At 39.5% G+C, this 59088-nt stretch overlaps 4 protein-coding genes across 9 annotated transcripts in view; 3 read left to right on the top strand and 1 right to left on the bottom strand.

Annotated features, from left to right (window-relative positions):
• The window catches only part of WAS (WASP actin nucleation promoting factor), a 20122-nt gene extending 970 nt beyond the window's left edge, over positions 1 to 19152 (top strand). Inside the window, exons 2-12 of one of the 2 annotated variants that reach the window (XM_026711584.2) lie at positions 1567 to 1707; positions 3298 to 3384; positions 4064 to 4157; positions 6306 to 6347; positions 6735 to 6785; positions 7871 to 8048; positions 8306 to 8348; positions 9010 to 9163; positions 10482 to 10903; positions 17617 to 17722; positions 18087 to 19152. In XM_026711584.2, coding sequence (XP_026567369.2) covers positions 1567 to 1707; positions 3298 to 3384; positions 4064 to 4157; positions 6306 to 6347; positions 6735 to 6785; positions 7871 to 8048; positions 8306 to 8348; positions 9010 to 9163; positions 10482 to 10903; positions 17617 to 17722; positions 18087 to 18139 — 1371 coding nt within the window. In that variant the 3' untranslated portion in view covers positions 18140 to 19152. The remainder of the gene's footprint in view (positions 1 to 1566; positions 1708 to 3297; positions 3385 to 4063; positions 4158 to 6305; positions 6348 to 6734; positions 6786 to 7870; positions 8049 to 8305; positions 8349 to 9009; positions 9164 to 10481; positions 10904 to 17616; positions 17723 to 18086) is intronic. The other variant, XM_087925636.1, reaches the window with a different exon arrangement.
• A 4310-nt stretch (positions 19153 to 23462) lies between these two features.
• SUV39H1 (SUV39H1 histone lysine methyltransferase) lies at positions 23463 to 31118 on the top strand. Of its 3 annotated transcripts, XM_026711349.2 has the most exons (6): positions 23463 to 23689; positions 26901 to 27046; positions 27364 to 28029; positions 29341 to 29487; positions 29584 to 29713; positions 30203 to 31118. In XM_026711349.2, the coding sequence occupies exons 1-6, from the start codon at positions 23662 to 23664 to the stop codon at positions 30337 to 30339; spliced, it is 1254 nt and encodes a 417-aa protein (XP_026567134.1). In that variant the 5' UTR covers positions 23463 to 23661; the 3' UTR covers positions 30340 to 31118. The 3 variants fall into 3 exon arrangements, with proteins under 3 accessions (XP_026567134.1, XP_087781761.1, XP_087781760.1); XM_087925635.1 differs by lacking the exon at positions 29341 to 29487 and having other exon boundaries at positions 23576 to 23689; XM_087925634.1 differs by having other exon boundaries at positions 23576 to 23689; positions 29341 to 29713.
• Positions 31119 to 36404: 5286 nt separating this feature from the next.
• WDR13 (WD repeat domain 13) lies at positions 36405 to 45722 on the bottom strand. Of its 3 annotated transcripts, none has more exons than XM_087925633.1 (10): positions 44600 to 45722; positions 43044 to 43130; positions 41914 to 42154; positions 41388 to 41497; positions 41023 to 41153; positions 39698 to 40005; positions 38661 to 38841; positions 38435 to 38576; positions 38195 to 38313; positions 36405 to 37984 (listed from the first exon to the last, which is right to left on the bottom strand). In XM_087925633.1, exons 2-10 carry the CDS (start codon positions 43082 to 43084, stop codon positions 37800 to 37802), a joined length of 1458 nt encoding a protein of 485 aa, XP_087781759.1. In that variant the 5' UTR covers positions 43085 to 43130; positions 44600 to 45722; the 3' UTR covers positions 36405 to 37799. The 3 variants fall into 3 exon arrangements, with proteins under 3 accessions (XP_087781759.1, XP_087781758.1, XP_026567130.1); XM_087925632.1 differs by having other exon boundaries at positions 44810 to 45722; XM_026711345.2 differs by having other exon boundaries at positions 45432 to 45722.
• Positions 45723 to 45921: 199 nt separating this feature from the next.
• On the top strand, positions 45922 to 58571 carry ZWINT (ZW10 interacting kinetochore protein). Its single transcript, XM_026711508.2, has 10 exons — positions 45922 to 46374; positions 48287 to 48386; positions 48500 to 48611; positions 50006 to 50172; positions 52284 to 52340; positions 52459 to 52610; positions 53238 to 53409; positions 53490 to 53629; positions 56379 to 56538; positions 57266 to 58571. The coding sequence occupies exons 1-10, from the start codon at positions 46310 to 46312 to the stop codon at positions 57344 to 57346; spliced, it is 1206 nt and encodes a 401-aa protein (XP_026567293.2). The 5' UTR covers positions 45922 to 46309; the 3' UTR covers positions 57347 to 58571.
• Positions 58572 to 59088: the final 517 nt, after the last annotated feature.

Genomic DNA, 59088 nt, shown 5'->3' with positions numbered 1-59088 from the left:
CCTGTCCTCAGGTGGTGGTGGGGGAACTCATATCTCCCCTGTGTCTTGCTGAAAAATAGTCTAGTTCAAAACAATGGGCCAGACAACAGAGGAGGAAATTGCCTTGGTTCTTAACGAAGTTGTCAAATAATATTTCCTTTATTTTGAATTATTTACCACATCAGGCCCCATGACTGCATGACAAAATCAGTTTAATTGCTACAATGTCCTCGCAGTGTCTTTTGGGAATGGTAGTTTGGGGGGTATGTTGAGAATACTCAGTTGGCTACTCTGTCAACTTTATAATTTGAAGTATCCAAACTGGGTATTAAAACATTAAACAATATTAAGGAATAAATAAACAGCATTACAGAAACAAGCATCTCCGCCCGCTCTCGCTCTCTCACAGACACATGCATAGATAACCAGGATTAAAAACCATAGCCAGGAATAAGAACAGCTCAGCTCACATTTTAAATCAAAGTGAAATCATTCCATTAGCTTATTTTCTAATTCAAAGAATTGTCTCTTTTAGCCTCCAAAATATTCTGAAATATTGTTTGATTCCAAATGTATGTATGTATGTATGTATGTATGTATGCATGCACGTACGTACGTATGTACGTATGTATGTATGTTATTCAGCTTTGTTCGGGTATTTTCCCACATCATTATAGTTGTGCTTTTAAAGTTGTAGCAACATTTCGGCAGAATCTCATCTGCCATCATCAGGCTTCTGTATTGTGTTCGTCTGTTGTAAGTAAGTACATGTAAGTACCCGCGAAAATTTAAGAAAACATATATGTATATGTATATGTATGTATATATATATATATAAAACTTGGATCCTAAGAGAATGTGTAGAGTTACTTTTTGCCTAAAGTGCTCCTAAAGATGCCTCATATAGTTCAGCCTGGCTTATATCCAATTATATAAACTTGCTTCTTAATGCTCATGCATGCTCTTTTGGAGAATGAGGGTCTCTTCAAACATTGCAAAATGGAAAGAATGGGAACTGGGCACTGGAAGAAAGAAGCATTTCTCCAAAACAATATTTTGGATGATTCCACTCACTTCCAGAAGCTATTATTAACATCCCAATCCATCCATCCATCCATCCAATTTGCTTCCTGCAAAAAGAATTAATGTGTGATGAATTGGATTTTGTATCCAAATCAACCAGTGTTTCTTATTTTGCCATTGATGTAGAACAATTTTTCTCATCCTTGACCAGTTTAAGAGCATCAATTTCAACACCCAGCATTCCTCCATCAGCATGCTGGCTAAAGAATTCTGGAAGTTGAAATCAACATATCTTAAAATTGCCAAGGCTAGGAAATACTGGAATAGAGCAATTATTTTCTGAACTTTACTTAAACTTCCCCCTGCGTTATTCCCTTGTAATATATGTTGCTGCACATTGTAGAGTTTCTGTTATGTGAAATTCATCATACTTGTGACTGAGTCATGTTCGCCCAATTAACATTTCCTTGACAATTATATCTGTTTGAAGAGACTAAATCCCCAGGTATGTGTCATTTTTGACCTAATTGGATGATTAATTTGTAACTTTCCCTCTTCTGATAGACCATGGTCACAACAGTGGTCCAACTCTTTCTGGCTTTGCCTCAAAGCAGCAGAAACTGGTTCAAGCAGAGTTCTGGAGTGCTGTGTTTCGTAAAGGATGTTCCTAAACGTTCCTACTTCATCCGCTTGTTTGATCTTAAGGTATCAACTTTTTTTACTCCATTTGTGATAACTTCCCTGCACCTCACTGACCAAAGATACATATCTATTGTTCAGTCAATGGAATGATGTTCCCCAAAATCTATTCTCCAGATGTTTTATTACTAGAATTCTCAACCAGCATATTCTTGTTTAGACAGGATGAAAATCAAAAGCCATGCTTTCATTTGCATTGTTTTCTTGCTGTTTTCTGCTAGTCCTCAGATTTACACTAAATCAAGTAATATCCAGTAGGGATTATTAGAAAGTGATTGAAACAATCTGATGCTTCTAAGTCAGGCAACAGAATGCATTTTCCTCTGCCAATCTGAGTAGGAAGTAAAAACAACTTCTTGACAAGCCATCATACTTGGCTGGTGCATTTCGTTCAGCTTGCCAGTTGACAAATTATTCTGGGAATACCTAATTAAAGGAGAATACCTGGTTGAATAACTAATTTTATGTGCTAATGAATGTATATAACGTGCAGTTAGAAATAATTAGTACAATGCAATGCAATGCAACGCAACACAACACAGTACATCTCTCCATAGGAAGGCCTAGATGGTCTAATTTATGCCCTACCATACTGTTTATTCTGATTTCCGGACCATTATTGTCTAGGGGCAAAAACAAAACAACTGCTCTCAGTTCCTTTGACTCATTCTCTTAAGAGATTTGAGCAGAACATCCTTTCACATACACCTTGATCTAGACCTGTCTCTGGTTTAAACACATATAGAACCCATCATCCCTGTTATCGAATCTCCTGAGATTCAGTAAGATCAGATCACTGAACTCTTGCATTTCTCAAGATCTTGCCTGAATGCTGAAACCTCATGAATTACAATTTTTTTAAAATGTTTACGAGATCTCTTTGGGGTAGCATCTTTTGGACTAATACCCACAAGAACTATGCATCTGGCTTGCTCATCATATCTCAGATGTGTGCATTAATGTGTACATCAAAATATGTATTTGGGTAAGGAGATACGATTCATTCCCACCTCTACATAGTTGAAATTGAAAGCATTTAGCACCATTCCCAATAGCATCAATCAGGCATCAGAGGTGGACTGCAAGAAACATTCTTCCAGATACAGGCCACAAAATTGGGAGACAAAGAAACTGAGTTCACCTTATCTATTAATTTTTTTGTCCTTTAAACATCTGAAGACCAAATGGAATTACCCTCCTTGTGTCTCATTTCACATTCAGTAGTAGGGCAACAGAGAACCATCATTGTTGGTTGCAAATTATGCCTGCCTTCACTGACATCTCACACAAATACACCCAGATTGAAATTATTTCTACTCAGAACTGATTATACTTGAATGGGAAATCACCAGGGAATTCCAGAACTGTAGTCTAAGTGGAATCGGGTGGGGGTGGGGGTGGGGGTGGGGAATCCAAGTGAAAAGACATGACAAACCACTGCTATATATATTATTGCTAAAAAAAAATTAGGGTTGGTTGTGAACTGGAGTTTAGATTGACTTGAAGGATACTTCATCTTTTTGACATAGTTTTAAGTAGGGAAACGCAGTCTGTGAATTAATAAGCATCTTTGTCTATTATTTTGTTTTGATGCAGCAGAAGAAGATGATCTGGGAGCAAGAGTTGTATAACCAGATGGTCTATGTTGCTCCCACCACCTTTTTCCACACCTTTTTTGGAGATGTGAGTACTTGAATATGGGTGGGTGAATCACTATGAACATATGTGGTCAGACTGACATATGACTCTGTGGAAGAGAAAAATCTAGAAGAGAAGCATTCATGCTTTTAGAAATCAAAGCCTGCTTTTGCAGTCCCAAACGCAATACTTTAAAAAGATATTATCTGAGTAGAGTATTTTGTTAAAACTTTGTAGATCAGCTAAAACAGAACAAAGAAAATAAGACAAAAAGAAAGCAATGAACAACAGCAACAATAATAATTAAACATAAAAGTTTTATCTTCTTCCAGGAAGAATGTTTGTGTGGATACGTAATTTCATATCTAAATGAAATATCAGCTAAGAGTTTCAATAAAAGATTACCGCATTTCATTGTAATCATCCATACATAATTTACCTCTATAACCAACTCAGTCATAACATCAGGTCTTCAATCCACTAAATAATCGGAGCCATGGATTTGTCTTTCCAATATTGAAAGATTATACAGAAGAAAATAGATCTATACAGCTGTTTTAAAATTAAATCTTTTTAATGCTTGCTTTAAACAGATTTTTTTTCAATACTTGTTTTAAAAACGTATATCTAAATCCCTATCTAGAAATGTCTCAGTGAAGATTTGCAGAATTGTGATTGAGTATGATGCCTGATCACATGGATGTTGTGCTACATATGCTTGCAGGAGTGCAGCGTGGGACTAAACTTTGCTGATGAGCAAGAGGCACAATCTTTTCAACAAATGGTGGAAGAGAAGATTCAGAAGAGGAACCAGAGGGGTAGGTGGGAGCGGTGGTGGGATTCAAATAATTTAACAAACAGTTCTCTGCTCTAATGACTGGCTGAGTAGGTGTGGCCAGGTGGTCATGTGACTGGGTAGGCATAGCCAACTCAATGTCACTCATCACACCCAGCCTGGCCACTCTCCCTTTCCCCAGGTCTTGCAAATGCCTGCCCCCGCCCACCCACCCCCGCCCCCATGAAAGGATGGGAAGAGACCAGCAAAGCATTCTGCTCCCATTACCAAGAAAACTAAGACATTGCAGGCTGAGCTTATTAAAAAGCAGTATATTGTGTCATAACAGCCAACATTTCACACCTTGAGGTGTGAAATAAATCCCATTGGCTCCTCAGAAGCAATTTACAATTAAAGCCAATTTGCACCTCAAAAATAATAAATAAATAGCAGAAGAAGAACCTTTCTGTGCAGGCAATTCTGAAAAAGGCTAAGCTAAAGCTGGATTAACCCCTTCCTTCCTTCTCTCCTTCCTTCTTTCCCTCCTTCTTTCTCCTCATTCCCATCTCCTCCCTTCCTTCCTTCCTTCCTTCCTTTCTTCCTTCCTTTTTTGACCTGTTTTTTGACTGTTTTCAGGCCATTTTTTAAAAACAATTTTTCACCTGAGAAACTGCTGAAAATGGCCTGGAAAATGGCCTGGAAAACTGCTGAAAACTGTCTGGAAAATGGCTGAAAACGGCCTGAAAAATGGGCAGGGGCGGGGACAGCCAATGGTGGGATTAGCCGGTTTGCCAAACTGGGCAGAATTTTAACAACTGGTTTGCCTGAACTGGTCCAAACCGGCTGAATCCCATCTCTGGGTGGCAGGTCCCTACCAGGTGATGTAGCTCCTGGGAATGCTTTTTGTCTGAATCCCATTTCTTCAGGAAATATTTGTCCCTTCCACAGATGACTTTGGTGAGAGACCCAATTGCATCTTAGAAATTATTGCAAGTAAGGAGTTGTTTTTCTGGAAAAATATTACTTTGAGTATGGGTCTTTTCAGAGCCTAGAATTTACAGAAGAAAAATTGATCATTAGATACTATTCCATTAAAAAAAAAAAGAAAGCTTAGGTGCTTTTGGTCCTGGAGCATTCCAAAGGCATTGTTAAAAAGAGAGAGTGGACAGAAATTACAATGATGAAAATGCTTCCCTTTATTGGGAATGCAAATGCAATGCGAGCTGTTCATAGCCTCAAACTTTTTTCTGCGGAATAATTCTGACATTTAGGCTAATGTCTCTGCAGAAATATGCTTGTTTTGCCTCCAGAAAAATATACATTTGGATTCTTTACCCCACATGGTTGTTCTGTAATATTAGGATTCATAACAGATTTAATCCTAAAGTGATTTCTTCTTAACCTTCAGATCATCCAAGTCATTCAAATTAAAAAGGAAGAAAAAACTTCTCACTTCCCTCCATTGTTGATACTCTTGGCAAATTTAAGATCGTTGTCCTCTTTCACTGATACCTAATTTAGGAGGTGGGATGAGGATGTAGGGCCTGTCTTCCAACCTGGACAAAAAAATTAAATTGAGCCCTTTATTAGTAAGATGATGCTGTTGAGAACTTTTCACTGAGCTAAATGTTGTGAAGACCTCACTCAGTCTAAAGATGTTTCTGATTTTCAAGGACTAGGCAGGTATCACTGAAAATAGCAATAGCACTTAGACTTATATACCACTTCACAGAGCTTCACAGTCCTCTCTAAGCGTTTTACAGAGTCAGTGTATTGTCCCCAACAATTTGGTCCTTATTTTACTGACCTCGGACATAGGGAAGGCTGAGTCAAACTTGAGCCTAGTGAAATTTGAACTGCCAAATTGCAGTCAGCTGGCAGTCAGCAGAAGTAACCTGCAGTACTGCATTCTAACCACTGTGCCACCGCAGCTCAATATAAAATGTATTTACATTGTCTCAGAACTCCTATGTAATGTTTAGACTCTTAGGCAGGTTTGCAGCAAGGACCTTGATAATGACTTGTGACAAAATTCTCCTGTTATTTTTTTTTCAAGGAAATCCAACTGTGCACAAATTAAATGGAGCAAACCCTGTACTCTATCTTCAAACAGCCAAATCATTCTAGAAAGTTGAGAGAAAGAGCACGAAACATTTTACTATCAATGTTCTATTTTTTTTCTGTTTTATAGATAACAGACAATTGCCACCCCCACCTCCTCCAGTGAATGGTGGTATGTATCCTTTGTATTTTCTCACAATCTCTTCATTATTTGCTTTTTACAATCAAGCTCCTTCCTGATGTGTATCAGCTAAAAATGCTGGGAGTAGAGTAGTCCTTAACATCAGAAGGAAGGCTGGACAGAATTTCTGATAATAACAATTTAGCTGCAAGTTGTACTTACTATGGTTTGCTCTCATTGGCAGAGAGAATGGAAAATCATTGCTGTAATTACAGTGGGATCCTAGAAAGATTGATTGTTAGAGCACCTGGACAGCAGTGCTGGTTATGAGAAGTTCTTAGCCGGTCCAGTTTTAGACAAGGCTATCTCAATGCAAATAATTGGCTAGAAGGGTTGACACTGAACTATTTACTGACCAATCTTTTTTGCTTTTATTAGATAGAAAAGGAACTTTCTCACGGTCCCCACTTTCTGGAGTTGATATGAATGGTAAGCATCCTGGTAAAAGTTGGGTTGCAGACTTCTAAGGACACATGTACTTTTTATCGTAAAGTTCTATTGATAGAACATAAAACCATGAAACAATTTTCCTTAAATTTGCGTTCTTAAAATGTGTTGAGACTATGGGAATTGAATTTAGGTTAGCTGGAAGATATCAGGCCAGGAAAAATAGATGTAGAATGAGAAAATAAACTCAAAAGTATACAATAAGAAAAATAGTCATTTAAAATATTTCTAGTAAAAAAAACTTCTTAGCACTTTGAAAATATCCAAAGAGATACAATAAGCATAGGCAATCCAAGAATCTTCAGATATTATTCGAGTTCCAGCACCCTTAGGAAGAATGGCGATAAGAGAAGGGACTGAGGGTTCTGTATGCTCTGAATGCTATTGCTTACTAAAACGTGTGAGATACGTTTTTGCTTAAAACCAGTGGTGAGATTTAAACGATTCGCACTGGTTCGACAGAACTGATACCTAATTTTTTGTTGAGTTCTGTGAACCAGCTTCAAAATGGCCAGACTAACATGCATTCACATACCTCCAATCCCTTGCTTGCTGAAATCTGGCTTCGCAGCAAGTAAGGGAATTGGAGGCATGTGAATGCACGCTAGTCTGGCATCTCAAAAAAACAGGGTTTTTTCCCCCCTCCTGCTCCTGGATTTTCATTGCCAGACTGTTTAACTATCTTTAAAGTTTATTTGATGCAGAATGAAAAGGATCCATATACTGCATCAAGTAAACTTTAAAGAAAGTTGAACAGTCTGGCAGAGAAAATCCTTCCCCAAATGTGAGAGCGGGTTTTTTTCCCCCATTCCTGGATTTTCGCTGCCAGATTGTTTAATTTTCTTAAAACGGTTATTAGGGCAGAGAACCTGCTGTTAAATTATTTGATCCCACCACTGCTTAAACATAAAAGCTCCTACATTTGCTTAAATTCCACAACCATAACATAGTCAGGTTGAGGAAGGAAGGAAGGAAGGAAGGAAGGAAGATTTTAGTGAGTTGTCAGGTGTGATGGTAGTTGCAAGGAAGCTGATCATTATCTCACCCTTATCTTGTGTTTCCCAAAGGACCTTGCTCACAGCCAAATTCCCCTTCCACTCCACTGTCTCTGGCAACTGTTGATATACAGAATCCTGACATCACTTTTTCCCGCTATCGTGGTCTCCCAGTCCCAACTGCAGTAGATAAGAAGAAGGGGAAAAAGAAGATTTCTAAGGCTGACATTGGTGCTCCTTGTGGATTTAAGTGAGTCCTTCTGAAGCTGTGTAGATTTCCTCAGTTCTCAGTCCCTTTGGTGGGGTTCCAGACTGACAGAAAGCCAGCTGAGCACAGAGCACCTAAAAACTTGGAATTTCTCTCGGTCTCCAAGTTTAGATGACCAACTAAGTGCCTCTTTTCTGCCAATTATTCCACTGGCCATGACATCAGTCAAATCCAGCTGTGTGATAGAACAAGAGTGATGGTCTTCACCTAACTGGATGTCTTCTGTTATTCTTTTTTAGGCACATCCAGCACATCGGATGGGATCCCAGCAGTGGGTTTGATGTACGTAGCCTTGGCAGTTCAATTAGAAAGGATATAGTTTTTGGGGGGTCTCTTGGGTGTGAAATTAAACTTTTGAGTTATTGCAACCCAATTGTTTTATAAGTGAGTTGCCAATTTACCCCAGTGGCAGTCATGAAGCACTTTCTCTTAGTTTTTGCATGTACATTCAGTTTGAAGGTTTAATTGGATCCAATTGCAGTTCAACCATGATAGATTGATGTGAAAAAGAAGACAAAGTAAGACTGGTTTACAATTTAACAGGAGGAACTGCTCTCCTAAATACTCAGTTTAGCAGGGCAAGTGTGAACCAGAGGTTTCTTTAATATTAAGGAATTTCCCTCGGTCTGTTAAGGAGTCTTTACTACAGCTGGTACTCTTCATTTCTTTGGCCTCATTTGGCTGCTGGAACAAAAGCTGCATGTTGTATGTATGCATGTATGTGCTAAATATGACTCAGGCTTTAGAACCATTTGGTTACAAGGGTTTGAGGTAATAATCGGGGCTCCAGTTTGAATTGGGATTGCCTTATCTCTTCTTGCCAAGTTATTCCAGACACAAAACCATCATGTAATATATGCCTGTCCTGAATCACTTTTAGCTTATAAAGGCTATTATTAAACTATCAGCCCCACGAATACATGTTGACCTATTTTGATTTCAGTTGAACAATCTGGACCCTGATTTGAAGACATTTTTCTCTAAGGCGGGAATCAGTGATGCTCAGTTGACTGATGCTAAGACTTCAAAGATAATCTATGATTTTATTGAAGGTCAAGGAGGGTTAGAAGCTGTCAAGGAAGAACTGAGACGACAAGGTGAGTTGCTGGAGGAGAAAAATCTATCTGACTCACAGGTGACTTTGATCCCTTTTATTTGATTTGAACCAATCAGTGGTTCCATACCCTGATATTGATTATAGTTATGCCGCCTACTGAAAGATGTGCATATCTGAGTAACTGGCCTGAGTTTGGATGCACTGACTGATTTAAGGAGAAGTGGCTCAGTGGCTAAGACCCTGAGCTTGTCGATCAGAAAGGTGGGCAGTTCGAATCCCTAGCCCCATGTAACAGAGTGGGCTCCTGTTACTTGTCCCAGCTTCTGCCAACCTAGCAGTTTGAAAGCATGTAAAAATGCAAGTAGAAAAATAGAGACCACTTTGGTGGGAAGGTAACAGTGTTCTGTGTACCTTCGGCGTTTAGTCATGCCATCTTTGGATAGTGCTGGCTCTTCAGCTTTGTAACGTATATGAGCACCGCCCCCTAGAGCTGGAAACGACTAGCACATATGTGCAAGGGAAACCTTTATCTTAATTATATTAATCTCTATAGTAAAAATAAAAAGGAATCTTGTGATACTTTCGAGAGCAATGTATTTATTTATTTTCAATTTATATAGCCACCCATCTCTTAATCTAGGCAGCTCCCAGTTAAAAATAGTAATATATGGAATAGAACCAAATTATTTATGCATATTTTATACATGTTTATGCATGTTATTTTAAATTCAAATTTACATTTGAATTCACTTTATAGAGTCAGACCAATGATCCACCTAGCTGTGAGTGGTAGTTAAAGGTAAAGATAGTAATAGCAATAGCACTGATACTTATATACCACTTTACAGTGCTTTACAGCCCTCTCTAAGTGGTTTTACAGAGTCAGCATATTTCCCCCAACAATCTGGGTCCTCATTTTACCCACCTCGGAAGGATTAGAGGCTGAGTCAACCTTGAGCTTGGTGAAATTTGAACTGCCAAATTGCAGTCAGCTAGCAGTCAGCACAAGTAGCCTGCAGTACAGCATTCTAACCATTGCACCACCATGGCATTTGAGATCAACGCTGGCATCCAGATGAATAGAACCATGCAGATTTCTTAGAACAGTGTGGAAATACATAGAATGGTCACAATCTGTACTTTTTTGTATTTTCTTGGCATTTGGAATTTAATGTTTTCTTATTTGTCTGGAATTATCTTAACAAAGCTTGTTATCCATCGGATGCATGCAGTGTAGGCTTGGTGCAACCCATCATTTTTGTCTTTATACAGAACATTGGTTCTTCTTACTGTTTATTATGCGATTTAGCACTCCAGTATCATGAGTTTGAATGTTCATACTTACTTTTTTCCCCCAGGTCCAAGTCATCCCCCACCCCCACCCCCGCATCGTGCAAGCCCTCATCCCCCAACTAGTGGGCAAGGCCGAAGTGGTCCCTTACCACCTCTCCCAGGTGGTCCTATGATGTCAAAAAGGGGAGATGTCCCCTCCCCACCACAATCTTCTAGGCAACCTCCCTGCCCCCAGTGGGGACCACCTGCACCCACTTCACGTTCTGGATCACATCCTCCTCCCCCACCTCCATTTGCATCAGGCCCACCTCCACCCCCACCCCCTCCGCCACCCCCACCCCCTCCTTCATTCCAGAATTCTGCACCATGCCCCCCTCCCCCTCCTCCTTCTGGAGGGCCTGGATCACTGAGGACCCAGCCGCCTGCTGTCTCTTCAGGGCGTGGTGCGCTGCTGGACCAGATACGCCAAGGAATACAGCTCAACAAGGTGAGATGGTCTTGTTTTAAATTTTATTTATTTCTTTTATTATTATAATGTATAGCACAGTTTTCTAGTTATTTTGACCCTCAAGGCAGCTCACAAACAAGATAAAATTACAGAATAGAAAAGAATAACATAAATACAATAAAACAAAACCAAAACTAAAATCAACATTAAAAGTATACTAAAGGTTGGTTGTTGTATATCTTTTGGAAACTAGCAAATCAAAGGAAAACTGGTCTAATCTTCTTCACCTAATATCCAGATTGCTAAATAGAAGTAATATTTATATATGGAATTGTATTTAATTATGGTACTTTCTCTGTTGTTTGCAACCTGAGTTGACACAAGTCTAGCATGTTCCTGAGGCTTCAAAAATATTGATTGCCACTTATGTCCACTTACGTAATATTAATGTATCCGTTCAGTTTTCAAGAAGCACAAAAGGAACTGCAAATTCTTAGTAAGAGTTCTAGAGAGCTTCAGCATAGGAAACCCTGCATCACTAAAGCACTGGGAGACATTGGGCCAACTACTCTTTCTCAGCTCAACCCACCTCCCGGTGGTTCTTGTGGAAAAAATAGGAGGAAGGAATATTAGTTATATTCACTGCCTTGAGTTATTTGCAAACAATAATAAATGCAGAATAAAAGTAATAAATAAACACACACACACACACACACACACACACACACACACACACACATATATATATACATATATATATATATATATATATATATATATTTGTTTTCTGAGGTTCTCGGGTATTTATATGTAGATCTTTGGTTGTTCGGGTTTTCTCCCGCGTAAGATTTGAAGTATCTAGGCAACGTTTCGATGAAGTCTCATTCATCATCTTCAGGCTTCTGTCTCCAGCTCTGTGCTTCTCAGAGTAATGGAGATTGCAGCTGCTTCCTCCTTTTAACTGCCAGTGGGGGTGGAACTTGATTGGGTGGGGGCTTGGCTGTGTTCTGATTGGGTGGGGGTGTGTTCTCATTGGTAGGGGTTTGGCTGTGTTCTGATTGGTTGGGGTTAGCCGTGTTCTGATTGGTTGGAGGCGTGTTCTGTTCAGGAGGGGCTTGGTTGTGCTCAGGTTAGTTTTAGTTGCTGGGGATTTGAGCTAGAGAGTTGTGATCTTGCTGTTTGGCTTCTAGTTCGTGGTCCTGCTGCATCTTCATAGTGGGTGTTGGTTTGCTTCATGTATGGCTCAGAGGGGTTTGAAGTGGTAGTGATGCAGCTGCAGTGCAGCTTCTGGTCCATGGTCGCTTCTCATTTTCTGAATGGGTGGGAGTCTGTTTTCTACATGGAAGTGTGGTGGTGGCATCTTGTGTGGCTCTCATGGGTGTGGGTCCAGTGTCCTTCTTCATGTTAGGTACTCGCCTGTTCATGAGGGCGGGTTTCCAAATGGCTGGAAGGCGGGAGGTGTCATCTCGCTTGTTCATGCTGTGTGGGCGTTTTTCTATCTCTATGGCTTCTCTGATTATTCTGCTGTTGAAGTGTTCGGTTTTGCGATAGTTCTGGTATTTTTAAAATCAATTTCATGTCCTGTGGCTTTGAGGTGTTGGACCAGGGAAGAGGTCGCTTTCTTCTTTTTGATTGAGTTCTTATGTTCTTCAATGCGTGCGCTTATTCTTCTGTTAGTTTGTCCAATGTATGTGTTAGGGCAGGCTGTGCAGGGGATTTCGTATACTCCTTGGTTTTCTAATTCGATTTTGTCTTTGGGGTTTCTTAGGATGGTGGATATTTTTTGTTTGTGCAGAATGCTGTTTTGATGTTGTGTTTTTGGAGGATCTTGCTAATTTTGTCTGTAGTGCCTTTTATATATGGGAGGAGGGCTTTTCCGTTTTCTTGTTCTCTGTCTTGGATTTTGGTTGGGGCTTCTTTTTGGATTAGGTGGGTAATCTTCTTTCTTTGGAATCCATTGGCTGTGAGTACGCTGGTGAGAGTGTGTAGTTCGGTTTTTGGTGTTGTTCATCGGCTAAGCATTTTGTTCTGGAGATGAGTGTCTTGGCTACGGAATTGATCTGTGCTGGGTGGTGGTGTGAGAGTGCATGTAGATAGCGGTTAGTATGTGTTTTCTTCTGGTAGATGGTGTGTCCTAGGGAGCCATCGGATCTTTTGTATACCAAGACATCTAGGAAGGGAAGTTGATTGTTGGCTTCTGTTTCCATGGTGAATTGTATTTTGGGGTGTAGACTGTTGAGGTATGTGAGGAAGTTGTTCAGTTTTTCTTTCCCGTGTGGCCAGATTATGAAGGTGTCATCTACGTATCTGAGCCAGAGTTTGGGTTTGTGGTCGTATTTTTCTAGAGCTTGTGTTTCAAAGTGTTCCATGTAGAGGTTTGCGATGACAGGTGAGAGGGGTGATCCCATAGGTGCTCCTTCTATTTGTTTGTATTTTTGTCCATTGTAGGTGAAGTAAGTATTGGATAGGCAGTGGTTGGTTAGATCTAGGATGTGCTTGGGGGTTGTATTTGTTTTGATGGCTGTCAAGGCTTCTTTTATTGGCACTTGGGTGAAGAGGGATGTGACATCGAAGCTTACTAGTAGGTCGCTAGGTTGTAAGTTTTGTTTCTTTATGATCTCGATGAACTGGAATGAGTTTCTTACGTGTGAGTTGATGGATTCTGCATAGGGTTGTAGTTGTTTGGCAAGAAATTTGGCCAGGTTTTGTAGAGGTGAGCCTATGGAGCTGACTATTGGTCTGAGTGGGGTTCCTTCTTTGTGTATTTTGGGGAGACCATAAAGCTTGGGGCATCTGGATGATTTTTCTCTGGGTATGATTCCTTGCTGGATTTCTTCACTGATGGGGAGGCTTTTATTTTGGATTTGGTAGTTTTTTCTAGGTAGGTGGTGGGGTCTGTCTTTAGGGGTTTGTATGTGGGGTCTTGGAGTAGGTTGGTTAGCTTGGTTTGGTAGTCAGATGTGTTCATTACCACTGTCGCATTGCCCTTGTCTGCTGGTAGGATTATTATGCTGGTGTCTTCTTTCAGGTTAAGTAGTGCAGTTTGTTCTTCTTTGGATAAGTTGCTTTTGGGTGGTTTGCTAGTGCAGAGGATGTTGGTGATTTCGAGTCTGATTTTGTTAGCATCATCAGGGTTGGTTTTGGTCAGGCTGGTTTCAACTCCACATATGATGGTTTCTGTGGGGATGTGTTTGGGAGCGACAGCAAAGTTGAACCTTTTGAGAGGATCTTGGTTTCAGCTTCAGTGAGGATCTTGTCTGAGATGTTGTGCACTGTTTGTTTCATGTGTGGCTGTGGGGGGAAGAGTTGGTTTCTGGCATTGTTGTAGTTTCCTGAGTTTGTTGGTCTGTGTGTCTGTCTTGAGGATGGTCTGTGTTTCGCTCTCCAGACAGCGAGTTGTTTGGATTTGTCCCAAAGTAGAGGGTGAATCTTGTTGCTGAGTTTGAGGTGGAGTGTGAGGAGATCTTTGTTGATTTGGTCTAGGAGAAACCTTTTGTGTGAAGTTCATTTCTAATTAGGGCCAGTTCTGTTCTTTTAAGGATGCGTTTGGTGGCTGCTCTGTTGGTGTGGAATTTCAATTGGAAGCTTGTGGGAATTAAATTTTGATCTCGGCAGACCCCACCACCTACCTAGAAAAAACTACCAAATCCAAAATAAAAGCCTCCCCCATCAGTGAAGAAATCCAGCAAGGAATCATACCCAGAGAAAAATCATCCAGATGCCCCAAGCTTTATGGTCTCCCCAAATACACAAAGAAGGAACCCCACTCAGACCAATAGTCAGCTCCATAGGCTCACCTCTACAAAACCTGGCCAAATTTCTTGCCAAACAACTACAACCCTATGCAGAATCCATCAACTCACACGTAAGAAACTCATTCCAGTTCATCGAGATCATAAAGAAACAAAACTTACAACCTAGCGACCTACTAGTAAGCTTCATGTCACATCCCTCTTCACCCAAGTGCCAATAAAAGAAGCCTTGACAGCCATCCAAAACAAATACAACCCCCCAAGCACATCCTAGATCTAACCAACCACTGCCTATCCAATACTTACTTCACCTACAATGGACAAAAATACAAACAAATAGAAGGAGCACCTATGGGATCACCCCTCTCACCTGTCATCGCAAACCTCTACATGGAACACTTTGAAACACAAGCTCTAGAAAAATACGACCACAAACCCAAACTCTGGCTCAGATACGTAGATGACACCTTCATAATCTGGCCACACGGGAAAGAAAAACTGAACAACTTCCTCACATACCTCAACAGTCTACACCCCAAAATACAATTCACCATGGAAACAGAAGCCAACAATCAACTTCCTTCCTAGATGTCTTGGTATACAAAAGATCCGATGGCTCCTAGGACACACCATCTACCAGAAGAAAACACATACTAACCGCTATCTACATGCACTCTCACACCACCACCCAGCACAGATCAATTCCGTAGCCAAGACACTCATCTCCAGAACAAAATGCTTAGCCGATGAACAACACCAAAAACCGAACTACACACTCTCACCAACGTACTCACAGCCAATGGATTCCAAAGAAAGAAGATTACCCACCTAATCCAAAAAGAAGCCCCAACCAAAATCCAAGACAGAGAACAAGAAAACGGAAAAGCCCTCCTCCCATATATAAAAGGCACTACAGACAAAATTAGCAAGATCCTCCAAAAACACAACATCAAAACAGCATTCTGCACAAACAAAAAATATCCACCATCCTAAGAAACCCCAAAGACAAAATCGAATTAGAAAACCAAGGAGTATACGAAATCCCTGCACAGCCTGCCCTAACACATACATTGGACAAACTAACAGAAGAATAAGCGCACGCATTGAAGAACATAAGAACTCAATCAAAAAGAAGAAACGACCTCTTCCCTGGTCCAACACCTCAAAGCCACAGGACATGAAATTGATTTTAAAAATACCAGAACTATCGCCAAAACCGAACACTTCAACAGCAGAATAATCAGAGAAGCCATAGAGATAGAAAACGCCCACACAGCATGAACAAACGAGATGACACCTCCCGCCTTCCAGCCATTTGGAAACCCGCCCTCATGAACAGACGAGTACCTAACATGAAGAAGGACACTGGACCCACACCCATGAGAGCCACACAAGATGCCACCACCACACTTCCATGTAGAAAACAGACTCCCACCCATTCAGAAAATGAGAAACGACCATGGACCAGAAGCTGCACTGCAGCTGCATCACTACCCACTTCAAACCCCTCTGAGCCATACATGAAGCAAACCAACACCCACTATGAAGATGCAGCAGGACCACGAACTAGAAGCCAAACAGCAAGATCACAACTCTCTAGCTCAAATCCCCCAGCAACTAAAACTAACCTGAGCACAACCAAGCCCTCCTGAACAGAACACGCCTCCAACCAATCAGAACACGGCTAACCCCAACCAATCAGAACACAGCCAAACCCCCTACCAATGAGAACACACCCCCACCCAATCAGAACACAGCCAAGCCCCCACCCAATCAAGTTCCACCCCACTGGCAGTTAAAAGGAGGAAGCAGCTGCAACCTCACATCACTCTGAAAAGCAAGAGCCAAAGACAGAGGCCTGATGATGATGAATGAGACTTCATCGAAACGTTGCTCAGATACTTTGAATCTACGCTGGAGAAAACCCAACAACCAAAGATCCACATACAAATACCCGCAGAACCTCAGAAAACAAATATATATATATATATATATATATATATATATATATATATATATATATATATATATATATATATATATATATATAGTATTCAGCTTTGTTCGGTATTTTCCCACGCTCATTATAGTTGTGCTTTTAAAGTTGTAGCAACGTTTCGGCAGAATCTCATCTGCCATCATCAGGCTTCTGTATTGAGTTCGTCTGTGAGTCAGACTTTCACAGCCGTTTCAGTTTTAAATTTGGGGCTAGCCTACTGCTGTCCCGGAATGGTTTTTTCTTCATCCTGATTGGTTGGGAGTCTTGGTCTGTGTTTATTTGTCTTGGAGATTGCTGTGTTCTGCTTGATTGGTGTTTTTAATATCTTCTGTCTGTTTTTTGGCTTTTTTTGTCTTGATTGGCTGGCAACATTGTGTTTCCTGTATTGGAGGCTTTTAGTGCGGCTTGGCTCCGAGTAAATGGACAGCTATCATTTATTAGGAAGCTAGATTTCATCCGGGTGCCTGGTTGGGGTGTGTTTGAGCTGGAGGTATCAGGGGGGATCTGTTTGTGCCCAGGTGTTTGCCTGGCTTGTGGTGTGATTTTTTTGTTTGTGAGTGCAGGCTTCCAAATAATTGACAGTCTGGTGGAATCATCTCTTCTATTCATGCTTTCAGGTCTTTTTTCAATCTCTATGGCTTCTCTGATAATTCTGTGGCTGGGGTTTTCTATAGTGGCTAGAGTTTTGGTGCCATTGAAGTCGATGCTATGATCTGTTGCTTTCATGTGTTGGACTAGTGAGGAAGTGTGTTCCTGCTTTTTTACTGCATTTTTGTGTTCATCCAGGCGGGTACTTATTCTTCTATTGGTCTGTCCGATGTATGTGGCTGGGCATGATGCACAGGGGACTTCATATATACCTTGGTTTTCCAGGTCAATTTTATCTTTGGGGTTTCTTAGGATGGCTGCTATTTTTCCGTCTGTTTTGAAGGCAGTCTTGATGTGATGCCTGTGTAGTATAGTGTATATATTTTCTTATATATATATTTCATGCATTTTAGACACCCGATGTTGTGGACTCTTCACCTTCCATGCAGAGTTCTGAAGGCCTGGTAGGGGCTCTTATGAATGTGATGCAAAAGAGGAGCAAAGTCATCCACTCTTCAGGTGAGTCTTGCATTCATCCATATGATATTTCTTAATTTCAGATTTATACACTTACATATAATTTCTCAAGCTTCCAAATGTTCAGAGCTTTGTGATTATTTGGAACTATAAAAACAAAGCAAAACTCTGAGGAAGATCCAATGCCATTTTGTGAGAACTTCAACTTCAATTCAGGCTGTGTTCAGCCCTGGTGTTGGATCAAAAGACATGGGAATCAAGTCAACTGAAATGAGTGCTGGAGAGGGAGATCTGTATTTGCACATTCATATATAGCTCTGAGAAGCTGGTGTGCTGACTTTCTCGAAATGCTAAACAGCTTTGGGTCCCTGTTCTACTGCATTTTCCTATTCTACTTTATTCATAGATGAAGATGAAGACAATGGTGATGAAGATGAAGACGATGAATGGGATGACTGAGCCTAGAAATGCACCTGACACCAAGTTTTGATCCTTCTTTCAGCCTGTTGCCAGAGGCATTTAATCGGATGATGACTCTTCCATAATTCTTCCCTCCCCATCTCTGCAGATACTTCTGGAATAAGGCAGAGGAAGTCTGCTTCAATGAGGGTAGCAAAGGGGTTATTTTCCCATCCTCCTTTTCAAAATCACTTAGGCCTAAGCATATTCTCCTCCCTCACCTGTGCACCTGGATGCCTTTGACTGTTTTAGAAAGTAAGGTTGTAATTCTATCTCTTTGAGCCCTCCAATTTTGACCATTCATAATCTCCTGCATATTTTTCTAAGGGTTATATTATCTTTCAGCCAACCCTTTCTTGAACCTTTCTTTTGCTTACCTAATTGTGTTTCCCCCACGAACTTTTGAAGCCCAAATGCAGGCATGTGAATGACAAGAATGTAAGCAAGTTCTTATTTTTTTGATATAAAATCCTTTGAATGTTGTTAACTCATACTGAAACTTTAATTATTTAAATTGTTTGCTCATCTTTCAAAAGAATGCATTGGCACTAGAAGGGGGAACTGACTTCTATTCTTTACAACAAACATTTGCTTTATTTACCAGCATGAACTGATATATACATATATGCATACATATATACACACATACATGCATGTCACACATGTACTGGAAATTATGGCATTTTCAATGGATTTGATTCTGATATATTCTTTTATTCCCAAAAGAAGGAGTGATTTGTCATTTTTCTCCTTAGACCATCATTCTGAGGTCATATCTTAGTGGTTTTCCAGCTACTCCTGCATTCAAATTAGCACACACAGAATAATTTTGCTGTACTACTTGAGGTTATAGAAACTGTTATCTGAATGGTAGCACTTTTGGAATGGGGGCTATTGACTGAGAATAAGAGAAGATGGGAAAACCTCATTTCATGTACTCTTCAGGAAAAGGAAATGTACTTTTATATGGATATGTTTATTAGATTAAAAATAAAAATTCATTCTAAACTTAATTTGAGTCAACTACTTTTTAAAATATTGGCTGAAATTAAATTATCAAATTTCATGATATTCTCTTCCGATATAAGATTTTGGCCATTTAAAAATAGTTTAATTGTAGAAGAGTTTGGATACTATTTAAGGCACTGGGGTGCTCTGTTGCTGACCCCTTGTCTGGCTCCCCAGAGTAACTTCAGATTCAATTTTTGAAATTTAGGCATCATGGAGACTATTTAGACAATGTAAACAACCATCACAAGATCCATTTTTTCAATTCAAATACATCACAACTTAAATCTTTGGAGAGATACCTCAGTTTTTAAGTTGTAAAGAACTGTCTCTTTTCAACCTAATATAACAAAAATCTTTGAAGATTGATTTACAACAGGATTCCATTTTTTCTACTTGTCATGTGGCATTAGTCTCAGAGTGCTGAATTCTTCCAGACAGCTGTTGAGACTATAGAAATTTATTCCTAATTTTTTACAATTTAGAAAATCATGCAGTTCTAACATTGAATGGTAAAGATAACCACCCAATTTTGCAATGTGTAGTTAGATCAAGGAGATAAACACAAGGAGTTAGAAATAACAACCCAAAGATCAAATAGTAACGGAAGAATGGAGCAAGATTGTTCTGACCAATTGAAAATGAGTTACCAGCAAATATTTTACTCCCAGTTCAGTGTCGGTTAAGACAATTTAAAAATGGATCTTTGCACTCATGAGACCAAACTGGGTGGGACAAATTAAGATTTCATAATTATCTGAAGAGATGAAGGATGGGGAAATCAGACTATTTCACAAACTTTTAGTAACAAACATGGATTGTGATGCAGATAATTGCGGTGATGATTTGGTTATCTGAATACACATATATACATAGTATACATATATATATATATATATATATGTTTTCTTAAGTTTTTGTGGGTACTTACATGTATGGTATTCAGCTTTGTTCGGGTATTTTCCCACGTCATTGTAGTTGTGCTTTTAAAGTTGTAGCAACGTTTCAGCAGAATCTCATCTGCCATCATCAGGCTTCTGTATAGTGTTCATCTGATGGCAGATGAGATTCTGCTGAAACGTCGCTCCAACTTTAAAAGCACAACTATGATGACGTGGGAAAATACCCGAACAAAGCTGAATGCCATACATGTAAGTACCCGCGAAAACTTAAGAAAACATATATATACATACATACATACACACACACACACACTATAACACACTTTTCTCCCCCACCCAAAGTGGTGGAAATGTTTGTGCATCTTATAGAGCACATATTGCCGTGCGGGGAGGGGGTTGGTGTGTGGCCACCAATGGAGGAACATTGGAGCCTTTGCTGCTGATTGGCGGTGAATGGGCGGCAATAGGCGATGGTCACTGCCACCTAGAACAGCTGATCAGTGGTATTCCGGAAGGCCGATCCAACTGCCAATCGGCTGCCCAGCAGCGAAGGCTCCAGTGTTCCCTGCGATGACAGCAACTCAGCTCAGTTGACTGGTGATGGGTCAACGGAGCGGAGCCCTGAGGAGCCATGTGTTGGGACTGCGATAACATGCTGAAACTGACCAGGCTGTTTGCTGCAAGAATGTGAGCCAGATGAATACCGGGTGGATGCTGAGAGGTAGAAGATTTTTCTTTCCTTGTTTTTCTCCTCTAAAGCTAGTATTCGTCTTATAATACAAAAAATATGGTATATGGGATTCTATTACGGTTCTACCATCTACCCCCAAAGCTGGTAAAGAAGCCAATTGGGTATACTGCCCAAGAAGTTAAATATATCCTGCCCATTGTCTTTGAAATTGTTAACAATATTTCATGAAAAAAAATGATAACTGCTCAAAATCCAACGATTTGGGTTATAAAATAGAAGATTTAGAGAAGCCCTTGTGAATGTGAAGTGTGCATTTACAGATAGTCCTCGACTTTCAACACTTCATTTAGTGACCATTCAAAGTTATAAAGGCACTGAAAAAGTGACTTATGACTTTTTCATTTATGACTGTTACAGCTTCCCCATGGTCACATGATCAAAATTCAGACACTTGGCAACTGGTTCATATTTATGACTGTTGCACTGTCTCAAGGTCATATGATCACCTTTTGCAACCTTCTGACAAAGTCAATAATGAGGTCAGATACACTAAACAACTGTTACACCAATTTAACTGCAGTAATTTAATTAACTGTGGCAAGAAAGGTTATAAAATGGGCAAAATTCACTTAACTGCCTTGCTTAGCAACAAAACTTTTGGACTCAATTGTGGTTGTAGGTTAAGGACTACCTGAATAGCGTAAACGTTTCTCTATACAGAATATTTTATTTGGTGCTTTCTGCCTACAATATTATTTTGCTAAGCTGAGAAAACTTTCTGGAATCAAGTTGCTACCAAACAACTTTTGGTCGTGACCAAGTATTATCTTTAGTAACAAAACACAATTTGATTAGATCTCTGTTTATATTAGGGAAAACTGTATTGATCAGCAATGCGTACCTTTCTTTTTCTTTTTTTAGAAAAAACTTTATTAATTTTACTTTTAAAAAAACAACAACACAGCTACAAATTATATACAACAAAAAGACAAACAGGTCTTGGCATAGGCCAAGAGGGAAAGAGAGGAAGGCTTGAGAGAGGAAAGAGGGAAAGGTAAGGGAAGGGGGGGAAAGAGTAGGGAAAACAATTATAATAAAACCATATTTTTGTGACTGTCTGTAAGGTCCTTTCTTCTTCAGAACTATCGTCGGCGGTGCTTTTCTTTATCTCTGCTTCGGGGGCCTCGGCCTTAATTTTCTTAGAGGTGATTATCTTTGGTTTAGCCAAATATACAAAGGATTCCAATTGCTATAATAGGTTGAGGATTCTTTATTTTTTAATGCTTGGGTTAGTTTGTCCATTTCAACGCATTGTAAAATTTTCTGAATAACCATAAGTTCAGTGGGGATAGAGGGTAGTTTCCAGCACTGGGCAAATGCCAGTCTGGCCGCGGTTAAGATATGGATTGTAATATACTTCGATTTTTTGGATATTTGTTTATCAAAAATTCCTAAGAAGGAAGGACTCTGGTTTGTACTCAATTTGTTCCATGGTTAATTCCTCTAGCCAGTGCCTAATTTTTTGCCAGTACTTCTGAGTTTCCTTGCATGACCACCACATGTGGAAGAAGGTACCTTCTATGTTTTGACATTTCCAACATTTGGGGCTCATGTTGGGGTGCATCTTCGCCAATCTCGAAGGGGGCAGGTGCCATCTATAAAACATTTTATATAAGTTTTCTTTATAAGCTGCTGATTTCGTGATCTTAATGTTCCTGTTCCAGATCTTTTCCCATTCTGCTTGGGTAATGCTCCGACCCACGTTTCTGCTCCACGCAATCATATTTCCTTTGACAATTTCTTGTTCTAGTTCTGTTTCTAATAAATGTTTGTAAAATTTAGATATATTTTTTTTACTCGGTCCTAATAGAATTTTGTCTAGAGTCTGTAATTTATTGTAGATTCCAAATTCCTTAATGTCTTGTTTGTATTTACTATGAATTTGAAGGTACATCCACTGATCAATTATAAATCCTCGCTCTTGTAATTCTTGTCGTGTTTTCAGCTTTCCTTGTGGGTCTAATAAATTTTCGTACTTAATCATTTTGGTTACGTACCTTTCATTAGTTGAGCTGAAACCGAGAAAAGTACTACAGAAAAAAAATTGTAACTTTTAAAAACAAATGGTTATAAAATATTTAATGATTGTAAAGAAGGAAAAAATGTAGGCAACCACAACCAACTATACAACATTTATTACACAGTGCCTATTGAAATTCAGCAGTACAATGCTTAATTAAATTAAGTGGGGTCTCTCTCTAGCTGCAAAATTTCTCCAGCCCGTGTCTTCTAAATTCATGGTTTTTCCATGGCTCTATGGCAAAAAGAAAATGTAATCAGGAACAAAGGTTGGCATTTTAAACACAACTGTCTCATAAACGATTAGGATCAGTAACGTGAACATAATCCGTCCCCCCCCCCCATTTCCTTATTATAGCATAAATGCATAAATGTTCTACATCTTTTAGATACCCTCGTGCTCGGGTGCAACTTTCTCAGGAGACAAAAAAAAGTGTCAATATGAATATTTAGTTTTCGTACCCCATTTCTATTTCATATCTCCTAAATGCGAGCGAGAAAAGGAAAAAGATGTAGAGACCAACGTTTCGAAACGGCCAAGCTACCACACGCTCCAGCTTTGAAAAGCGCCTGGAGGCGGTGCCAAAGTTTTACTTTTCGTTCGCGCCGAGCGGCAACCAGAGCCTCATGCCCGGCGGGAGGAAGCGAAGCGAGTCAGAAAGGAAACCAAGGGAAGGCCTTGTAGGGTGGGGCCTAAGCGGGGCCCCGCGCTCCCCATTGGTCCGACGGCCCGTTCCTCAAAAGGCGAAGCTTCGGAGGCTGCCTGGATCCGCCTCCAGCTCCCATTCTTGTGAGATGAAAACTTTCTGGCGGCCTCGGTGGGTGGAGGGAAATAAAAAAAAATGTTTAAGATGGCGGAAAATTTAAAAGGTGAGCGAAACTAGCAAGAGCGCGCCGGGCGTTGCGGCGCTAGGCGGCGAGAATGGAATCGAGCGGGAATCGGGAGTTGCCGCAAGGGGAGCATCCTGTGGCCGCCTCCGCCGCGTCCTCGTGGGCGCGTGGCTGAAGCGGCATTCGGCAACGACCGTTATGGAGTGGGGGGGGGGGGAAGAGGGGGAAAGATCCCGCGAGCCGGGGGTATGTGGCGCGTCCAGTCGGTTGCCTCGCGCCGCGAGCGAGTTGAGGTAAATGATCGCGCGGTGAGGTGAGAAAAAGGATTTATGAGAGAGAAGCGTGGACCCCACGGGCTCGCGCCGCGAAAGTTTTTCCACCACGTTGACTTTCTATAGTGATTTTCCTGCTTGTATTTCCGGCAATATTTCCTTACCTTGTTTTTTTTTAAAAAAAGAACCCCCTTTTCTCCTGGCTTGGCTCCTGCGTTTTCCTTCACCTTTTGTCATCCCCTGCTTTCCGTTTCTTAAGACCAACCTTGTTGCGCGTAGTGCTCCCTTCCTGTCGAAGAGCAGCACCTCGCTTTGCGGGAGCAAAACTTGTTTTGCAATAAGTTTTCCTCACAGAACGAAGTGACTGGAGGCAATAATAATTTCAAGCTTCTGCCCTGTCAGACTTAATGCTCTTTTCCCTAAAGCATGTTTAGCCTGTTTTTCAGCTGGAAAGAACTCCAGAATGACTTTCAAATTCGTAATGAACAAGACATCGAAAAATCTGATTTTTGTATGAAACTCGGGTTTTAGAAATGAATACACTAATTTATGCAGCACTGATTGGACTTGTGGATGTGTTGGTTGAAGAGCCACTAATCTCAACATCTATCTGTTGAGTAGACTTAGAACTGAAACCACATGGGGATGTTAAGTGATTTATGATAATTATTTTATTTTTCTTACACCATTTTATTCAATTTATATTCATGCATTTTATCAGAAACAACAAATATGGTAGTATGCACTTGATAAACTTATGTTTGATGTATCATTTTAGTATGGCAATTCTGAGAATGCCATCTGGGAGATGTGTGTTTTTTAAAATCATCCTTATGTTTTGGGACTCCCTCTCTATGGAGATTTAGTCTTATTTTTTTCCCTCATGGATTTCAAATTAGCGCTTAAAAGGCTTTTTTATCTTGCCCAGGATGAAGACATGTTTTCACTGCTGAGATGAATTAGTGGATACATAACTTAATCTTTTTTTTTAATCCTTAAGTTGCTGTTGAGCTTTTTAAAATTATTTTGTTTAGTGAATTTATTTTTATTGAAGTATTTTTCCTTACAATGTTTCTGATAACTGCTCAAGTCTTGGGGAATCAGTGGCAGAAACATATTTAAAATAAATGTGTGTGTGTGTATTTACTGTGTTAAATGTGAATTGAATTCTGTTGATGAGACATCTCTTAGTAAGTATAGATATAGTTGAGTGAAATGACCTCATCTTGCTTACATTTCAATATATGTACGTTCGTGCTGCTGGCACAAGATTGTTCTTTAAAATGCAGTTGTCACTACCAGGCTTAGATTTGTTGCATTACTACCAGGCTTAGATTTGTTGCATTTTATAGCTTGCCCAAGAGTTTGGAGTAGATAACAATGTGTTAGAGGTAATTATAATCCAATCTCACCTTTATCCATCTGAAGTTGTGCTAGCCCTTCATGTAATGATATTTCCTTTGTAAAAAGAATTAGGATTCTTTAAATGAAAAACAGCATTTGAATAAAGCAGCTTGATGGTTTTGTAAATTTCATAAATTTATAATAAATGTATGATAAATGTATGTCTTGGTTATTCTAATTCTAGAACGCTGAATTTGAACTAGAGTGTTGAAAAGAAATTTCACAAAAATTATTTAAGTTTATCTTATTTTATTTGACAGACTTTCTAAGATATTAGCTCATTTTGGAAATTCCAGTGGGTTGTGAAAACTGTTATGTACAATACAAAGAATAATTCTCTGAAAGAGGTTCCCTAAAAAGATGTGCTTTTATTTTAGGTTCTGTCTTTATAAAATGAGAAATAATTCTTTTTGTAGTTTTCAAATATGTTAGGTTATGTACGAAAAATGACTTGGACATCTAAAGTTTAGTTATTATTCATCAGGACTTTGTTTTTCTTTGAAGATGTTTCACTTCTCATCCAAGAAGCTTCTTCAGCTCTGACTGGATGGAGGGGAATGGAAAGATTTATCCTCCTTGCAAACAGCTGGTCATTTGCATTCTTTCAGAGAGGCATTAAAGCCATCTGGAGGTTTATCTGTTTAGTCAGGGTCACCTGAATATTGCAAATTGGTGTTGAGCCTTCTTGGATCTGTTGAAAGGACTGTGTTGTAGGTTGGAGATACCGGTAGATGATGTCGTATGATGTCATTCTCAACAGAGCGGGGGATACAACATTATGAATCACCAGTCTACAACATGGTTCTTTTCAACAGTTCCAAGAAGGCTCAACACCCATCCTGACGACAGATAAACCTCCAGGTGATCTCAATGCCTTTCTAAAATAATGCAAATGACCAGCTGTTTGCAAGGACTATAAATCTTTCCATTGCCCACTGTCCAGTCAGAGCTGAAAAAGCTTGGATTAGAAACACAGAATCTTCAAAGAAAAACAAGAAAGTCCAGTTGCCTCTTGAAAAAGCACCTTTGGGATAAGTAAATACAACATTTGCTGTGAATTCAAAGGTGAATAATCGAATGCAGCAATCTACAAATATAAGCCTAGCAAGATTTACTTTGTTTAATAAAACTCTTTTAAGATTTAGAAATTGAATAATACAAAATCTAGGTGAATTTAAATTCTTAGATTCTAATTATTTAGTTCTTACATTAGAATTGAACACAGCTCATATTGCTTTTATGTCAGTCTATGTCATTTGGGAGTCATTTTTTTTTATTATCCTAAACAGCCAATTTACTGCATATCATCATTACATGAATGGATTTACCAATAAGTCTAGATGTTTCTTAACCCATTTCTATTTTAAAAACTGTTAGGTACTGAAAAATTATTGTCACTTATTATTTCTGCTATTCTCTATATCTTTGTAATATGTATCAGGCTAAATATAAAGAAGGAATCTTTCCCGTAATTATTTTGGTTGGTATGTTTGCAGGACTATTCAGATAACACTTAATATTTTTTAAAAGTAACCTATATTTTAACAGTGAATGTCTACTGTTATCCTCCATAGAGTGTACTGTTTGTTGCAAGTCAACTTGGTCCAATCTCCAGGATCTTTGTCGATTGGAGAAGGTGTGTTGCCCTTCCTTGGGCATTACTAAAAAAAACCTCAGTGATTTTGAAGTAGAATATCTATGTGATTATAAGAAAATTGGGGTGAGTTCCTTGGATTTTCCAATAGTTTTAATCTTATTTCCTTTTATATGACCTAGTCTTCTCCAGGTCTCTGTTGACAGAGTATCTGTATTCACATTTTCATAATTTATACTTTTTTCTGTTCTCTCCCTTTTAATCAGTGTTCTTTTCCTTAAGAAATTGGGAATGATAAAATGGGATGATGGAAATGATATGTAGTAAACCTGGATTATATTTTGGGATTTTTGTTTTAGTGAAGAAATGATAGGAAATGTTATTTTCTGGGCTTTAAATTGTAATATTATAGACTTAACAGTTTGCTCTGTTATTTTACTCAGGATGAGGAATTCTACCTGGTGAAGTGGCGGGGCTATCCTGATTCAGACAATACCTGGGAGCCCCGAAAGAATTTGCGATGTATCAGTATACTCAAGCAATTCCACAGGGACCTAGAACAGGCATTCATCCGGCGTGGTGGCAAGCTCAAAAAGAATATGCGCTTACTTGATCAAGGAATTTCTAGTTATTTGGTTCAGAAGGCCAAACAGAGGCGAGCTTTGCAGCATTGGGAATATGAGCTTAATGCCAAGCGCAACCACAAGGGACGAATTGTGGTAGAAAATGAGGTGGACTTGGATGGACCTCCCCGGGACTTTGTCTACATCAATGAATATAAAGTTGGGGAGGGTATCACTCTCAACCAGATGGCTGTAGGCTGTGAATGTTCAGACTGTCTGTCAGAAGCAGCAGGAGGATGCTGTCCTGGTGCTTCACACCATAAATTTGCCTATAATGAGTTGGGCCAAGTGAAGATCAAGGCTGGCATGCCCATCTATGAGTGCAATTCTCGCTGTAGCTGTGGTATTGATTGCCCAAACCGTGTAGTACAGAGGGGCATTCGTTATGACCTTTGCATTTTCCGGACAGATAATGGATGTGGCTGGGGTGTACGTACATTGGAGAAGATTCGCAAGCACAGTTTTGTTATGGAATATGTTGGAGAGGTAAGGCTGAGCCAGTATGATACATAAATTTTGTTGATTCAGAATCCAGATGGAATCTGCTCCAAATCATACCAGATAAATAGCAATAGCAATAGCACTTGGACTTATATACCGCATTATAGTCCTTTACAGCCCTCTCTAAGTGGTTTACAGAGTCATCATATTGCCCCCAACAATCTGGGTCCTCATTTTACCCACCTGGGAAGAATGGAAGGCTGAGTCAACCTTGAGCCTGGTGGGATTTGAACTGCCAAATTGTAGGCAGCTGGCTGCAGAAGTATCTTGAGTACTGCACTCTAACCACTGCACCACAGAGGCTCATAATATAGGTAAAAAATAGGTAATAGTTGTATAATTACAATTCTTTATTCAGAGCAGACTGAATCCATACTGTGCTAAACCATGGCTTAACAAGCGTGACAATCACATACAAGAGTAATCTTTTAATTTCAGTTTCACATGCATCTGGAAAATGATATTTGATCTCATAATTTATATGGTTTAACTAATTGGAAAGAAAAGGAAAATTAATACACAGTTCTTGTGTTCAATACTTTGTTACCCAGACATTGGTTTGGTATATATCTACCAGTAAAGTTTCTCAGTAAAGTCTTATTCTCTTTCCCATTTTGTGTCATGTTTTTGCTGTCCATCTGAAAACTGTTGCATCTGTTTAAGTCAAGAGGTCCTTTTTCTGTTGTCAAGTCTATTTATAACATTTAACTTTCCTTTGTCTATTAGATTGCTAATTATGTGCATTTTGTATTTATATTAGTATAAACACTTGTAAGATAGTTTAAGGATCATCATTAAATGGCATGGTCTTTTTTAACTAGGGAAGCTATTACCAACAAATAAAGCTATGCATACTTGAATATTAACTAATTATCTCAGATATGTTAGTAGTGGAAAGCACACCTGATCATGGTGAGCAGTTCAATAGTAGTTGGGAGATATTTTGGAGCTTCCTGCTGGATTTGTGGCATACAGAAACTTGAGTGGATGAAACTAGCACAACAGACCTGTCCAGCATAACTTATTCATTTCATTTGAACTGTTAAGAGTTTGATGATCAAAACAAAGAATTTATATTCTGTGGGAATTTGGGAATATTTTCATGTCTTTGCATTAATCAAAATGATAACACAAACATATTTGGACTGTGTTAGGATATATTCAGCACAGCAAAGCAACTGAAAAAACCGAGAAATCAAAAAATGTAGAGGAATAGTATACAATAAGACTCAGAAGCAAAAGTAGACTTTTTATTTTATAGGCTTTAGATTTTTATTTCTTCCATATCATTTCCAGATTATCACATCAGAGGAAGCTGAGAGACGGGGTCAGGTCTATGACCGACAGGGTGCCACTTATCTATTTGATCTGGACTACGTAGAAGATGTATACACAGTAGATGCTGCCTATTATGGCAACATATCACATTTTGTTAATCACAGTGTAAGTGCAATAATTAATGAAGGAGCCTTGTACTCAATAATATTCAGGACAAAATTTGTTTTCATTTTCACTCAACCTTGCATTCTCTGCTTCCAGTGCAACCCCAATCTACAGGTGTACAATGTTTTTATTGAAAATTTGGATGAACGACTGCCACGCATTGCTTTCTTTGCTACTCGATCTATCAGAGTTGGGGAAGAGCTCACCTTTGACTATAATATGCAAGGTAAGAAAGAAGAAATTTGGGGATAATTTGAGATAACTTGCAATTTTCCATAGTGGATTTAGGAGATAGGATTTATGAAAGAAGTTCCTATTTTCAGCTATTCTAAATTCTGGTTGGACTTATTGTTTTCTCTAAAATAGTGGTTCTTAACCTGTAGTCCACAGATCCATGGGGGGCTGCAATATCATCACAGGGGATCTGCGAAGGCTTGAAATGTTATGATTTAAATCTTTAGCTAAAGTTTGGGGGTCTGTGGCTATAAAAGATATTTAAAGGGGCTTTGTGGTAAAGAAAAGATTGAGAAGCATTGCTCTAAAAGATTGTTTCTATGTCATGTGCAAGTTGCTTCTGGTTTTGTCTCTTAAAGTAATATATTAAGAGTTAAAGGAACATAATTATTTCAGGTTTAGTCAATGAATGAATAAGCTTTGTTATCAAATGTAGAGACATCTTTTATGAAATCTGATGCTAGATAAATATCTTCCACAGTGGATCCAGTAAATGCAGAAAGCACAAGGATGGATTCTAATTTTGGCCTTGTGGGAAGTCTGACTTGTTCACCCAAGAAGCGGATGCGAATTGAGTGTAAATGTGGCACAGAAACTTGTCGAAAATATCTTTTCTAGTTCTTTATTAATTTTTCTTGGAAGATGCCTTGTAAAGCCTGGATTGGAAGTCCAAACTGGCTGTTGAAAGATTGCAGACAGTGGCTAAGAGTCAGGAACTTACCCACTTGAAGAACAAATGATAAAGCTTAGAACTGCAAGAGGGCAGTAATCCACATTTCTTGTGCTATATAGCACTGACTTGGCTGCTTCTGATTGCCTGATCAGAGTTTTTTTTATGGAAAACATGGGTGTGGGGCAGTCTCCTCAGTAGGCGGACAGGTTGCTTGACTATCTTGCTTCTGAGATGCTGGAAACACTACAGTGTAGAACAGAATTTTTTTCGTAAGTCTGTGCTTATCTTATCTGACCCTCAACTACAGTTTACTGTTTAAAGCCTAAAATACAAAGACAAGGAACTGGCTAATTTTTCAGGTTTTTTTCGAAGGACAAAAATCTTAATTTTCTGTAAGAAGCACTTCCTAGCCACCTTACTGGTAGGTGGGAAATCAAAGCCGTTTTCTTCTCCCTGTGCACAGACTTTGTATTACCTCAGTGTGCCATATGACTGCTGTCCATCTTTACATAATTGCTACTTGAAGTCGCACTTAAAACCATCATGGAGTGAAGCTCTATGCAACCTGAAAAACCAACAATGTCGCCTTTTTTAATTAATGCATTTGTTTTTAAAGAAAATGTTTTTAATTTTTTTTTAATGGGTTGGGGCAAAAACTAGCTTCTTGAGATAGCTGTATTTGGAAGATGTTATGAAGTTCTTGAATTATGACTGCTGAACTGAATTGTCTGGATTCTTTATTCTGTGTTTTACAACTTACTGTTCTTTTTAAAAAATAATTTTTTCACTGCAGTAATGTAAAGAGAATAGGCTTTAGAAGCAGCTTTAATCTAACAGAAATGAGAGAAACATGTAATCAGAATTACAAAAACAAAACACTTGCTTTTGGGCTTTGGTTTTTATAAACATGAAAGATATTGTAGAGCAGGAACATTTTATATTTGGCACAAGAAAATGAGGGTTTAATTTATTTTGTTTTAATAATGAATTAGAATAATATAATTGGAAGTGAATTTTTAAGCCATTGAGTCCAAGCCCCTGCTCAGTCCCAAATCAAAGTGAAAGCATCCCTGACAAATACCAATTCAATCTTTGCTTGCATATATCCAATCAAAGGGAGCCCTCCATCTCTTAGGATAAAAGTTTTCTCTTTTTTTTGTAAATTTTATTTGAGTTTTCACAAAAAGGAAAGAAACACAATTAAAACATCTTTTTTGAAAGCAGCATAATCCCGGGTTACATTTCTTTGTGCAGACATAATTTCAGGTTCATGCTCATTTTTATATTCTATTCCATATCTTATTACAATTTTACATTTTCTATATAGCTTCTTCCCTCTTTTAATTTCCTCAATTTTATTATATTTATTTCATCTGAATTCAAATCATTATATTTATATTTTTTGTCTGTCCTGTTTCAATTGTCTATTATCTTTTCTCATTAAACAAAATTTCTCCTGTAGTTACTGATTGGAGTATGACGCCTTTATATCTTTCCCCTAAAGTTATAACACTCAATATAATACATAGCTTCCATTCGGATTCTGTTTGGTACATTCTTAAACTACACACAATATTCTTAAAAAAAAGAAAAAATTATAAATGTATATAATTAAAACATTCCATTCCAATTCAATTCTATCGTTAATATTAAAATTCATTAAAGTCTTAAGATTTTTCACGTTACTTTTCAATTAAATATCATACCTCTAATGGGAACAATTATTAGCTTTCCATAATCAGTTCTCCCCCGCTCTTCACTTATATTTTATAAAACATTGACTAATTAAAGTGTTCCCATTCCTTCCCAATTCAATTTTCTCATTTATTTTATTTCATTTACTTTATTCACAAACATTTCACTAAGTTACATTAACCATTCTATCCCTCATTTTAATCATATGTTGTTTCCAATTTTCTAAAGTTATTTCTATTTCAAATATAACAACACAATCTCATGTACCTTTACAGAATCCTCCTTTCAGTTAAATTTTTACCCATTATCTCTAAATAGGTCCTGTTTCTTTATATCTTGTTCCGGACCGTTGTGACTTCTTTTCCTTTCCTTCTTCCCTCTCTTCTCTCTCCCCTTTTTACCCCTTTGTCTCTCTATCTCTACTTCCCTCTTCTGTATTCCCCTTTTCTGTTGTTTTCCAGTATTATACTTGTTTTTTGAATTATTTTTCTTTTCTTTGGTTGTTTTTTTAAATCTTAAATTCTCCATCCTCTTTCCCCCCTTTCTTTTTTCTTCCCCACATAGAGTTACTTGTTCGTTAAAGATGGCTTCTTCTTTGTCCCAGTCTTCTTGTTTTGCAGTCTTGTTGTTTCTCATAGTTCCAAATCTCCATTTCTAAGAATTGAAAAACGAAGCCAAAGGAACCCTTCCCTTCTTGTGCCTCTTCTTTGTACTTTTTAAGTTCCATTTTCAATTCATCAAAAAGTGATGCCATTGTAAAAAAATTTAAACAACCACCCGATTGATTTTAGTCATTCAAATATAATAGCCAAAAATCCCAAAGTCACGAAGTAATCCAAATGCACACGAACTGTTTCTTTTTGCTCTTTCTTTTTTTCCCCACTTTCTCTTCCCGGAGTTACTATTTAGTTGCAGTTTCAGTTAAAATGTATCTTTTAGAAGTCTTACTGAAGTTTTACTTTAGATTCTTTTAAAGTCCAGGCAGTCCCCTCCCTCTTCCAGATCCTGCCCTTATTCTTTTTCTCTCCCTTCCTACTAATAGAAGAAAAAGGTTTTAATGTCCAGAAATCTTTATTGTCTCTTTGGCATTTAGTTATATTTTCAGCTTAATTGCCTGTTGATGCCAAAGCGGATTTTTCCAATTTCTTATTCTTAATTGTCAATATAAGGAAGGAGAGAGAAGAAGAAAAAAGCCAAACCTTTTCCCTTTTCACTTTCTTTTGCTGCTTCCAACTCTTCTTTGGGAGCGATGTTATTTCTTGTAAAATTTAAATTCCAGGGTACCTAAGTTATTGCTTTTTCAACTTAGCCCGGTCAGCCAAAACTTTCACTTCTTAACTTCCTCCTGCACGTTCTTTTCCAGTTGAGTGCTTCTTTGAGGTGGCCATTTCTGACCACCACTCCTACCGCCTTCAGGAAAGGGAGTTTGACCAGCTGAGGAGAAGAGATGCGGCTCTCCTTGACCCTGCTGGCAGTCTCCCCCTTCTTCACCACCTCTACAGGGTGGCTTAGCCCCGAAACCAGCCGCTCGAGGTGCTCTAGCGGCGAGCCCAGGCAGAAACCACGCACGATCACGGAGTCCTGTCTGTCGCCGAAGCCCTTCAAACCAGAAGTTTTCATTTTTGAATGCCCTTTAGGAAGTTTTTCTGACACTTCAACTGGAAAATGTCTTCTGGTAATTTTAGACCAATTATTTCAGGTTCTTTTTCTTTGGGACAACTAAGAACAGATTATGACCATTTATTAGCATACTCCAAATATCACAAGGGATAACAATTATAACTGCTGTCACTTTTTGAAAACTAAACATTTACTCACTCTTTATTATCACCCTGTAGACCCATTTTTACTGCCCTGATCATCTTTATATCTTTTTGCACTTGTTCCAATGTATCTAAACCTTTTAAGTGCACAGAAAAGGATACAGATCTGCACTATTATTTGTGAGATCTGAAAATTATATTCTACTGAAGCAATATGAAATGTTTCCCTTTTGCAGCTACATGACTGATTGATATCATTTCCACTTCCAAGACCCATTTTGCACATACTAATGCTATACCAAGAGTTCCTTATCCTGCTCTGGTTAATTTGAGTTTTCTTAAATAATGACATGTTTCTATATTATAGAATATTAGCTCTCCCTCCCAGTTTCATTTCATTTGTAAATTTGGTGAATGTTCAGTCTATCTCTTTGTTCAAAATAATTGCCAAAATGGTTGATGTGTTCCTGGCCGAGGACTTAACCCTGCAGCCCTCATTTTGTACTTCACTTCTGGTTTAGTTTTAAGGACCTGCTGTTAGCCTCCTTAAACACTGCACCTAGTTCATACTTATCTAGTGTATTAATAAGAATGTTATGTGATAGTTTAAATGCTTTACTGAAATCAAGATATATATGAAACGTTCTCCATTCCCCTATATTATAACTGGATAAAAATATACCAACACCAACCCCCCCACTCCAACCCAAAATAAGCTCAGTCTGACAAGATTTCTTGAAAAATCTATTCAGGCTTCTGCTGATTACATTAACATTTAAAATGCTGTTTTTGTTTTGAAACAGTGAGTGATAAAACTTTTGCTGCTTGAGCCTCTTAGGAAGAAAATAATAAACAAATAAAATGGGATGCTTAAAACTGTTCAAGATGTATTTCCCCTATAGAAGTTAGGGAAAATAAGGATACTAGATCTCAGTGTTCTTTTGAATATTTGTATTTAATGTAAAAGGTATACAAAGAAAAACATTTCAGGGATGATCTTTTTTCAAATGAGAGCCTGGACTTAGCTGTTTAAGCAACTCACCAACTGCATTCAAAAAGAGTAGCAAAATGTGAGTACATGTTAATAGTTTTTTTTTTACAAATATTAAATATTTGGGTGTAATTTATTATCTGTATCGGAGTACAATCATTTTAATAGTTAGTCACATTTTCCTTATTGGGGACTATACTTCTTACTTAAAAAAAAAAAACCTTTGGGAATGATAGTAATGCAGAATTTTCAGCAGAGGAATTAAGGCTGAAATGCCACACTTTTGCAGGGGGTGGTGATAAAGGGAACTGTTTTAAATAGATGCATTATGTCCACAAGAAGTTCAATATATTTTACAGTTTTAATTCATTAAAAGAAGAAAAAAACCTGATTTTTGTACTGCTGAAATTCAACAATAGTTTTAGAGCTTGGAGACTATAAGAATTAAGTCATGACAGGCATACACCTGCTTGCCTTGATTAAAGCAGCATCGTACATATGCATAATCATTAACATACTTTTGTGGTATATCCAAGTTCACAGAAAATAATCCTTTTCAAAAATAATTTGACCATATTATTTAAAATAAATACTGATTTCTATTATCTTGGAGAAGTATATTAACAATTGATGCACAAAAAGATAATTAGGGAGTTGGATACCTGTATTAAAGAGAAGTTAGAGGAAGAATGAAATATATAGAGGGTTTTAAATCTGCAAAAAAAAAAAGCAAAACTAATACTCTGCAAACATTTTGAGTTTGAAATGTTTTCATACTTGAAATAGCTTTTTGATGCTATTCTGATCATTCTGCAAAAGTTCCAATTTTGAAACTTCCAGGTTGGAACATCACCAGACTTCTGATAAGGTTAGGATTACTTGTTTAAAATCTCAAACATTTTACATACATGTAATCAGAATTAACATTCTTTATGGAATAAAGAAACTTGAATAGAGATAGCCCCATCTCAGAATTAAAACCCTGAGAGGCAGGATATTTAGGGCAGGTGACTGGGTTTATATAATTCTCTCTATTCTAGAGTTGTACAATATACTGAAATACAGTATAAACTAATCAAATAGCCTGGTTTGGTTAAGTCATGGTGACATTAACCATGGCTAAACATTACCAACCTTAGCATGTGTGAACGTAATCATTAGATTTTTAACACATTGCATTGTAGAATTTGCTTCCATGAGGTGTGTGAGAGCTATCATTTTATATTACTTGGAAAAGAAATTATGCTGTTGTTGAAGATAAATCACCATTGGTTATAGTAACTTATGCTATCAGCAGACCTTGTGATGTAATTCTGAGTACATCCTCTCCAACTAAGGGCACCACTGATTTCTTCTTGTGCTTTTGTTTTCTGGTATGTATTATGTACACAGAATATTGTACAGTTGGTCCATTAAGACAGATAAAACAAAGATTATACAGTGACTGTCATGGGGTGAACATTCACCTACTCAATACAATACTTCTGAAGCAATACACCATTGATGACCCTCCCCCAAATCCCAAGAAAGATAACCAGTCATAATTTAAGAGCAGTTTAAATGGTAGACTGCAGTTACACTTTATTAGAAATACAGCTGTAATGTTAAAAAAACATACCTTTACCTAAACATACCTAGTTTATTTGAAAGTCTCATGCTACTTTACATTGTTAACTTTATATTTTTTCCACCTAACATAGCTTTCCTTTAGAGCTAAACTGATTTATGCATTTCAGACACCATTACCATGTAATAATCTCTTAATCCTCTCAACTGTACTCAAAAATCTGTCAATTCTGCCTAACGCCTTGCAATTTCCTTACTACAAAGATGTGACTGGCTTGCATGTCCATGGATACAATCCCCTTAGCTCAATCCATGCTTCTTGATAAGATTACTTAATTGTACTACTATATCTCTCAAATCTATTCCTTTCTGCCAGGTACCTGCCTGAAAAACCTATGATTAAATACCATTGCAATTTTTTCAGTGACAGTTAATTTAGAGTTTCTTATGCACAGAAGAGAACAAAGCCAAAGAAAAATTGTAATAGCCACAATACAGAAAGTTTAATACAACAACCCTCCCTCTTATACCCCAGTTTCATGCATGCTGTGAAAGATGTAACAAAAAAGCATTTTGCAATTTAAGTAGACCCGTTTCAGAACTTCATTTCTAAGAAAACTCATTTGTGTGGTATCAGGAATATGCTAATTATTTTGGTAGATTCCAGAAGGCTTACTAGACATTAAATGCTGTGTTCATATCCGTGGCTTTCATACACAAAGGTTATATTAAGAAAGTACTAAGTCAACTTTTGAAAAACACGCTAAAGCAAATATCCTACTACATAAATTCTATATTGAAGAGCAGTCTATGCACAAATTTAATGCTGAAGTCCATAAATTCAATTAACACAGGTTGATTTTCTTCATCTTTGATATCTTGTGTTATATTGTAGTGAGTGATACTTTAACCCATACTGTGCAAAATATATTTCCAGGAGGAAATTGAGCACTCTTCATATAGTAAAGTAGTTTCATGCTATCTAGGAAAAGACAGGACTGAGACTAAATTAGGTTTCACATTCTTGAATTAGAAAAGAATCCTTGAGGTCTTAAATTTTATTATGCCAATTCATAACCACTTCCTGTAGCACAATTGATCACATTCTCTTTCATCAAAAGAACAGTTATCTGAATGGTGAAATCCATTAAGCCACATTTCACAGGGTTAAGTGGAATCCTTTGTAAGCTTTGTACAAAATCTCACCAACTGAAAAGGACAACAGCAGTGGTCTCACTGTATTATGGAAGTATGTGCAGTATGTTCCAGGATGAAGAAGACATAAACCAACAATTGGAAGAAAGATTGGATCTTTTAATCCTCTTTGTCCGTTGTCCTCAAAGCAGCGTCTTGTATGTGTTTCTCCTTTAACTTATCACAGGAAAATATGCTACTTCTGTTCTCTTTTCCAGACAATCACCATGCCTTTGGCATCACTGGATGCCAAGAGACTCTCATCACAGTTAAAGCTGACATCCAAGACTGCAGCGCTATGTCCTTGAAGTTTGTTAACGATAGCTTTGGTAGCCCGTTCCACATCAAAGAAATACACACACATATCTTCACTTCCAGTCACTGAAATGCACAAAAATAAATGATTAGAATAAAACCTTCATTAAATATAGGCCTTTAATAAAGGAGGGGTCTTCAATTCCTTTTAACTCTGTATTAGAGGAAATCATGCGCAATGGAAAACATCAAAAGCATGGGGCTTTAAGAAGCTGCAAAGAACTGGCTCTACTACATTCTTTTTCCAATTACAGAATGGCCATACAAGAATCATACCAATGCAAGCGCCTTGACGAAAAGACATGAGGGGGCAGAAAATGCTGTGGACAGGATGTGAGCTCTGTTGTATTTGGAAACTTCTCTTCAGCTGCAATGTTCCTTCATTATCCACTACCCTGTCAGGAAAAGTAAAAGGAATGGTGTAAGCATAAATACATATATGCATAGATTAAATGGGATTTATTAATATTCTGCATATACAAATAAATCACTTCTTTTGGCGCAAGAGCATCATACCTATATAATAATAGCTTGTTAATACATGCATTAATGAGGAGAGAGGGATCACGTGCTTCTCTGCTGATCCAGGAACGGGCTGAGATACTGGTGATAGAACTTCCTTCATTAACTATGAGGCGCTTGGCTTTGGTCAGTTTTCCTGCAAAAAATGAAATGAAGCAGAAACTGTCCGATCCAAACTGGGCTGCAGCCTGTCCTCTGCAAGATCCTCTTGGGAACTCACCTGTTGCCATGTCAAAGAGGAATGAGAATATGCTGCCTTTGTCATCTCCTGCCCAGAGGATACGCCCAGGAGAATCAAAGGAGAGAGAGAGGACTCGGCCTGTTAGTTTGCTTGAGCCACCCTTCACTTTTTTCCCTGTTGAGATGTTCATCACATGAAGGTTGTGTTTTCCATTTCCCACCTGATGGATGGATAAATTATTTTTTGTAGCTTGCACGAAGTAAAATAGGAACCAGTAACATACAGGAAGTCCTAATAACTGGCTGCTTAGCAATTGTCTGAAGTTTCAAAGGACCTACCTGGGAGGTACTTATGACCTGGATTTGGAATTCCAATGATTAGGTTCCCCACCTTCCATTTATGTGACCTAACTTTGGGGGTTCTAAAGCATCTACAGTCATGTGGTCACATTTTACGATGTTTTTGCCCCAAACCAGCATTTACTTCACTTTCAGCCAAACCTCAATCATAGTGAACCATAGTTCACTTAATGACTGCTGCATTCGCTTAACAACTGTGATTCACTTAAAGATCATGGTGATTCTCTTAATGACCACCACAAAAAAGTTGTAAAATCAGGTTGGTCACGTGATTACAACTGTCAGAAGTTATGATTGTGATGTCCAGGCTCCCTGTAAATGGAATTAGAATTGAAACTAACCCTTGCAACACCCCACCCCTATCTTCATAACAGAGAAGGATTAAGTTAGGGGAGGGGTAATTTAATGTTTAACTTTTTATAACTAGGCTCCTTTTCTCTTCTATCCCCTCTCTTACATTAGAGAAAAATAAGAATATCTTGTTCCTAGCATATTCCCACAGGTGCAGGGTCCGCTTTTCGGATCATTGAATGCCACTTTGTCCAGTCAGCTGCGTCATTATTTAGCTGTTTATTACTCAACTTTATGGGAATAAAAGTTGAGTAAATAAACTCCAGCTGAATATAAGCTAGTGTTTCTGGAATGACAAAGGCCCAATATCTCACAATACATACTCAGGAGAGGGGGAAAAAAGTGTATCACTGTTACTTCACTCACCACTGTGAGATTATTATTCATAGGTTGAAAAGTACAGCAAAGTAGCTCAGAAGCATCTGGATCTGGGATTTCCCGGATACACTTGCCATCCTCTGTAGCCCAAATGCGCATTGTGGCATCAAGTGAAGTAGAAACTATAACGTCATTGGAGAGAGACCAAGCAAAGTCCGATACACCACGGCTATGTCCTTTCAACACTCGAAGCACCACAGGGGGAGTGGGTACTAACTGACACACCGAAATGGCGCCATCTAAAGAGCAGCAGGCTAGTAGGTGTTTGTCGTCGTTGGCAAACTGGACTTTAGGCACTGAGAAGGGGAAGAGAAAACTCATTAGATTGATACTGGACTATCTGGAGTCTTGTACATTATTCTGGATTTTTCTTATGCTATTCTAGCATCAACACCATTATCAAATTGATTGAGGAATATTTTGAGTCGTATAGTGGGACAAAGAGGGCACTCTGTTAAATGATCAGACTTCAATATCTTAAGCATGGACTTAGCAGCATTGATGGCCATCTTGATGTTAACCTTCCTCAACTAATGTGGCTACCGCTGAAGATTCTGGACAGCAATGGAAATTTGGGCACAGCTATTACAAAGTCTATCTCAATATTCCATTTCACATAGTTCTTACTCTTATTCCCCCCAAAAGGCAAGAGTCATAACCTCTTTTGGGGATAAGGGATTTGATCAGAACTTAGCATCAATTTTTCTTTTGCAAATAATAATATACATGCCCTGTCTGTGTTGACAGACAGAAGGAAAAGGCTTAGCAGAGCCTTTATTTATTTATTGAATTTATATTGCCCCCCATTCACCCATGGCGACTCGAGGCGGCTTACAGAATGTAAAACCATATTTAAAATAATAAAAAGCAATAAAAAGTAACAAAAAGAATCAAATAAATTAATAATGTACAATAGAACAAAATCTGAAAAAAAAAATCACCCCCCAACTCCCACCCCATGCCCCGACAACAACAGCTCACACGAGCCATTTGATGGGCTCCATCCCACTCTGGGTTCCCCAGGACCCCTGGCAGAACCAGATTTTCAGTGCCTTCTGGAAGAGTATTAGAGAGGGGGCCATTTTAATCTCTGGGGGAATGATGTTTCAGAGAGAGGGAGCCATCATGGAGAAGGTCCTTCTTCTGGGTCCCACCAGGTGTATCTCCCTCAGGGATGGGACCCGCCACATTCCCTGCCTCCCCATTCTGATGGGTCGGGTACATGTGACCAGCAAGAGACAGTCCCTCAGATAACCTGGTCCCAAGCCATGAAGGGCTTATGTGATTGATTGCTATATTCTTCCTCTACTCACCTGCTTCATCCACGTGCTGGTCAAAGATATGATACATGCCAGCAAAGGCATAGTTCTCACTTAGTGTAGTATCTCCAGCCATAGCGCGACTAGCTTCTGCCACTGAAGTGGGGACAACACTCCCTGGTGATCTAAGGAAGAGAATAATATAAACTGATATAAACAGATCATGAACTTAATTTTCAACAGAAATGGGGCTGAGACAAGACAAAACCAAAGAACCTTTATTCTTTGATTAAATGCACCAGAGTGACAACATTGGCCATCACCAACCTTTTCTGATTAAAACTTGCAAAAAAGTAACACGAGGGAAGTGAGCAGAACTGACAGGAACACGGGGCCTTTTTCTATAGCTGGGGTTATACCTTTCATCGTAGACGGCTCGGTTCATTTGAGCTTGCAGCTGATAGGAACCTCGGCTGACAGAGCGGCGGTGGCCTCGGGCACCCAGTGCTCTTGGGTCATCATCAAAATCCTATTGTTACAACACATAATTTTTACATTTTAAGACAGAAAGTTCTTGGGGGACACAATGCAGAGGAACACTATGTGAAGGGAAGAAACGGCCAAGCTTGTCCCTAGGGATACTGGATTGGAAACAATAGCAATGAAACTTCAGTGCTATATTAGGTAACATGGTATTGACAAATTCTCTCTCATCCTTTCATCTCCCCAATTCTTGTCTATCCCTGTCAGATATACTGAACTGATTACCATCAGATTATTTATAACACAGATGTCAAACTCGTGGTGTCACGTTGCTGTCACGTGACATTTGGGACGTTTTCCCCATTTGCAGAGCTGGGGTGGGTGTGGCCTGCATATGACACATCCGACCCGTAGGCCACCAGTTTGACACCCCTGATTTGTAACATGCAAAAACCCGAGTACCTCCATGCGATCAAGTGTAGTGCGACTGCTTCGGACGATGCTGTTGCTGTAGGCTCGAAAGCTGCTCTGTTCTGAGAGTGGGCCGTAGCGCTGGGCCAGAAGCTGACTGCGTAGCCGCAGGTATTGCTTACGAAGCAAGGGATCGAAGCCTGCTTTAGCGTTATCCCGCAGCAACTGGCTTCGTCTGCGGATGTATTGTGTACGGAACTGAGGGAAGTTTGGGGTGCGGTATGCGTTATATCTGCAAGACAAGATGATGCATTAGCTGCCAGAAACCTCAGCCAATAGTATCCTTGTTGAATTTAACCTTCTCTTTTGCTTAGCATCATTCTGAGTTTCCCCTAATCGAGAGTGTAAAATTCTCTGCAGCACAAAGTCCTATGCTCATCTCAGTACTGTGCTGTAATCACATGTCAGTATGCATTTAAGTCCATTAAATGAAAAACACTGATTTAGAATAAAGTTCCTTCCTTACTCCTTCCCCATCAGGTAAATCTTCCCTCTCTCAAACAATAACAAATTGTTCTCAAAAATCAAGATGGCAGAGAGCTTTTTCCTCATTTCTCAGGTCATATCCTCAACATTAATTCCTAAACTCATAGTGCTAAACTATAATCAGTTCATAGGAATAAAATCTCAAGATTTATGAAGCTGTGTTCTCAATGTACTTCTCTGAATAGCAGCTAAGAACAACCTCTCCCTTACACTTGACTTATTTGTAAACATGTATGCTAGAACTGTATCTTGCATTTTTTGTTCAGAAGCTCAAGATACTATAGATAGTTCTCCCAATTCACTCCATAATAACTATCCTGTGAGGTAGGTGGGTGGAGAGAGAACAACTAAATCTATAGGAGGTTTCATGGCTCAAAGTACATGAGCCTGGGTCCCACTTGATGCCAATAAAGCATCTTAACCATTACACCAGAAGTGTCAAACTTGCATCTTCAGGGAGTCATCATGGACGTATCGCGACTTTTTCCCTTTGCTAAACCAGGCATGGGCGTGGCCAGTATGTGATGCATCTGGCTTGTGGGTCGCGAGTTTGACAGCCCTGCACTACACTATACTGGCATATTCCCTTTTCCTCGTTGCTAAAGCAACCTATACATCCAACCTAGGAGCCTCACCGTGCATCTACAGCCAACACTTGTTGCCACACTGCTGCCATGCCCCACACCGCCACCGGCCACTCAGGGGAGCTGGTAACTGGGTGCCTGCAGTCAGAAGAGTACAAAGAACTTAAGGGTCAGAGATGGGTTTACAATAGGAAACAGCATAATAAAGTTCCATTTTTCAACGTGCAGGGTTTCAGCTCTACAAATCGCTAGGATCAAATGCATGTATTCATGTATTCAGCCATCTTTAAATTTTGTTATAAATTTATCAAATTTATATAGTAACCTACCTCACCAAATCAATTCTGGGCAGCATACAAATAATTTGATAAAAACAACAGAGGTAAAACTATCAAATATAAAATATAAACATCCATATTAAAACAAATAATAGAAGCCGGAGATATAAACCATAGGTAGAGGAAGAAGGCTAAACATGGCCATCTCAACACTGGAGCCAAGCAAATCTAAGCTAGGTTGCCTGGAAGTCCCAGGCCTGATAACATAGTCAGGTGTTGAGAACTTTTTGGAATATCAAAAGGGGCAGAGCTGATCTAATTTGGGGAGGGGGAATATTCCATGAAATGGGCACAACAACAGAGAAAGTACATCTCCTGGGACCCACCAAATGTAGGTTCATAGCCAATGGTCCCTATGCAGCATACCTACTCTGCCAGATCTGATAGGCTGATATAACAAGGCTGATAAATTTAAGTACAGACAACACTCTGAGTGTACAGAAAATATACATCCCAATGCATTATAAGAGTTCAACAGCAGGCTCTGATGAACAAATGTCAACAAATCTCTCTCTCTCTCTCTCTCTCTCACACACACACACATCTATATCTATATATATTCAGATTTTCTGCTGAATGCCAGTTGTAAATCACAGACTTAATCATAACTGCACATTCCCACCCTCACCTTCACCCCATGTTAGATTTTAAATTGAGCAGGGATATCTTTTTTCACATACTGGCAACTACAACATAGAAGTAAATGAAGGCCTGACATTTTTTTCATGATTCCAGAACAGCAGTAAGGAAACTGATTCAGGCCTGCCCTCTCTCTTCTGCATTTATGAATATTGATCTAATACATCTGGAGGACTCAGGTTTGGAAGACTGCATTAGAGAACCCGCACTCCAGTGACCTTCACACCACAACAGCATATGTCAATTAGCCAAATCCAAGCCTCCACAGACACAGGGCCTTGTGTGAGTTCTACCATTTCTTCACCTCTCTCCAAATAGCGTCCTATTTTTGTCAGAAAGATTGCCCTAAAGCAGCCCGAACGACAGAGGTTGGCAAAAGGGCCGATCCTCTATCATATGTTATTATTCTACCAATGACAGATAACGCTCTACAGTGGTCTGTCTATTGGGGGAGCAGGAGAAAAATGGAATCATGCTCAAGGAATGTTACAGGGCAAGACAATCATGGCAATCCCATTAGATGGAAGAGGGAAGGAAGGAGCGATGCTTTTGAATGGAGTCAGGGTTCCCCACCCCCACCCCACCCCACCCCCCCGGAAGAGAAGCGAAGAGGATCGGGAGGGAACACACCTTCCAAGGGAGGCAAAAACCACCAGGTCTCCATGGTGACCACAACATTAGAAAAGAGAGGCCAAAAGACGATGGAGAAGCATCAAGACTGTCTCGTTTCCATGGCGACAGGGCCCGGGCTGTCTATTATGGGGTGCCTGCGGAAAAAATCAGCAGCCGGGGAAGAGCTGCAATCTGAAAGGTTTCGGGACAGTTGTATCAGGATCGTACCTGAAGCGGCTCCCGGTTTCGCGGGGATGCCGGTGGTGGTGGTTGTGCTGGCGGCGGCAGGGAAAACATCGGAAGGAAAAAAAGAGGGAGGGAGGCGGAGTCCGGATGGCTTCAGGCCGGCGGCGGCGGCGGCGCATGCGGGCATCTCCATTCCCATCCTCTGGGCGCGCCAAGGAAGATCGGAGGCTCAGTAGGAGCGAGCGAGCGAGCGAGGTGGAAGTTAGGAGTAACTGTAATCGTGGTTGCGCGCCTCCCCGAAACAGTGACAGCAGATAAGCCAAGGAACAGATCCCGAGAGGGACGGGCATGATTCACAAGGCTACAAGTTATGCATATTCCTCTTAAAATTATTTTCACCTTTGGGTGAATGGCCGCCCTCCGGAGGAAAACAAGGAAGCACGATCTTCTACATGATCTACGATCTACTTACACGATCTATACACTACTCTTTGCCTATCGACGAAGTAGAGCTGTGACCAGTGGTCCACACCTGAGAAATGCCAAGCTTTACATGCAAACACAAAGATAGATATAGATATCAGGGAGCCAATCGTGGCAAGCTACTTCCGCAAAGCTTGGCAGAGATCGCATTTGAGACCGCACGATCTCATAAGGAACTTACTGAAATTTCCTCCAGCCTCGGATGTCACAGCTACTGCCACTCAGGTTACTCTTCTGCTTCTCCAGTGTCCCAGCCATGGCTGGTTCAGATTCCAGGGGAAACCGCACTCCCTGCTAGGTTGCAATCTGCGCCTTTATAGAGAGGGTGGAGTTGTTTTCAAAATACCAGGAGAAAAGAAGCCCAACTTCATTCCTCATGTAACTTCTGTCTTGACTGGAGTACCCGACTAGCTCTATTAAACTACAGCTCCACCCATCCTGTTTCTTTAGTGAACCACTCCTTTTCCCACTTTTTCAGAAACACAGTCTCATTGCTTTTCAGCATTTATCCGCCAGCACTTTAGATCCTCAGAAAGGCAAAGGTATAACTAAAGTTTACACATTGTGTCTTAGAGTCAAAAACTGAGTTCAATGCTTATTTTCCAGCAAGAAACACGGAGAGCCAGTAATTCCATGCCCTTTTGACAGGGAGTAAACCAGATTCTTCCAAATAGATCTCTTCCTGAGGGATTCGACTAGGGCTAAGCACTTCCACCCAGCCTCTATGGGATTTGCAGTCCACAGTATATAGAGAACAGCTGATTGAGGAAGTCTGAAACTTAACGCATGCTTTGATTTATATACAACTGGGGACTTTAAAACTATACGTACAGCTGAGTTGTATGTAAAATGTGGTTTAGATCAGGGGTCTCCAACCTTGGTAACTTTTAAGATTTGTGGACTTCAACTCCCAGAATTCCTCAGCCAGCTTTGCTTGGTCTCCTGGGGCGGACCTATCTTCTGGGCGGGGCCTATTAGCCTTTCGAGCTCGGATTGGTGAGTTCGGCGGGACGCTCTGGGAAGAAGAGTCATTGAAAAAAAGGCGGGAAGTTCTAAACAATGAGTCGATCGTCCGTGGACGCTGCGGTTGGAGAAACGATGGAGGCGGAAGCGACAGCGGTGGAGTAAGTACACGTATCTCTTTCGCGTGGAGATCGAATGACGGTTCCGTTTTCCTGCAGGGGGAGGAATTTTACCCGAAGTAGAAAAAAAAATGAAAAGCAGTGCTATTGCAACCATGGCAACTTCAAGATGTGTGAAGTTCGGCTCCCAGAATTCCCAGCCAGGAATTCCCGTCTGACAATTCTGGGAGTTGGAAATCCGTAGATCTTGAAGTTCCCAAAGTTGAGAAGCATTGATAAGCTTGCAGAAGAGAGGCCGAAAGAGTTAGGCAAGTTTAGGTTGTGGGTTTAGAGGGCTTCCGTTCTTCTATGTCTGGTTTCCATATATATACTCCTGCCGCATTTGGGAGCCTTCCTTCCTTAGTAAGATTATGGAGATTGGCACCGAAATATCGTTGGGATCACCTCCCTTAGATAAGGAGATATTGAAACTTCTAGCACCAGAATACAGATATGGAGTTTCATAACTTTGATACTTGATGGAACTTTAAAAAAACACACTTCCTGTAGAAAAATAAAATTCCTTGGGGTCTTGTGAATAATACTTCCTCCTATTTTTAGAACAGGAAGAATTCTTTAATAGTCTTTGAATCTTTAATCCCGTTGCAGAAGAAAAAAAGCCAACATCTCCATTAAAATCTTTACAAAATTTCTTGCAGAAACTACTTTTTTTAAAAAAATCAAGCATCAGTTATATTAGGTTTATTTTGCTTCCATTACATTCATCTAATTAAATTAGTATAATTTAATCCTCTTAAAATTACAGCATTAATATTTTGGTATTCTCTTCTTGCAATAGCTTTGGGATTGTTAAGTGGCCTCAGAACTGTTTTTTCCACCTATTTTCACAATGAGATACAGGTAGCATTTTGTAGAAATGAGAAATGCCACAATTATAAAGGAAAAGATCTCTTTGATTCTTCCAATCAGCAGTTTTCCAATATTTGAGGGGCTGTGACCAAGAAGAGCGGGTCAAGGTATTCTCCCAAACACCTGAAGGCAGGACAAGAAGCAATAGATGGAAATTTATCAAGGGAAGATTCAACTAAAAGAACTAAACAGAAATTTTCTGGCAATGAGATAAATTAATCTAAGAGATTAGATCACCATTTGTCCAGAATATCCTCTTGTGCAAGGAGTTGGAATAGAAGACCTCCAAAGTCCCTTTCAATTCTGATATTCTGTATTCTGATATTTTTCCAGTTGTTTGTGAAAAACAGTTTTAGCTACTGCATTTTTAAAGAAAATATGTTAATCCGTTTTTTTTTAGTAGAGTGAACCTTCCTCAGAAGCTGGCTGGGAATTTCACAATGACATTGGGAATATGGACAGACAAGTTTCCTTGTTGCATATGCTTAGTACATTGTGCAATCACTGGATAGTGTAAATTATATTCTAGATTTTGCTTTCAGTTAGAATGTGGCAAGCGTGACATCTAATGCATGAGAACAGTAGTAGACAATCTGCATGGTTTTTCCCAGCTCTTTTTGACTTCCTCAGAGGTTCCTCTGGCCATAATTGCTGAAAACTAACAGCACATTTTCCTGCCATATTAATGCATGAGGACATATTACAGTTTTAAATCCTCAAGTAGATAAATCACAGAAATCCTGCCTCACCCACATATGTGATGAGGTGCCATACACTATATGGCCTTTGTTTCCATATGTAAAGGATGGTGATTGTATAGAACAAGGGTCTTCAAACTTGGCAAATTTAAGACTTGATTTCAGCTCCCAGAATTCTTGAGCTAACATGACCAGAAGAGGAATTCTGGGAGTTGAAGTCCACAGGTCTTCAAGCTGTCAAGTTTGAAGACCCCTGGTTTAGAGAATCCCTATAGCAAATGTTTAAGAGATTTAAAGATTTGAAGTGACTATTTTCTTTATATCATTCATTTATGTGTCCTCTTCAGGCTTCTATCTCAGATCAATGATATTTTAAAGTATGAGGATCAAACCACAAGTGAAATGAAATTGGAATTACCAGCCCAAGTCTTGGCTGAGCACGCAGTGGTGAGTGATAGCCTCTTTTTCCTTTAAGATACTGTCTTCAGTTCTGGATGCATGACCGTGCCCAAGTTTCGTAAGAGCTAGTTCCATTCCCACTTTTGGAACATGTTTTCCAGAACACTAGGAAGACTCAGAAGTTGATGTACACCCAACTCCAAGTGCTTAAATTCCTTCTGGATTTTCTTGACTCTGCCCCTCGCATCCAGGATGCCTCTGACTCTACTGTTCGTGAGTATCCGGGCTCAGCAGATTGCATGCAGTGGGTGATGCAAATGTGGTCTGGATAAGAGTGTTTCTGTTTGACAATAGCACGTTAAAAATGAAGCCTTTCAAGACAATTTTGGAGGACTAGGAAAGGTTTTGAGCAAGTTGTGTGTACTTTTATTCAACTGTTGTGCGTTCACATATTATACATGTTGATTTAACCCTGACTAAATGAACATCCAATCCTTCCTGGAAGATTGGAAGCATGTCTGTGAGAAGATCCATTCTGGATCATATGACAGGCTTCTCTCGTTCAAAATTTTGTTTCTTTGCTGGCCAGTCAAATCCTTTTGTGAAGTCCCAAGCAGTCAAGAAAGCAGTAGCATTCTACCCAGCAAACTGAGAAATGTACTGCTTCTGTTATCAGAAATATTTTATTTTTTTATTTTATTTGTCAAGCAATTATAAGATAACAGGTATAAGTATAAACATAGTTATGGATACATGAAATGGATACATATAAGAAAAAGAAAAAAGAAACAATAGGACAGGGATGGTAGGCACGTTGGTGCGCTTATGCACGCCCCCTACAGACCTCTTAGGAAAGGGGTGAGGTCAATAGTAGACAGTCTAAAGTTAATGTTTTTGGGGTTTGGGGAAGAAACCACAGAGTCAGGTAGAGTATTCCAGACATTGATCACTCTGTTGCTGAAGTTGTATTTCCCGCAATCAAGTTTGGTGCGGTTTACCTTGAGTTTATATCTATTGTTTGCTCTTGTATTGTTATGGTTGAAGCTGAAGTATTCATTGACAGGTAGGACATTGCAATATAGAATTTTATATACTATACTTAGATCGGACTGAAGGCGGCGTAGTTCTAGGTTTTCTAGGTCTAGAATTTCAAGTCTGGTGGCATAAAGTATTCTGCAATGAGTAGAGAACTCTTCTTGTGAAATATTTCTGGACTTTCTCAACTGTGTTAATATCAGATACGTAATGCGGGTTCCAGACTGATGAGCTTTATTCCAGTATTGGTCTAGCAAATGTTTTGTAAGCCCTAGTTAGTAGTGTAATATTACCAGAGAAAAAGCTATGTAATATTAGGTTAACAACTCTTAACGCCTTTTTGGCTATGTAGTTACAGTGGGCTCTAGCACTTAGGTCATTAGAGATGAGTACTCCAAGGTCCTTGACAGAGTTTGGATCATAAACAAGGTCTTGACTATCCAGCTTGTATTTTATTTTCTGATTTTTTTTTAAAGGAACTACATGACAGGCCTCAATAGCCCCATCTTGTTAAGAATGTTATTTTCCACCAATGTATCTCTCTTGGTTATGGGTAGTTTGATAAACCCAGCTGACATCTGGATGCTCCTGAGCTACTTCAGTGCTCAAAAACAGATGGTGGTCTCTTGCAGGGAAAGAGATGGAAGAAGCCAAAAAGCAATGGAAGGCACTCAAAGCAGATTACCAGCAGCAGGTAGAGGCTATCAAGGGGGCTGTGCCTCAGATACTGGCCAAACAGGAGGAGGTACAGAACCGGGCTCGGCTTTTGGAGGAGGCTCTGCAGCGCTACCAAGCAAAGGTTCTTTTCTCACTTGCGAGTGATATTGGGGGGCGGGGGGGGAGATGGTTGAGGTTCAAAGTGATGGTCAAATATTTTCCAGCACCCAAGACATCTAGAATATTTAAGTATTGCACAGCTTTATATCTATCTATCTATCTATCTATCTATCTATCTATCTATCTATCTATCTATCTATCTATCTATCCTGCTGTTCTGTTTAGATCCCTCTTTCTCAATTTCGGCCACTTTAAGATGTGTGAACTTCAACTCCCAAAAGTTCCCAGCCAGGATAGCAATAGCACTTAGACTTATATACCACTTTACAGCCCTCTCTAAGCAGTTTGCAGAGTCAGCCTATTGCCCCCAACAATCTGGGTCCTCATTTTATCCACCTTGGAAGGATGGAAGGCTGAGTAAACCTTGAGCCTGGTGGGATTTGAACTGCCAAATTGTAGGCAGCCAGTAGGCAGCAGAAGTAGGTTGCAGTACTGCATTCTAACTACTGCGCCACAGAGGCTCAGAGGATGCTGAGAACTGAGAAAACACTGGTTTCAGTGAATACTTAAATGTAATCTTCAAAGGACTGTGCCAATTAAAAGCAGCAATCTTTAAAATGGAGAGCAGAGCTGAACGTGACAAGCCTGCCTGCCAATTTATTTCTGTTGGAGCCTGTTAGGTCCGTTAACTTGAGCCTATACCCAACTGAATTCCATGGAGCATCCTTCTGGAGAAGCCTAGCTAGGATTGGGTTGCAGAGTCCCAACCGGCAATGGAAATGATTTGCTTATTATCAATGGGCTAGCCTTCACAAAAATGCCAGCTTATATTTTATGCAGGTTTGAATAGTCGGAGAAAGAAGGTGAATGATTCAATTGTCTTTCTTGCCAGAAGCAGAAATAAAATCATGTGAGCCCATTAGATTACAGGCAGGTTCGGTACGATGAACCGAATGACGGGTTTTTCTATATCTGCAGAACAATCAGCATAATGCAGAGTTCCCCATCCTTTCCAGGTTTGTGGACTGTTGCGGGGGATGGAGAAGGGGTGGTTCCGATTGAGTGGTGGGTAAGTGTGCCCGCACGGCGCAGCTCCATTTGCACAAGTGGCGGACAAGCACGCACCTGCTCCCATGAAAGTGTGCGCACACATGCATTTTCCTGCTGCTCATGCAAGTGGGGATGTGCATGCGCCCTCGCCCACCACGTCTGCGGCCCGATTCCAAATGGCTCAAGGCCCAATAATGATCCGTGGCCCAGAATATAACAGTATCTGAAGCAGAACATCTAGATTCAGTCCGTATCAACCTTGTGAGCCCTGGGTGCATACACAGCAATATAATTTTAATAACAAATAATAAAAATAATAAGCCCTCAAGCTTCCTCTTTCTGCTATGTATTCAGGATAGACAATGATTAATACTTACATGCATTTATATCTAAAGGTGTTGGTATATATGTGTATGTAGCATGTCTATATGTGTTTTATGTTTCTGTGCACTTTTGAGAGGAGGCAACAGAATTTCATTTTTAATGTCTGCCCACAGTAAAAAAAATGACAATAAAGGTTATCTTGTCCCAGCTGATTCTATTCATTCCATGGAGTCCTTGGTGGTCTCTAAGATTGGTTGTTTGCTTGCAGACACTTCATTACCCAACTAGCTAACATAATCAGTGCTGACACAGTGGTGGTATGCTATTGGTTTGGCCAAACCGGTAGTAAAAAAAGCCCCCGACAATCAGCTGAGAGGAGGAAAAAGACATCAACTGACAGGAGAAGGAAGAGAAAAGCACAGGATTGGCTCTCCCACCTGCCCCTGCGCTTTTCTGTATCCTCTCAGCTGATTGGCATTGCAGGCATCAGCTGGTGTGTGGAAAGCTGTTAGGTGCATGCGCGATCCCCAAACCAATAGTGGAACAGATAGGATCCCACTGCTATGCTGACCTCTTGTTATTCAACTAGGAAACATTACCAGTTGTAGCTCTGACAGCGTTATCTAGTTAGGTAGTGAAATCTCTGCAAGCAAACGGCCATGACTTGGAGAGCGTCAAGGACTCCGTAGTCCAACCCTGAGCAGTAGACATTCTCTTCTATGGGATCTCCTTAATTCTAATTTTGCACTTCCTTGATAGAAAGAAGAGGTAGAGGAAAAAGCAAGGAATGCCCAGAAGAGGCACCTGAAAGAACAGGTATGGCTGTTAAGATTAAATAACTGCATCTCGGTTCTTTCAGAGCAGCCAGTGGAAACCCATTGGCTTGTTTTGGCTTCTTGTTGCGCCCTACCCCCTGTTTCCTCCCCTCTCGCAGGAGCTCCTGAGAGAGCGACAGCAGGAACTAGAGCAACGGGTTGCCGAATTTCAGGACAGGTTGCAGAAACAGCAGAAGGAATTGGAATGCTTGAAGGGAGAGGTTGGGGAACAAGAGAGCCAAGCCAGGATCTGGCAAGAGAAAATGCAGAGGTGAGGAGAGAAATGGGAGAGTTTAATGTCTATTCGCCAAACGAAAATTACAAATTCGAACAAGCAAAATAATTTTTTTAAAAAAAAATGTGACAGGGATGATAGGCACGTTAGTGCACTTACACGTGCTATTCAACAAAAAACAAAATAAGCCATTGGTAATTGCAGATGTAAGAGGGATTTTCAGGGATGGTGAGGCAATGAGGCAAAAAAACGCAAATCCTGGCAGAAAGGGAAATATATGCATTATTTCATTGTTCATAGCCTTTACAGCTATTTTGGAGAAATCACTGCATACAATCTGAATTGCAGATAAAAGCGATAGGTGCTTGAAATTGTGGGAATGTTATCTACTTTCATTCCAGAAGCCAGAGAAGTTGCTAAATAAGGCTCTGAGCTTTATTTTTGTAGTTATTTGTAAATGCTCAGCTAAACAAAATGGTGTAGCGGATTGCAAAACTTGGATTTCTGTTTGTTTAAAAGTGTGTATGTGGGGAGGGTGGTGTGCGGAGAGAGAATCTACCTAAGCCCTCCACTCTGAATGATCTTAAGAATCAGCTTTTCTTTTTCTCCCTTGCCTATTGTGGACTTTGTGTTTTGATTATTTTATTATTTATTTAAACCCAGAGTCTCTGATTTCCGATGCCTTTTGGAGAGTTTGCAAGGGGTGAAGGTGATCTGTGTCTCAGAGAATGACATGGAGGTGGAGCTGACTCCTCAACCCTATCCTGAGATTTCGGCCGGTCATTGTCTGAAGTTGCATTTACACTGGGGGGAGGATGGCAATGTCACTTTGCAGGTGAGAAAAGCGGGAAGTGAGTTCTGCTGGATGTAGGGCGCTCAGAACACCAGCCTGATCTTTCTCCCTTCTCCATATAGAGTGGCAACCCTTCTTTCCTTCTCCCTGAAGAAATTCCTCTGGGAACTTGCAGCACCATCAAAGGGGTCCTCTTGGAGTTGCAGCACAGTTATTCCCAACAAGCACAGCTTTTGGCTGAGATCAAGCTGCTGCAGAACTGGTGAGCACTTTCGTTTGTGTTGCTGCATAGGGCCTAAGGTGATCTAGGGAAGGTTCTGAGCATTGCATGTTGGGAAAGGGGTAAGAGATAGCTCAGCCCTTGAATGTGATGAATTCTACATGGGGCTCCCCCTGAAGAGCATCTGGAAGCTTCAGTTGTATGAGCCAGGTATCTGATGACATTTCCAGCACTTTTCAGATTTATTCTTGAACATTCTTGCTATTCTTGTCGGGGGGAAAACGCCACCTGTAAAACATCTTATACAAATTTTCTTTATATGCTGTTGACATTGTCATTTTATAATTTTGAGACCACAGTTTTTGCCATTTCTCTAAATCAATCCCATATCCAAAATTCTTCCCCCAAACAATCATCGTTTCTTTAACTTGTTCCTCCTCTAATTTAATTTCCAGCAAATAACTATATAATTTTTTAATCACTTTTTCATCAGTATCTGTCAGAATCCTATCTAAATCAGTCAATTTATAATAAAATCCCTCCATTTTAGAATCTTTAAGATACCTTGAGTGTATTTGCGCCTATGAAAACCAATTCATCCTTATTCATCCTGCATTGGTTGCCAGTTTGCTTCTGGGTGCAATTCATGGTGCTGGTTGTCACTTTTAAAGCACTTCATCGCTTGAGACCAGGTTATCTGAGGGACTGTCTCTTGCCGGTCACATCTACCCAACCACCAGAATGGGAAGGCAAGAAATACACCTGGTGGGACCCAGAAGAAGGGCCTTCTCCATGGTGGCTCCCTCTCTCTGGAACATCATTCCCCCAGAGATTAGAATAGCCCCCACTCTAATACTCTTCCGGAAAGTGCTGAAGACATTGCTCTGCCAGAGGGCCTGAGGAACCCAGAGTGGGATGGAGCCCATTAAATTGTATAAATGTTGGGATGGGAGTGAGTAGGGGGCTATAATTTTATTATTTTTGTCTTTTCTTTTTCTTTTTATATGATGTTCTTATATTTGTGTAAGCCGCCTTGAGTCACCCTGGGCGAATAGGTGGCAATATAAGTTTTCTAAAATAAAATAAAACATAAATTACAGCTTTATTCCTAGCTAAGCTTGTAGCAGGTTTTAGTTTCATCCCCAGGGGTTCTCTACTTAAAAAGTGTTGGGTACAAGATTGAGAGTGAAGCTCTGCCTTCTTCCAGAAATGTGCTTTATTAATTATTTATTAGATTTTTACCCCAACTTTATTATTACTTTAATAAATAAGGCAGCAAACATATATAATACTATCTCCTATTTTCCCCACAACGACAACCCTGTGGGGTGGGAATACGTGACTGGGCCAAGTCACCCAGCTGGGTTTCATGTCTCTACGGCAGGATTAGAACTCGCAGTCTCCTGATTTCTAGGCCAACACCTTAGTCACTACAGCAAACTGGCTTATGGCAAATGCTCCTAGATATTCTAGATAAAAATGGATATTCTGCTTTTTTTTTTTTTCACAAAATGGCCCCAGAGAAAGTCACTGACTCTACCTCTCATAAAGCACACAGTTCAGGTGACTGAGGTTAATATCTTCCTTCTGCCTAAAAACAAAGTGTGGAAGAAAATAATTGGTTTCAAATCAAGGAGACAGAACTTTCATCCATAGTAAGAGTTAAGGTAATGAAGATTTAAAAGCTGACCAGCTGCTGTAAGGCTGTACTCCAAGATGACGAACTGAGAATGAGTCAGCAGGATACTGCTGCTTTAAGAAGCTGTCTATATCAGGGAGGCCATTTTGTCCTCTTTTTTCAAGGTGCTCTTTTTCTTATTCTTTGTGACTCTCCGGGTCTCTGTGGCCGCTATTGTGCAGCCTCATGTTTTCAGTTGGGGTAGAAAGACTTGGGAGAAACAGTCTGGTCTGGCTGTTAAGGTAGTGGGCTAGAAACCAGGAGAACGTGATTCTAGTCCTGCCTTGGGTGGTACAGGTAGTCTTCGGCTTACCTGCCCCAGAACCAGGTAGGTAGCCTTGGGTCAATCCTTCTTCCTCAGCCCAGGAAAAAGAAGGTGAAGGCAAACCACTTCCGAAATACTAGAAAATTGCAGGGATTAATCCAGGTAGTCGCCTGGCATCAAGATTGACTTGAAGGTGCATAATAATATAATATAATATAATATAATATAATATAATATAATATAATATAATATAATATAATATAATATAATATAATATAATATAATATAATATAATAATATAAACTTGAGGACTCCTGTCATAGGCCCAATCCCATGCAGGTAATCCTCAACTTACAGTAGTTCATTTAGTGACCATATAATGGCACTGAAAAAAATGATCTATGACCATTTGAACACGACCGTTGCAGAATCGCCTTGATCGCATGATCACCATTCAAACACTTGGCAATTGACTCCTATTTATGACGGTTGCAGTATCCTGGGATCACAGAATCACCCTTTTTTTTGACCTGACAAGCAAAGTCAATGGGGAAGCCAGATTCACTTAACAACGGTGTTACTAACTTAAACAACGGCAGGGATTCACTTAACTGTGGCAAGAAAGATCGTAAAATGGGGCAGAACTCACTGAACTGTCTTGCTTAGCAACAAAAAAATTGGTGCTCAGTTATGGTCGTAAGCCGAGGACTACCTGTACTTTGAGAATTGCAGTCATGTATGTTTGCTGTCATGCCATTCTCATGAGGCATGCTATGCTAAGCAGAGACACCCCGCCTTTCCTCATTCTCTCTGATATTTGAACCTTTCCTCCTCTCTCCCCTCCCCAGTTTTGCAATTGATTGGCAGCCGGAGAAGAGGCTGCTCCATTACTTGAAGCCTTCATCAACTTGCAGCCTCTACGTGGAATCAGGATACCCAGACAGTGGGCAGGTTCGTCTTCTTTCAGTAAAGACTCAACAAGGCACAGTTGATGTGACTTCCTACAAGGTTAGTACTCGGCTGTCACAGCTTTACCTTCTGGCAAAGCATCTCAAGGCCTTTAAACTTGGCCTGGAAATAGATTTCAACTTCTCAAAAGTTAAAGAGATATTTCAGAAATGTCATGGTGAAGTTGAATCCCACACAGCCTCACCCATTCAAGAGTCTTTTGCTTCTGTCTCTGTTGAGGGTGATTCTCCTTGCCTCTTAATTGCCCATCATTCAAAAAAAACAAATCAAGCCCAGAAACCAAGGAGGGGATTGAAATAACAGCTATTAGTGATGAGATATATTTTTTTTAAAAGACAGTGATAATTCACTGGGATGAAAAAACCATAACATTCTTGGTCTTGCTGAACTTAAAAAAAAAAAAGACATAGCAGCCTTTGGCAACACTGTCTGGGTCTGCTTGTCACTGTGTTTCCCCAACATCTGAAGGAACACCAATTTCCCACTCCTGCCTCAGGCAATTCCATTTCTATTTTCTGATTTTATTTTTAGATCTTGCCTTAGTGCTTTTAGAAGGAAGCCCCAGATCACAGAGCTCTGAAATACGGCTGTATAAGAGCTCAAGGAGGGCTACGTATTTTCTATTTAAGCAGTAACAACATGCTGTGAATAGTCCACCTTGCAGAAAAGAGGACATTTATTCATGTGCCCAGATATAAAACTTCAGTTTTAGGATTTCCTATGTTCTTTTATTCTTCACGCCTGACTTCTAAATCTCTTCTTGCAGCCCCCACAGGAAAAACCTTCACTGATAAATTGGCTGGTGTACCTAAGTACCATGGACTTCACTACTCCTTTCCCGACCTAAAAAGCTACTACTGTCTGTGTCCATATAATGTGATGAAATCAAGGCCACATCTCTAGTTTAGGCCTCTTTCTGGTATCTCTGGAAGAAGAAGGAAGTTGAATTTAACTGGGACAGTGTGTGTGTGTGTGTGTGTGCAAATGTATGTTTATATGTTGTGTTTGGGGCCACTTCAGCCTCTACTTTGGCTTGCTTTGAATTGAGCTTCCAGTTCGCCTCTTTGAGTTCTTCTACTTTCCTGTTACTCTTACATAGTTTTATGGCTGTTTGAGTGTTACTCACCTATTGCATCTCCACATTGTTGAACTTTTAAAATGTTTTGATCAATAAAATATTCCTTGGAGGTTTCTAGCTCTCATTTATCTGATGGACTTAATTGTAAGATAAAGTTTGTTTCATTATCTTGTAATTCCTCTCTCTTTTGTTCCAAACAGTTGCTGATAATAAATAATTTTTTTCCACCCATGTTTATGTGGAGCACATTACAAGCTCGGGGAATGTAAACTAACCGAAATGAGATTTTTATGCATATCTGATCCCTTATGATATACAAATTACTGCTGGAATCTCCCTTGATGATGATTCTACTGCAGGTCACAAGAGAAAAGCCAAAAAGCACAGTTTATTTAGATGCCGAATAAAGATGGAACTGAATAAAGATGGAATCTGATGTTAGAGCTTGTCAGTTTTTCATGCAAAAAGCATGAAAATGTTACATGAAAAAACAATATATGAATGGAAAGTTATGTTATTAGTATCAGCAAAAATATAAATTTATAATAATTGGTGTGGCACCATTCTCATTGCTATGTCACATTTTGCAGAAAAGTTATGGAATATAATCGCACATACCCCCTCATAATTTTGAATTATTTTGATGCAATTTTGACCTGAAGCTGTATCTTGGAATCTGGAGCTAATTAATACTCGGGACTTAATTTTCCTTTATTGGTGACCCAGTTCTGGTTAAATTTAGTTGCTTTCATTTCTGAGGCTTTCTCTTTGTAGACCAATGTAAGCTATAATTTCAATTCTCATTGGTAGATTTCTAATAAATACTCATACTTTAAAAACAATTGTCTGGGATTGCCAACATCCCCCAAAATTCTGAAATTAATGTAATTTGATAAATATAACTGCTCAAACCTATATAAATATGAAAACTTTATAGTTGTGTAAATATGAATACATAATTTGACAAATGCAAATACAAATATTTTTTAAATAATATCACTAGGTTATTGCTTCATTCAGATAGGTTAACACTTGGTCTTTCTAGCAATTTGTTGGAAGCGAAGTTCAGCCTCTTGCCATGTGGTGGCAGTATCGTACCACAGTTCTGCATGAAATTCATCCTCTTGAGGGTGTGAGTGCTGCTGAGTTTTACTTTACCCAGAGCTGGGTTTTACTTTGTTTCTTTTTCTGCTCTCTTTAATTGGAAGGCTGAGTAAACAGGAAAGGGTATCTTACCTCAAGTGATTAGGGGATGGGAACCCAGGGAATGACATGGCTGGAACAGTGTGCCCCTTAAGATTAGGTTTACTCCCACTTGCTTGGCATTTGAAAAATGAGAAGACAACTCTCTTTTTGAAGAGACTTGTGTCAGAGGAGGTCTTCAGTTAGACTGTTTTTATGGTAATTCTATGGTTGATTTTGATTGCATACTGTAAGTTACCTCAAGAATCGCTAAATAGTAAAGTGGCATAAGTAACCACCTTTCTTCTGGTTAGAAGGCCAACTTTGAC

The sequence above is a fragment of the Pseudonaja textilis genome, chromosome 2, assembly GCF_049901715.1.
Source record: "Pseudonaja textilis isolate UNSWEBS1 chromosome 2, rPseTex1.2, whole genome shotgun sequence".
Taxonomy (NCBI): Eukaryota; Metazoa; Chordata; class Lepidosauria; order Squamata; family Elapidae; genus Pseudonaja; species Pseudonaja textilis.
The sequence above is the reverse complement of the archived record's forward strand: the minus strand, read 5'-3'. Positions and strand labels throughout refer to the sequence as shown.

Excerpts from the sequence above, each read along its gene's own strand:
- ZWINT (XM_026711508.2), top strand. The coding sequence starts at position 46,310 with ATGAGTCGATCGTCCGTGGACGCTGCGGTTGGAGAAACGATGGAGGCG. Across the intron at positions 46,375-48,286 it reads GCGGAAGCGACAGCGGTGGA|GCTTCTATCTCAGATCAATG; the intron begins GTAAGTACACGT and ends TGTCCTCTTCAG. Across the intron at positions 56,539-57,265 it reads TTGATGTGACTTCCTACAAG|CCCCCACAGGAAAAACCTTC; the intron begins GTTAGTACTCGG and ends CTCTTCTTGCAG.
- WDR13 (XM_087925632.1), bottom strand. The coding sequence starts at position 45,117 with ATGCCCGTCCCTCTCGGGATCTGTTCCTTGGCTTATCTGCTGTCACTG. Across the intron at positions 43,131-44,809 it reads GAAACCGGGAGCCGCTTCAG|GCACCCAGTTACCAGCTCCC; the intron begins GTACGATCCTGA and ends TTCTGACTGCAG. Across the intron at positions 42,155-43,043 it reads GTGTTGGCTGTAGATGCACG|ATATAACGCATACCGCACCC; the intron begins GTGAGGCTCCTA and ends CTTGTCTTGCAG.
- SUV39H1 (XM_087925634.1), top strand. The coding sequence starts at position 23,662 with ATGTTTAAGATGGCGGAAAATTTAAAAG. Across the intron at positions 23,690-26,900 it reads GATGGCGGAAAATTTAAAAG|AGTGTACTGTTTGTTGCAAG; the intron begins GTGAGCGAAACT and ends TATCCTCCATAG. Across the intron at positions 27,047-27,363 it reads GTGATTATAAGAAAATTGGG|GATGAGGAATTCTACCTGGT; the intron begins GTGAGTTCCTTG and ends TATTTTACTCAG.